Source organism: Nannobrachium achirus (assembly GCF_963921795.1).
Source record: "Nannobrachium achirus genome assembly, chromosome: 18".
Lineage (NCBI taxonomy): Eukaryota > Metazoa > Chordata > Actinopteri > Myctophiformes > Myctophidae > Nannobrachium > Nannobrachium achirus.
Genome location: NC_137825.1, coordinates 50,794,827 through 50,851,153, shown reverse-complemented (window position 1 = coordinate 50,851,153; position 56,327 = coordinate 50,794,827). Strand labels below are relative to the sequence as shown.

At 43.7% G+C, this 56,327-nt stretch overlaps 3 protein-coding genes across 3 annotated transcripts; 1 reads left to right on the top strand and 2 right to left on the bottom strand.

The window, feature by feature from the left end:
- Positions 1 to 11,950: 11,950 nt before the first annotated feature.
- Positions 11,951 to 23,626, bottom strand: vkorc1 (vitamin K epoxide reductase complex, subunit 1). The gene is made up of 3 exons (XM_080747141.1): positions 23,346 to 23,626; positions 22,049 to 22,158; positions 11,951 to 14,359 (listed from the first exon to the last, which is right to left on the bottom strand). Exons 1-3 carry the CDS (start codon positions 23,522 to 23,524, stop codon positions 14,148 to 14,150), a joined length of 501 nt encoding a protein of 166 aa, XP_080603267.1. The 5' UTR covers positions 23,525 to 23,626; the 3' UTR covers positions 11,951 to 14,147.
- Positions 23,627 to 25,782: 2,156 nt separating this feature from the next.
- mapk7 (mitogen-activated protein kinase 7) lies at positions 25,783 to 43,886 on the top strand. The gene is made up of 8 exons (XM_080747139.1): positions 25,783 to 25,930; positions 31,998 to 32,281; positions 33,796 to 33,961; positions 35,516 to 36,558; positions 37,049 to 37,534; positions 38,103 to 39,208; positions 40,917 to 41,050; positions 42,858 to 43,886. Exons 2-8 carry the CDS (start codon positions 32,002 to 32,004, stop codon positions 43,003 to 43,005), a joined length of 3,363 nt encoding a protein of 1,120 aa, XP_080603265.1. The 5' UTR covers positions 25,783 to 25,930; positions 31,998 to 32,001; the 3' UTR covers positions 43,006 to 43,886.
- Positions 43,887 to 47,075: 3,189 nt separating this feature from the next.
- Positions 47,076 to 55,752, bottom strand: LOC308302833 (serine protease 33). Its single transcript, XM_080747140.1, has 6 exons — positions 55,337 to 55,752; positions 54,264 to 54,379; positions 52,761 to 52,840; positions 49,997 to 50,268; positions 48,732 to 48,892; positions 47,076 to 47,406 (listed from the first exon to the last, which is right to left on the bottom strand). Exons 1-6 carry the CDS (start codon positions 55,380 to 55,382, stop codon positions 47,149 to 47,151), a joined length of 933 nt encoding a protein of 310 aa, XP_080603266.1. The 5' UTR covers positions 55,383 to 55,752; the 3' UTR covers positions 47,076 to 47,148.
- Between the last annotated feature and the right edge of the window lie 575 nt (positions 55,753 to 56,327).

The window sequence follows — 56,327 nt, the reverse complement described above, 5'->3', positions numbered from 1 at the left end:
GATGATAAAATGAAAGTGAAATATCCCTTAAATTAATAAGAAGTCTCTTTTTGGCACGTGCATTGGTGAAGTAGACACGTTACGTAGCCTATCGGAAGCAATCAGGGACACCTCAACACTGTCTTCACTTGCTCAATAAAGATGAGCAAGTGAAGATAGCGCATGGTTCTTCCTGATGCCTAAAACTGGCGTGCAAGGACACAAGAGAAAGGCACAACAATGAAAGACAGACATGATGATGCATTAACCTTTCCTTTGCCAATGGTCCTCTCTCTCAACCTGAAAAAAGAACGGCCTCAATGGAAGGAATTCAACTAGCCCGACTGCTTCTGTGTAGGCGACAGCTAGTGACGCAGGACAAAGAGCAAGGATGAAACATGCAATTAGGTACAGAACACTCTTGTGATTCTTACAAAGTATTGTCTCGTCTGTCGTCTGTCATATGCACTATTGTACAGCCAAATATGCATTTGGACTGAAAGAGCTTAATCTCTCTACATGACATCTGAAAGTGGTTGAGGCTTTCCACCTTTGTCTTGTTTAGACAGTATACATAAAAATAGACTATAGACTGCTATGTACAGTAGTCTGCAGGGGAATGTGTCTTTGCCTCTTTGATGTTAATTGCCTTTTGGAGAATTGCCAAAACTAACAAGCACATCACAGTTCTGTAAGGCACGAAAGGAAAGAAGAACAAAATAAATCTATAGATTTGAATGAATGAATGAATTGATTGATAGGTTATAGGTAGTTGTCAAGTTGACGTGGACAAGAGGACATAGCGCACATCATGTCCTGTAGCTGTAGCTCAGTGGCCTCCTTCAAAACTGCCCTGAAAACTCACCTTTCAGGAGGCCAGAGGCGGAGGTAGTTATCACTTCTCCCATAGACAGGCGAGAAGTGAGCACCACCCCCTTACCTTAGCCCATCCCCTTGTTTCCCCTACCCTGTGTTTGTGGATGTTCCGTTTAGGCAGGGTGTTTAACTGTACTTGTACTGTACTACTTTTTTGTCTAATGTTATCTTGCTGGAAAACAACGTGAGCACTACTTAAGCACTACATGTATTATCATAACCACAGTGCACAGGCCCCGCTGAACATGAAATCACTGGATCACCCACTGACCCAAGGAACTACCCATCACAGCAGTAGTTCTCAACCTGTGGGTCCCCCCAAATTATTTTGGGGGATCCCCAGATGATTAACTTTATTTGCAACATGTATTTGTTTTCTCACTCAACAGTAAACACATCAACATAAAGTTTTAAGTATAAAGATGGCATTTGCACATTTCTTAAGTGACAATTTAAGGACTTTTTAATACCTCTAAAATGACAAATTAAACATTGGCCAAATTGTCAAATATTAGAGGAAGAAATTGTGAAAATAGCAGATCTACATATGCTCACAGCGCCTCGCATGAGGCATTGTTGAGTTGTTGAGCTGTTGAGCATGTAGATCTGCAACATATTCTCACCTAGAGGGGGTGAGAAGGGGCTGAGATCTGCTATTTTCACAATAGAACCATGTTATACAAAATGTAATGCCTCAACTCTTTAGTGCTCGTAGGGTTAAAATATCATTATTTGGGGGGTCCCCAGTTATAATATCATTATTTGGGGGGTCCCCAGTTATAATATCATTATTTGGGGGGTCCCCAGTTATAATATCATTATTTGGGGGGTCCCCAGTTATAATATCATTATTTGTCGGGTCGCCGCCTGAAAAGGTTGAGAACCACTGGCCTACAGCATCATCATGGACATTAGTCTCTAATGCTCCTATATCTACACAGTATAATCCTCAGTGTTAAGCTCAGCCCACTCTGTTTGTAATTGCTACAGTATACTACATTTAGTTATTAGTATTATATTGAGCATGTAAATGTATACAGTACCCATAACCCAGGTATTTATACTCTATATTTCGGTCTATATTGTACTGTATTGCCGTCTCAGTGAATTCTGCTGTGCCTATTATGGTCCTATGAATAAAATAGAAACTTTCTTGAGAACAACAATGATAAATATAGCTGCAAGCAGCGATAAAGTGTCCAAGGCATAAAAAGCAGGAAAGCAAAAAGGCATCAAGGGAAAGCAAAGAAGAATATCAAAGAAAAACTAGAAGCAGTGTTCTTCCGAACAGGACTCCGGCAGGTCAGGTAGGTTTTTTTTGGCCTAGTGGTGACTCTATAATAGGCCAAAGTGAAAAGGGTGCCACGTGTTCTTGGGCCTTTCACGGCAATTGTACGCTGCATGCGGGATTTGAAGCATTTTGTTCCAAAAATGGGTTTTGCAAAAATTGACCCGCTGGTGGCGCTATAACAGGCCAATGTGAGAAGGGTGGCATCTGTTCCTTGGCCTAGTGGGAATGTGTGTGCAAAATTTCACACACATAGCAGGCTACTTTCATGATTTGAGACATTTTGTTCAAAAAGGAGCAATCCTGCAAACCTTGGAATTCAATGTTAGCCAATTAGATAGAATATGATATCTGACAAATCTGTCATGATTACATCACTGTAGAGACTACTGTGTACTGATTTGTGTGATTTTCGGATAAAATCTGAAGGAGTAATATCGAAGAATGTGTTTTACATACTGTAAGTCGGCCTTCTGGTGGCGCTATAAATGGCAGATGTGAAAAATGCAGGGCACAGGTTTTTCCTTGGCCTCTGGGAAGTGTGCATACAAAGTTTTACACTAATCGGTGGTTATAGGTAAAAGCACAAATTGGCCTCTACACAACATGTATGCAAAAGACTGTAGGCCTATATGCAACAGACATAAAAAAACTGTGATACTATGCACAGTTTGATGATGTACATAGTAAGCCTTGCTGAGCTATGAAGACCATATGAATCAGCCAGGCTATGAATCTCCTAGGGCGGGAGCCTATCTCCTGTTTCTGTAGCGTAAGGCAGCTTGATGTACAAGTACATCATGACGCTAGTATGTCGCAGGGAGTTACCCCCAATCCAACCCTTGATGCTGAGTTTCAAGCAGGGAGGCACTGGGTCCCATTTTTTAGAATCTTTGGTATGACGCGACCCGGGTTTGAACCCGGATCTCCTAGTCTCAGGGCAGACACTCAAACCACTAGGCCACTGGAGCTGGTACATGATATCATTGCAATCCTTGAAAATCACAACATAGGTGTAGACATGACAGTTTGTATTATAATGCTTGTTTCAGGATTTATGATGCAAAATACATTATTTAGTAATGGCGGATATTAAAATACACATCAAGGGGGGTTGGGGGACATTTTTAGGAAGGCTCCATATCAGACATTGTTCAAGGAACCAAACTGTAAAGTCTACTAAATGTCATGGTATTATGCTTATATAAACCCCAAGCGGAATTCGATCCAACGACCTTCTGCATGAAAGGCATATGCCCTGACCACTACACTAGGCAGCCACAGGATCTGTTAACCATGTTTGTTTAAAAAAAAAAGTTCTATGTAGTTTGAGTGCCTTGATTTTATTGATTTATTTTTTATATTTTGGAGGCTTGGGGTGAAATCAATCTGAGTAAATGTAATCTGAGTATTTCTGACATTTTCGAGTGATCATATTTTCTTTTACTCAAAACAGAAAAAAACAGCCGGTAGAGAAGGGCTCATTTTACTCAAAACAGAAAAAAACAGCCGGTAGAGAAGGGCTCATTTTAAACATGAACGTGATCTGGAGCTAGATCAGACGTGTCAACATTAAAGAGTTTGACATATGCACATGCCATGGGCATCCAGGATGTTAACATCAACTCAACCCGACGTGGGGTTTGAACTGCCAACCATCCGTATACCAGGCACAGGCACTGACCACTACACTACGGCAGTCACACATTATGGACCCGTCATTTTAAAAAAAAAAGAAAAGAAAAACGAAAAAGTTTCATGTAAATCTACAGTAGTTGTGGGGCTCATTTTAAACATGAACGTGATCTGGAGTTAGATCAGACGTGTCAACATTAAAGAGTTTGACATATGCACATGCCATGGGCATCCAGGATGTTAACATCAACTCAACCCGAGGTGGGATTTGAACTGACAACCATCCGTACACCAAGCACAGGCACTGACCACTACACTACCACAGTCACACGTAATGGACCTGTCATTTTTTTTTTTTTTAAGAAAAGAAAAACGAAAAAGTTTCATGTAAATCTACAGTAGTTGTGGGGCTCATTTTAAACATGAACGTGATCTGGAGTTAGATCAGACGTGTCAACATTAAAGAGTTTGACATATGCACATACCATGGCATCCAGGATATTAACATCAACTCAACCCGATGTGGGGTTTGAACCGACAACCATCCGTATACCAGGCACAGGCACTGACCACTACACTACAGCAGCCACACATGATGGACTTGTCATTTTTTTTAAAAAGAAAAGAAAAAAGAAAAAGTTTCATGTAATGTACTTGACGCCTTCTTTCAAAATGATATAGTGCCCCCCTTTGGCCAATTGGGGTAAGATTGGTTTCAGCGATGTTTGGACTAACCCTCTACAGTAGTTCATCATGAAAATTTTACTTTGCATGTATGTTTTAGAGGCAGAAGAATAATTTGCATACAACTTGCAATATTTATTGAATTATTAAAAATGCATGTTTCAATTTTTTAAAAATCCGATCTGACAGATCTTTAGATATTGGTCCAAAGTTCATGTAAAAAAAGTTCCGTGCACGTGACGCGAAAGTTCCGGAATAAAAGCGGGTTTAAGTGTTTTACAAACTGCTCAAAATTGCGGAAAATCTAAGGACGGAGCTTACTTAACAAAGACACGGATGGCTTCCGCTTGAGTCAAGGCACGCGTGTAACCAAGTTGCATGTCTTTAAACAAAACAAGGCATGACTTATGCCCCTTTAAAGTTTGAGTTTTCAAACGCTTCGTATAGCGCCCCCCTTTGGCCAATTGGAGTAAGATTGCTTTCAGTGATATTTGGACTAACCCTCTACATATTTGCCAAATGCCATGAACGTGTCACTTTGCATGTATGATTTAGAGGCAGAAGAATAATTTGCATATAACTGCAACATTGAGTGAATTATTAAAACATAATGTTTCGCTTTAAAAGAAATCCGGCCGCTGTGCGATGACCGTGTTGGTCCAAAGTTCATGTAAAAAAAGTTTCGCGCACGTTACGCGAAAATCCCAGGAGGAGATAGATTTTGACTGTTTTTCATATAATTCAAAATTGTGGGAGAGGTAAAGGTCAGAGGTCAAAAGTCAGAGCGTAAAAGTTGTTCGGCATGAGGAGACGCATACGTGTATACAGGTTTCATTGCTGTACCTGAAACAGGGCATGAGCTACACCAGTTCAAAGTTTGCACTTTCGAAGGCTTCCTACAGCGCCACCCTTTGGCCGATTGTTGCGAGCTTCGCGTTTTAGCCGTTTGGCATAGTCCTCTGCCATACTGCCATGAACGTGTCACTTTGCATGTATGATTTAGAGGCAGAAGAATAATTTGCATGAAACTGCATTATACGGTTAATTATTAAAAAATAATGTTTCGCTTTAAAGAAAATCCGGCCGCTGTGCGATGACCGTGTTGGTCCAAAGTTCATGTAAAAAAGGTTTCGCGCACGTTACGCGAAAATCCCAGGAGGAGATAGATTTTGACTGTTTTTCATATAATTCAAAATTGTGGGAGAAGTAAAGGTCAGAGGTCAAAAGTCAGAGCGTAAAAGTTGTTCGGCATGAGGAGACGCATAAGTGTATACAGGTTTCATTGCTGTACCTGAAACAGGGCATGAGCTACACCAGTTCAAAGTTTGCACTTTCGAAGGCTTCCTACAGCGCCACCCTTTGGCCAATTGTTGCGAGCTTCGCGTTTTAGCCGTTTGGCATAGTCCTCTACCATACTGCCGAGTTTCGTAAAAAGCGACTGCACGGTCTAGCCGCTAGAGCAAAAGTGGCGGAAGAATAATAATAATAGTAATGATGAAGTCCAATATCAATGAGTGGCCATTTGCCACTTCGTGGCCTTGGCCACTAATAATACTAATTATAATAATTGTATTGTAATTTAATTTAATCACAAGACATATCATCTATGTACTGCAGATTCAGCTGATCGTGCATCTGACATAATAGGCAGAGCAGAACTCACAGAGACAAAGATTGACAGAAATTTACACAAGATCTCTTAGTGGACTATGGTATGCTATGTTCTCCCCTCTTCACTCTTCATATCACTTAAAACATTAACAACAGGCCAGGGTTAGACAAGTGAAACATCATGTAAACAAAAGTGCAATTGTGTTTTCTTAGCAACCCACCCAAGAATTTTATAAGAAAAAGAGATGCGCATCAGCAATGGTTTTCTCAGTGGAGTGCTACACCTAAAGTCAAATTTACATAAAAAGTAGGAATTGAATTCCAAAAAGGAAGCACATCCAAACATTTAAATCAGGAGGACAAAGAACTCGCATTTCCACTTATTTATTGGCACACACCAAAAAGAACGCTTTTTTTTTTGGTGTGTGCGATAATGTGCCAAAAAATAAGTGGAAATGTGAGTACTTTGTCCTCCTGATTTCAATTTTTGGATGTGCCACCCAAGAATTTGTTTGTGCTTCCTACTTCCTTGAATGTCTGCATGGAACAGCGGACTTGGAAAAGCCATTGCGTTAATAATAGTGCACAGTCAATTAATCACGGCATGCCGTCAACACATTTATTCAGTAGGCCTATTGTATGTGTTTCACAATCTCAGTCTCAGTGACATACAGTAATAGAACATATTATTTTTATATTTTAGTTATATATGTTTAGAGGCATATGCCATGTGGTCTACCTGCACACCCTTGGTGATCTACTGGTAGATCACAATCTACCTTTTGTGCACCCCTGCTTTAGCCATTATTTTATGCTTTAACTATTACAAAATAGCAGATCTACAAGCTTGTTTGTAGATCTTCTATTTTCTTTTTACATTTTGAAAATGTGTGCAAGTCTTTGAATATCTTTGACCCGATTCTATAAATGTCTTCTAAATCAGTGGTTCTCATACTTTTACATGTATTTGGCCGCCGAGCCCCGTCTCAAAATATGTTGTTCCAGGGACGCCCCAGAAGCAAATATCTGAGTTACAAATGTTTGCTCTTAAAAATATATATGCATATTAAAAGATTTGCCAAAAATGTCAAGATTTTTCAAAAAAGCAGATCTACAAGCTCGCTGTGAGCTTGTATATCTGCTATTTTTTAATAAGTTAAACCATAAATCAGGCATAAAGGACACTTCCACAAACAATTCATGGTGGATCAGTGTGACTCATTATAGAGATGCATTGCATGTTAAAAACTGCTACATCATTGAAGTCATTATAGAGGAAGTAACCGGGCAGATTTAAGAACTATGTGATGGCAGTGTTGTCACTGTGGAACATGTGCTCACTGTGATGACTGACTTGGTCATTAGGACAATACTGGTCCATTGTCATTTGTCATGAGGAAAAGCTTGCAGGAATGGAAACTGTGTGACAAATAGAGAGATGGACAAAGACAGGGAAAGGGTCCGTCTAGTTAAGTAAATATTAACCTATGAAGTGGGCTTTGTCTGACAACCTTTTGTTGTTAGGTGTGTGTACTATCTCAAAGTGTGCATGGCCACCAGCAACGCTAGTCAACTGCCATATAAGAACAAAAACTGGTGTCTTCTAGGGCCATATCAGCTATACTGTACTCCAATAAAGGTTGCTGTCATTCAACCTTTATCAAGCCAGAGAGAGTGCAGTGTTGTGCAGGGGACAGTGGGGGAAGAAGTACTCACATATTTTGCTTAAGTATCAAAATTGCAATATAGAAATACTCTGTTAGGGTGCCCTCACACCAAAATACCTATGAGAGTGGAATCCACGTTCCGCCAATGCATTTCAATGAGAAGGGAGCGTTTTTTTGCAGAAATCCTCTGCTGGCATATGCCGCTTCACTCTCATTGAAATGCATTGGCGGAACGCGGATTCCACTCTCATAGGTACTTTGGTGTGAGGGAACCCTTACAGGTAAAAGTCTGGAATTCAAAATGTACTTAAAGTACCAAAAGTAAAATGTTTGAAAATAGCAGCTCGTTGTGAGCTTGTAGATCGTCCATTTTCAAATCGCCATGTTGTAAATTAGGGCTAAAGTGGTTCATGTTTTATAATATTATACAGTATGTCTGCAAAGTAGCTACTGTAGTAACTAAAGTTTTAAAATATATGTGGTGGAGATCCGAGATGCATACTCAAGTAAAGTATTAGGAGGGTATTATTAGACACCAAAAAAAAAAGATGGGTGTTTTTGATGGTTAAAATGGAGTTTGAAATTACAATGGGTTTGTATAGGAATGGCCCCTGGGATGGGGAGTAAACAAAATAATATGAATATCAAATATCTAAATACTGAATCAAGCAAATTAAAAAGTGGAATTTTTTAAAGTGGAATATCCCTTTAAGTAGAGTAGGCTACTCAAGTAAATGTACATTAGTTACTTCACACCGCTGGCTGGGGACAATCAGACACAAACACAAAACAAGAATCTCCTTCTTCTTTCATGTATCATCGTCAAATGTCCAACTCAGTGTTGTGTAGCCACGCCCATGTCTCTGGTCCCACTTAGAATAGGCCGGAAAAGTAGTCTGTACAGGGGACAGGTGGTGATTATGTGTTCTGTGGTCTGAATACGATTTTCTTCTTGGGAAATAATATTTTCAGAAGATTATCATTTCCTGAAAATGTAGACACTGGCATCTATAAATCACTGTTCATACAGATGACATAATTGTTTGTTAAAAGATGTGACATTATTCCTTTCCTTTGAAAGTCAATGTGATTGTCAAAATATGAACCTGTGTGTGACTGTTTTTGCTACCGTACGTGGCCGTTTGTTGTATGGTCTAGAACAGGGGTCTTCAACGGGGGGTCCGGGACCCCTAGGGGGTCCTCAGAGTTACCACAGGGGGTCCTTCAAATCATTGTGATAGAAACTTTCTTCTCTGTTTTAATATTCACTTGAACCCTAGCAACATATTCTGAGAACATTCTGAGAACACAGAGCTTGTAGATCGGCTATTTTTGGCAAGAGTGAAAGGACAAGTTTATTAAGTATTGACGGTAAGTATTGAGTGGTTAAATATCTGAAAACACACATTGACATGAATCCAAAATACACTGTCGATTGTGCTGTCAAAAGATGAAACTATATGGAATCTATGAACAGGTTGCTTCATCTCCCTGCTTCATCTCTCGCTCAACTAAGGGGTCCTTGGCCCGAAAACATTGAAGACCCCTGGTCTAGAATATGTTGATTCCCCATTACTCAACTATTGAAAGTAAATGGAGAGTGTGGAAGACAGCGAAGAGGAGAGGACTGTAGGCAGGGTGGAACGGATATGGAGAAAAGTGTCAGGATTTATTTGTGACAGAAAGAAGGGTTGGAAACGGTGGCACTGAAAAAAGTTCAGGAGGCGGAGCTGGCAGAACTTAACCTGACTGCACCAGATGATAGTAGCAGTGCGTCCGCTCTGGTAAAGTATGGCGCTACGCACTAGTGCCACCATCTGACGGAAGTCAGGCTAGGCAGAACTGAGAATGTTACGATTCTCAGTAGGAGTGAGAAGGCAGGACATGATCAGAAAAAATCAAACCTCGGTTCGAAGTGGAGCGGTGAATTTGAGCAGCTGTACCCTATGTGAGTGAGTGAGTGAGTGAGTGTAAACTGTGCCTGTGAGTGAGTGGTGAGTGTGCCTGGCCTGCACAAAACAGCGCCCCTCCTTTAACTAGTGTGTTGTGTGTGGCCACTCAAGGTATTGCCCAGGCTACGGACAGGGCCAGCCAGCCACCCAGACAGCCAGCCAGCCAGCCACATACCCACGGATATACCTGTTCATTGGGAGCGCTTTCACCGCTCCAAAAAAAGGGAAAAACTAGGATCAGCCCAGGTTAGATGGTCTGGGGATGAAGCAAGCAAGAGAGGCAAGGTGGAGATGGTTTGGACATGTGAAATGCAGCGAGGGACGGCACTCATGTGGGAGGAGTCATCGAAGAAGAGGCAGAAAGCACAACCAGGTGGAAACAGATAATCCGCTGTGGCAACCCCGATGAGAGTATGTTGATTTTGACCACTACGCTCTGGCAAGGCTGGTTTGCACTATGAAATCATGTGCTTCCTTTTGAAAATAAAAATCACATCCAATGTGAAGTGAGCGGTGGTCGTGCTTGCATAACGTCTTCAGACTAGGATTTGAGTCTAGGATGTACAGGCTATGCTACACACAGTCACACACACATTTTGCCATGGCAAAACGCTGAGGAAAAAGGCTACAGACACAAGCACAGCCACTCTATGGAGCGGTTTACCACCGCTCAAAAAAACTCCACTGTTTTCAATATACAGTATCAGTGATTTATACATTTCTGACCATGCCTAATTAAGTCTAATCTTTTATTTAACAAGAGGCTGTAGCAGTAAACCACACAGAGTCTCACCATAGTTTCAGATTATTACTGTAACTGCTTTCGGCTAGCTAGCACATGCTGATAAAAGTGACAATACAGAGAGAGTAAAAGGTATATCAAGGAATTACATAGTAAGTTCTTAATGAGAAGGGCCATAATGTCATGGCAAGATGAATTGTACTTACATTTATTTTCATGTCAGTTACACTATATAAAAATATACATCTGGATTATTTGGATAGGTTAAGGTAGAGTAAGTGATTTTCAGTGGTTAAAATAAGTGTTAAATAGCTCTATGAAGTCATAGATCAGGGGTTTCAACTTTCAACAGGGGGTCCGGGACCCCCAGGGGGTCCTCAGAGGTATTACAGGGGGGTCACCACATTTTTGTGTGATAGGATCATGTTTTATACATTAATCACTGGAACCCTAGCGTCCCTATTATAGTGGAACATTAGCCAAAAAATAGCCGATCTACAAGCTAACAACGCCTCGCTCTGTGAGGCGTTGTGAGCTTGTAGATCGGACTTTTTTTGGCACAGAGGATTGGTGTAGAGCAGACTAGTTGGTATTGACAGTTCAAGTGGATACATGTATGAAAATAGTAAATACACATTAATCCAACCTACTACTGTGCTGTCAAACAAGTCTAAGCTGTATAATACATCGATGAACATTGCAACACAATTTTATACGTTATGTAGTGGGGGTCCCTGCTTCATCTCTCTCTCTCAGCTAAGGGGTCCTTGGCCTGAAAACGATGAAGACCCCGGTCATAGATGACACAACACAATTGCAGCCAATCAGGAGAAAGTACCCACTTATCAGCTCCATTTATTTATAGTGTTCCAGTTCCATTCCATTTTTGTCTGCTCATTTCTTTATGACATCACTTCCAATTTCACTTGTTTAATCTGTATCCTGATTAAATCAAATTGGTATCCAGACCTGAAAATGCATTTTCTGTTTAAAAGATAGCATGAGAGTGATGGAGACTCCTGTTACTGAACAAACACTATAACAATGAGTAGGCTATCAGAATATAGTGCTTTGACCTTTTAACGAAAACATATCACTTACTCTACCTTTAAAGCTGCATTGTGCAATATTAATATATTTTGGCAGTCTCAAGGCCTAAAAAAACAATTAAGTATCATAGATATTAAGACTATTAACCAATGTAAAAAACATGTTGTCAAACTCCAGCCAAACACAAAGCTAATTTGGAGCACCTGCCTGCCTATAGCACATATCACATAGGCTCTAACAGCGTGTCGCGGGTTCAAGTCCCGATCCTGACGGCCTTTGCTGCATGCCACTCCCCGTCTCTCTCCCTGTTTCCTGTCTACCTACTGTACTATCAATAAAGGCAGAACATCAAAAAAAATAAAAACACTAAGCTAGGGCTCATTTGTCATCATGTTGTTAAACGTGTCATATTAATGTGTTGGTAGGTTGATGAACCTATAAACAAAATGCTAACTACTTGAACATATCCGTTAAAATCTCATTTTATTAAACATTTTTCAGTATTGACTTTTTAAGAAGAAAACAAGCGGTTAAGTATAAAATCTCACAATCAAATGCAAAAACATATGCCCATATTTTCATCAGTGAAGGACCTTATTGTAAGATGGCTCCATCTGTTGGACAGACAAAGTAACTACAGAGTAACTACGACAGTGTCTGCCTTGTATCCCCAAAGGACTGCCTTTTCATTATGATTGTTGATCTGATTTTTGTTCACTTCTGAATAAAAGGTTGATAGTGTCTCTGACAAAGATATGTACAGAGCCACGGTTCTCCAAGTGGGGTGGGTATATTAGTCAATATAGCATCGGAATCAGCTTATCCACTAACCCTATATAGGCTGCCGAAGTTTACCCTTTTGGAATATGCGTGGCGGTCTCCAAATTCATAATGGATTTTACACGCTTGCGAGCGAACACACACACACACACACACACACACACAAATGGTAAATGGTAAATGGTGCATTTATATAGCGCTTTTAATCCAAAGCGCTTTACATAGATTGTGCATTACATTCACCCATTCACACACACATTCATACACCAGTGGCGGAGGAAGCCATGCAAGGCACCAACCTACTCACCGGAGGCAATTAGGGGTTCAGAGTCTTGCCCAAGGACCCTTCGACATTAACTCAGGGGGAGCCCGGATTCGAACTGGGAACCCTTCGGGATTTATACCCTTCGTGCTCTAATACCAGTTTCTCTACCCCTGAGCTATGCCGCCCCACACACACACACACACACACACACACACACACACACACACACACACACACACACACACACACACACACACACACACACACACACACACACACACACACACACACACACACACACACACACACACACACACACACACACACACACACACACACACACACACACACTTAAAAAAATTAAATATAAATTAGGGCTGGGATGCGATTACAATTTTTAATCTAATTAATTACAGGCTCTGTGATTAATTAATCGCAATTAATCGCATTTTAATCGCACATCGATATTTGACCTGAGAAGCATTTTTTTCAAGTAAAACACATTTTGTTGTACGAGTGAATCAACGAGTGAGTTTTTTAAATTTCGCATCCACTGGGCCAAGCAAAGCGCTCTGATCGGCTTCTTCTCCCTTTGCGTTTGTTATCTCTTCTTCTGTGGTGCAAAAACTAAGTGCGATTAAAATGTGTTAATTTCTTTAATCGCGTTAATTTTCTGTAATTAATTAATCGCAATTAATCAGTTAAAGTCTTAGCCTTAATATAAATGTTATGTTTCATTTACAGCCAAAATATCTATGCTAATATTAATGTATTAATTGATGTATTGTTGACTCTGTTGGCTGCTTTATCAGTGTATTCTGTAGCCTAATGTTAATGTAAGAGCTATCCTGTAGCTCGAATAGTCGAACAATTCGCCAGGGGAGTAGAATATTCAAATTTGATTATTATACGTAATATACATAAGCTATTTGAAAATATGTTATCTATAAGCTCACAACGCATCACGTTGAGAAACGGGATTTTAGCTAGTTTGAATATTTTGACAATTTTTAATAGGTTTGAAATATTTTATGGGGGTCCGCGGACAAAAGGTTTGAGAACATAGAACATCATGAGTGTCATGAGTGTACAATGTCATATCAAAACAGCATACATTATCAAGTATCATACAAAACGGCATACACAACAAACCTGTGAGATATTTCAAGGGCAGAAAACCTTTTTTTTCCCCGTTTCTATTTGATCACACAAGAGAATCTCTCCAGGAAGCTTACAGTGCATTCCATTTACAGTAGAGGTCCAAAAAAATCGCATCGCGGTGTTGCAAGTCTGAGAGGCTTGATCCAACAGATGAGAGAATAAACACACTGAACTCCATCCGGAAGCCACATTACGTCGTTGTCGGGTGAAAACCTTGTATGTCAAAAACCGTTCGTTTTGCATTTTTCATTTTAAAAATGATTCAAACTAGTGAAAACAGCCGATCTACAAGCACACAACGCCTCGCACCGCAAGGCGTTGTGCGCTTGTAGATCTGCTGTTTTCACTACTTTTGCGCGACAGGCCTTTTACGATGAAGCAGGGCTTTACTTTGCGAAAGAACATACAAATTTGAAACTTGGGAGATATGAGGTCTCTTCCCGACAGCGACGATTACCTATCCAGACTTCACTTTCGTCCCATCCAGAGCGCTCTGTCGTTTCAGATTGGTGAAAAGCATGGCAAAGTTGATGATGTAGGTTGACACGCAGACCAGGCAGAAGTCTCCCAGGATAAAGGCAAGCACACATGCCAGATAGATGGAACCAGCCACGGACACCCAGGAGGAGATGACCAGCAACAATGCTGCTCTCTTGGAAACGGACAATCCTGCAAGAAAGCAACACGTGACAGGGGTTCACATTTGACATACTGTATATACCGTAACTGTGTGTGTGTGTGTGTGTGTGTGTGTGTGTGTGTGTGTGTGTGTGAGAGAGAAAGAGATATACATTTGTTTTCTCCCTGATGGGTCATGTCAGGGTTGTTCTCCAAATAAGTAGTCTCTCCTGTGTGTTTTTTATCTTTGGTATCTTTTGTGGTAACATGTCATTAGGTTGAACACCCTTTGGATCGACCACCAAAACCTAACCTTAGCCCTAACCTCAGTAAAACTATGCCTAAACCTAACCCTAAACCTAACCTCAGTAACCGTGACACGGGTGATTATCTAACCTGCCGACACTCGCGGGTGATTATCTAACTTGCCGACGCTGTTCGACCCAACGGGAGTTCGACCTATGGGACAGTCCCCATCTTTTGTCCCTTGATTTACTTACCTCTACAATAGACAAGAGGCACCTCTTTAGGTAGCATTATGATGGCTTTATTTGCCCGAGTCCTTTTGTGTACATATACAATGTCTGTAAGTCTTGGGTAAACAGGATTAATGTGTGGGTTTTTTATTTATATAATATAGTATGGATAAATACACAGAGACATGTATTGTGTACTATTGTCACTTGTCAGTGTCATTTGGCCGATGGGTCATATGGGATGGGTAATCGGAATGCTCGGCCTAAAACACACTCGCCCTAATTGTTTTCTGACGACCTCACGCCGATCGCTCAGTGGGGCGGTTCTTATATTCTTGCATTTGTTTTACTGAGGATACAGTTAGAGATAAGTTTAGGGTTTGGCATAGTTTTACTGAGGTTAAGATTAGGAATAGGGTTATGTTTTGGCAGTGTTTTACTGAGGTTAAGGTTTTTGGCATATAGTTAACCACGGTTACGTTTAGGAATCAGGCAGAGAGCGTTATACCGCTCCGCTGGATATAGACGCCCGAGGCGACTGTGTTTTTGGGCAAGCATTCTGGTATTCGTGGGATGTCACACTGCATATGAAAATGTCTGTCTGTGTCTACACAATGTTTGTGAAGGTCTGAAGAAGAGCCTGGTCACGTTACCGCTTAAGTAAACTATATGTTTGTTTACGAATCTCCAGTCAGCACTCCACTCCTATGGGATGACGCAGTCAGCTCCATTAGATATCAGAACACTCACATAAACTCCCGAAGGACGATTCCCATTGGCCGCAGGGTATGTCCGTCAAATGACGTAACCGCCCAGAGGCGGACCCATATAAATTCCCCATCCACCGGATGTTCCCCCTCTTTTCTGCTTCTGCTTCAACCTGGATTGTTTGTTCACTCACTCGCTCCAACGAAGTTTTCAGCATTAAGAAGTTCCTAAAGTATTTATCTACGTTCCTCAAAGAGAAAGAATTTCGTCTCGTCTGAACTGACTTTGGCAAGTAAGGTCGAGCCACCCGGTTTCGAGACTCATTCCATTCTTCTCTTCGTTCTACTGTTATTGTTCTCTGTTAGCTCGCTAGCCTCGTTAGCTTGTTTACGCTCGCAGCCTTGTTAGCGTTTCTTGTTAGCTTGTTAGCTTGTGTTAGCAGTGATGGCTACGGCTAGCTCCACGCCCGCCGGCCGTGCATGCACCACTCCGAGTTGCCCCTTTCTCCTGGAGTCGGTGGACTTGCACCAACTTTGTGTACGCTGCAGGCACTGGGCCCACGCCGCCGACAGCCTGTTGCCCGAACCGAACTGCAGCGAATGCCTCCGCACTCCGGTGCTGATTAGGCAACGACACGCCGTGCAAGCGGCTAGTCTCTTCAACATCATGGCGGCGTTCCAGCCAGGCCCCTCTCCAGGGACCGTGGAACCACCTGCCTCTCCCCCCGGTACCTCTTCAGGACGACGGGGGATGCAGGCCTCATCCTCCACCCCTCCCACCCGGCGCCACCGTTCTCCCTCCCCCGCTCTCTCCTATACCAGCGGGGGCAGCGGTGACTCAGGCCCGGACTTCACCCAGAGCCTCTTCAGACGCTGGTCGGATGAAGAATTCGACGACGACGAGGAGGCTGGGGCGGAGGTCGTCGAGGGTGAGGAGGATAACGCTCCTCAAGTGGAACAGATGGACACACAGTCGGTGGAACCGGAGATCATCATCTCTATCCCCGAGACTGATTCCCCCCTGTCCGTCTTCCCTTCGGTTTCCGCCACGGCTGGAGCTGCCGCCCCCGGTCCAACAGCCGCCCCCCCATCGGCGGGGACTCCAGAGCAGGCTATGCAGGAAGGCTCCGCTTCCTCCCCTGTTGCCTCTGGTCAGCTGCCGGCCTCCCAGGTGTCCACGGAGGGACAGGCTCCCCCTCCCTCTCCTTCAGGGGGAGCTATTGGGTCTGATGCGGTCCTCTCTGCCTCTCAGACCTCCTCTCTGAGCTCCTTGGGTCCCGCTCCTGCCTCCTCAGGCACCATTCCAAGACCCAACAACGCGAGCTCCTCCTCCCAGGGCCCCCCTCCTCTTCCGGAGGCCTGGAGTGTACTAGAGAGAGCCACCAGTTACCTGGACCTGCCTGTTGCCTTCGCTCCACAGGCAGAGAAGGCTAAGGTGCACCGCCTAGGGAAGGCTCGCCAAGCCCCCCCCCCCCCCCCCCGCAGGTGATGTGCATGCTTCCTCAGATCCCCGGTTTCCAAGAGGCGCTGCACGAAACCTGGGAGAAGCACTGGGACCCAGACAAACTCCCCTATTCTTCGGAGTTTGTGGGAGGACCAGAGATCGGAGTCCCATCCTGCCCCAAGATCAGCCCGACTCTGGCCGCTACTCTTCAGGCCAAGTTCTACAAAAAGAACCCCAAGGCTACTAAGGGGCCCTTCACCCTGAGACCCGCCCCCAAGCTGGTCGACAGCTTTGAAGACCAGATGTCCAAGGGCGCACGTGACACCTACAGGTCCATCGGCCACTCTGCTAGGGACCTGAACGTCACTGGTCTCCTGGGAGCCTACATTCAGAAATAGATTCAGAATGCATCCGGCTCCCTGCCTCCTGCTGTTGCCACAGAACTCCTGGCCTCGGTGGACCACCTGATAGATGCCAACTTCCATGCCATCTCCTGGGCAGGTCGTGCTATGGACCTCATCATGCAACAGCAGGCTCTCCGCTGGCTCTACCCAGTCGCCGCGGCCAAGGACTTCGAGGAGAGATAGGAGCTCCTCAAGCTCCCCAGCTCCCCCAGAGAGATCCTGGCGGACGGTTACCAGGTTTTCCAGAGACAGGCGGCAGCCCGCAAGGAAACCCTGGAGATTGTACAGGACATGATGCCCCCCCCTCCCAGCCGGGGCCCCCTGTTCCCGCCGCAGTCCACTAGAGGCTCCTATGCCCAGGCAGCCTCCAAGCCAAGAGCCTCCCGCTCCCAGAACAAGAGTAAGGGCTCCAAGACCTCGGCCTCCTCTAGCTCCAGGTCTTCCTCCAAGACGGCCCGCCGCCATCCAAGCCAGGAGCCGCCCACTCAGAGGCCCAGGGAGGAAAACCCCCAGCGTCAGCCTTTCCGCTCCACGAGGGGCCGCGGAAGGTCTCAGCGCAAGTGACACTCTGGGGAGGGGAAAGCAGGGGTCATTAAAAAGTTTGTTTTATTCAAAACCTGTAACTCGGCCTCCTGCTGGTTCTGTCAAAATATTGTCTCCGCAAGAACTGACAGTAAAAATGTGTGTACCAGAAAACTGTGTGGTTCCTCCTCTCGCACGATCGACACAAGTAGCTCTAGATTGTCAGCCCCTTCGGGCTCTTCCTCACAATCTGCTAACTTCACAGACACACAGTCCACACACAGCTGCTCTAAAAGGTACAGGGTCACAGCCTATTCAGATGCTTTTTCCCAGTGTAAATCCTCTTTCTCACGGTTCTCCACTAGAGAGCAGCATAGCTTCCCCTCCACACTCTCTAACTGTTCCAGGGTCACTCCTTTCTCCAGAGCAAGACTCTCTGCTAAAGGTATCTATGAGCCCTCTCGGGACGTTTTCAGTCAGGCCAAACGAGCTAAAGTTAAAACGTCCGTCTCCGCGGGTTTTGGAGACGTTTCCTTTAGGCCCTCCTCGGGCAAAGGTCAGAAAAGTTCCTTTACCCTCTGTTCCAGCACTGCTAGCTTCGAACCACGTGACCGTTCCTCCTCAGGTGCACTCGGTCCGTCGTTCCGGCCGTCCCGCCCGGGCGGCCCCTCGGCAGCGGGAGCGCTTGTTTTCCTCTCCGGCTCCGCCGGTCCCCGAGGCGCGCTCGTTTTCTCCCCCGGCCCCGCTGGTTCCCGGGGTACGTTCGCTTCCTCCCCCGGCCCCGCTGGGGCCAGAGGAGCGCTCGTTTTCCCCTCCGGCTCCGCCGAGGAGAACGTCTCACGCCCTCCCGACGTCATCACGTCAGGACGTGTCGACGGAAGCAAGGCCCCTCAAGAGGCGCTCGGTAAACGACACCGGGCGTCCCGCGAGGGCGGTGCCGACCGATCTTCCTCTCTACACTCCCCTGGCAGACTGCTTTTCGCAATGGAAGCGGTGCAATCCAAACCCTTGGATCTCTCGCACCATAAGAAGGGGCTACAGGATTCAATTCTACAAATCCCCCCCTCTAACTTCCAAAGTACTCTTCACCAGGGAGAAGGGCCGCAAGGCGGCCGCGTTACGAAAGGAAATACAAGCCCTTCTTCTCAAAGGCGCAGTAAGGGAGGTCTCTCGAAACGAGACTCGGCTGGGGTTCTACTCCACCTACTTCCTCGTGCCCAAGAAGACGGGAGGGCTACGGCCCATTCTAAACCTAAGTGTTTTGAATCAGTATCTGAAAACCTTCAAATTCAAGATGCTGACTGCTGCCAGCCTGCTGCGTTCGGTGAGGGTGAACGACTGGTTCACCTCTCTGGATCTAAGAGACGCGTACACACACGTCTCCATCTATCCTCCTCACCGAAAAGTCCTCAGGTTCGCCTTCCAGGGGAAAGTGTACGAGTACACAGTTCTCCCCTTCGGCTTGTCGCTGAGCCCCCGTGTCTTCGTTCTAGTGACCAAGACGGCGCTCGAATCCCTACGGCGCCAGGGCATCAGGATTGCAAACTACCTGGACGACTGGTTGATTTGCGCGAGCTCCGAGCAGGAGGCGGCGCGTCACACCAGGTTGGTTTTGGACCACCTACAGTCTCTGGGGTTTTGCATCAATCTAGAGAAAAGTGCTCTCACACCCTCACAGAGAACCACCTTTCTGGGGACCATTCTGGACTCGCAGTCAATGATCGCCCGTCCCTCGCAGGAGAGGATAGAGAAGTTTCTCTCCTGTGCAGCCCTCTTCCAAACGGGGAACTCAGTCCGTTACGAGAGGGTCATGCGCCTCACGGGTTTCATGGCCTCAGTCCTGCACCTTGTGCAACTAGGACGTTTCCACATGAGACCGTTTCAAAGCTGGATGTTATCCCTTCGGATCCCGTCCACCGAGGGTCGCGCTCTGGTGCAGGTCCCTCACAGGGCTGTGGAGGCGCTGCTACCCTCCACAGCCCGACTTGTGGAGGGTAGCAGCGCTACCCGACTTCCTGTCGGCCGGAGTCAGAATGGGAGAGGTGATTCACCGCAAGGTGATCACCTCGGACGCCAGCCTTTCAGGCTGGGGCGCGACCTTAGAAGGTCGCACAGCACGGGGCCTTTGGGGCCCGGAGATGCGACACCACCATATCAACTACCTGGAGTTGATGGCGGTGATGCTGGCCCTTCGTCACTTCGAACCCCTGATCCTGGGTTGGCACGTCCTCGTCAGGACGGACAACACCACGACGATGTGTTATGTCAACAAACAGGGGGGGCTGAGGTCCCGGGAGCTAGACGAGTTAGCTCGGGACCTGACACTGTGGTGCCATGGTTGACTACAGTCGATCAGGGCCTCTCATGTTCCAGGCCTCCTGAACAGCGGAGCAGATCTGCTGTCCAGGGGGGAACCACGTTACGAGAACTGGTCTCTCTGCCCTTCAGTGGCGGAGGAGATCTGGCTCAGGTTTGGCCACCCGGTGGCAGACTTGTTCGCGTCGTCAGAGAACGCGAAGTGTTCTCTGTTCTTTGGCCTGACGGGGACTCCCCCACTGGGCCTGGACGCTCTGTCTCGCAGCTGGCCGCGGGGCCTTCTGTATGCCTTTCCACCGCTAGAGCTGATTCGTCCGACCCTCGAGAGGGTCAGACGTTACTCCCTGGAGTTGCTCTTGGTGGCGCCGAGTCAGGGGACTTGGAGTTCCCTGATAGCGCCTCTCCTGGTCGGTCGGCCTTGGCACCTGCCCCTACTCAGGGACCTGGTGAGCCAGGCGAACCAGGAGATTTTCCATCCGGACCCCCAGCGCCTAGACCTGTGGGTCTGGCACCTGAGAGGGAGAGGCTGAGGGCTGCCGGCCTGGCCCCTGCGGTCATAGACACGATGCAGAGGGCCAGAGCTCCTGGTACTCTGGAAGTGTACAGGGGTAAATGGGAGGCCTTCGTCTCCTGGTGCAGGTCGAACCGCCCTTCGGTGGTTCCGGCTTCTGCGTCCTTGAAAGACCTTTTGGACTTTCTGCAGTCCTGTGTAGTCCAGAAGCTAGCAGCCTCTATCTTAGGGGCTATGTGGCTGCCATCGATGTCTGCCACAATGGCCTGGAGGGTTCTAAACCTTCTAAGAACCCTTGGGTGTCTCAGTTTCTGGCTGGGGTCAAACGAGACGCTGCTGCAGCTAGACCGTTGGTCCCCTCATGGGATCTTGAGGTGGTCTTAAGGGGTCTGAGTCAGGCTCCTTTTGAGCCTTTGGAGTCTATCTCCTTGAAGCTTCTTAGCTTTAAGACGGCTCTTCTCCTGGCTCTGACTACAGCCAAGAGGGTCAGTGACCTTCATGCTCTTTCTGTAGATGAGGGTTGTATGAGGTTTTCGGGTGAGGACCGTAAGGTCTTACTCAAACCTCACCTCAAGTTCTTACCCAAGAACGGGAGGATTCAGGAAGTTCCGGTGGAACTTCTGGCCTTTCACCCTCCTCCTTTCGCTTCGGAGGAGGACAGAAGGCTAAACTGTCTTTGGCTCTGGTGGAGGGGGGCCCTTTTCCTGAGTTTTTCCCTTCGGTTTTAACTTGGGGCAGACTAGGATTGAGGTGGGTTCTGGTGGGCCTAGTCTGTAAGGGTTCCTTAATTCCTGTTGGTTCGTTTCCACGTCCGGGAGTTTATGTTTCCCATAGGAGTGGAGTGCTGACTGGAGATTCGTAAACAAACACAAGTGTTTCGTATGAAACACCTGTTTGTTAAGAATCGGAAGGAAGCACTCCACTCCGGTGAGACCCTGTTCGTGAGTTTGCGCAGAGATCTCAAGAGGGGGAACATCCGGTGGATGGGGAATTTATATGGGTCCGCCTCTGGGCGGTTACGTCATTTGACGGACATACCCTGCGGCCAATGGGAATCGTCCTTCGGGAGTTTATGTGAGTGTTCTGATATCTAATGGAGCTGACTGCGTCATCCCATAGGAGTGGAGTGCTTCCTTCCGATTCTTAACAAACAGGTGTTTCATACGAAACACTTGTGTTTGGGAGCATCAATTGGTGTGCAAACTCTTTTCTATTCTTATTCTCATACGGTTTTGGGTCCGGCACCCAGCCTCGTAGGCTTTTTGGACGTGCATGTCTTTAGGCTGTTTTTCATCCTGTTTCAACTTGCTGCATGCATGAACACTATAATTAGTGGAACACAAAGTTACATTAGACTGACCTAGGCCCATCTGTAGAGTGTAGAAAATGAGGCCCAGAATACTGTTCGGCTGGTTTAGGACACTGTCCTTAGCGGCAAAGTACTGGACCAAACCGAATCCACGTCCCCACCTGTCAAAAAAAAATGGTGCACATTGATTGATAGAATACTTTTATTAGCAGTTTGCATAGTGAAAGACATGGCAGTACAGTTTATTGAGACAATAAACAATGAAAATGTAGGCCACTAATTTCTGTTAACCAGTGTGTGATTTACAAACCCCAAAATCGATCCTCCAGTTCAGACACAGAAGGGGGGGGGGGTACTTTTTATTTATTTATTTCCACACAACTCCTCAGGTATATTAATGACAATATTGAAAATGGGTGGTTTTCCCCTTTAACCCTTAAGTGCTGTTCGGGTCATTTTGACCCGTTTTACATTTTCATTTGGAAAAAAAAGGTAGAAGTTAAAAATGTTTCCACCTGAAACTCACTGGCCTTAAAGATTCTTCTGAGATGAACATGTAAAAAAAATATTTTTGCACTACACCCATGCTACACCCCCCTCATATTTTTTGAACCTTAAGTGCTGTTCGGGTCATTTTGACCCGGAAGCACAGAAATACACAGTATTATGCCAAAACGCAGACACACAGTCACCCCCACTTCTAACACCCCCCTACCGAAGCCCCATTCCGAACCCTCCCCCCCTTCCTATAAGCATGAGCAATATTGCCCAGTATTAAATGAAGTCGTTTTTTTTACATGGATTTCAGCTAAATCAGTAAAAACGCCTAGCTCTTTCAGTGTTTAATGTGATATAGCAAAGCAGAAATGCAAACATTTACCAAATATATCATATGAATTGTTTGGTATTGAGTCAAAGTCAATGTATCATGATGATTTGTTAAGTTAAAATTTATATTAGTGTTGTTTTTTTTAAACCAAATATCCACCGGGTCAAAATGACCCGAACAGAACGAAGGTGTAGTGAATCTGAACAGAACTTAAGGGTTAAGACATGTAGAATGAATGAATGGCATACATGCAGTGCATACATACGCAGGCCTACTTTGTATGGCCAGCTTGAATTATCTATTTTAAAAAATTAGACTGGACCCAGTAGGCTACTTCCAGATATGCTACTTTGTTTGTTTTTTTAACACGTGGCAATGAGTTGGCAGAACGGCAGTGATAGGCAATACCGTTATGTCAACAACAGTACCTTATCAATCTGCAGCAGAGCCCATGCATGGCTTACCAGGTTATATTCATTAATATAGTAGGCTAGTCACCAAGCATCAAAAGGTTACTACCTGGACGTGAACACTTTGGAACAGCTCACGGATTCTCCCAAATCGCACATCGCTCTGTAATCCGGGTTGCTTTCTCGAGAAAGCTCAACATGCAGAGCATACACGGACAGGATAAAACCCAAGGTGCACAGAAATATGCGCGTTTTCCTCTCCCACGTAGGCACACCAGCCGCTGCCATGTTGTTGCTATACTTTCTCAACTTAATTCGAGGGAGATTAGTGGATTTGGGAACAAACGGTTTGGCTTCTTTCTATGAATGCTCTGCTTTCATCCCCCTGCAAGCAGCCCCCTCTACATTCACTACACCGTAGGCTACACGTCATAAAGCTTACCTCACATGCACTGGTGTAAAGTAGTAGACTACATTTACTCAAGTACTGTACTTGAGTAAAAAAAACAAGTTTACTGAATATAAGTAGGCTACTAGGCCTATTATTAGTATTTCCAATTTAGTCCAGTAAAAATAAAGCTGAGGTTGGAAAAAATTGTGTTATTTAGTTTTTCAACTGATTTTGACAGGAAATTAGGTCTACTAGCCAGGATAAAAAATCTACCATAATCTGCTCACTGCAAATACCCACAGTGGCCAAATCAAGTTGGGCTCCCATCGACTTTCTATACAGGAGGAAAATACCCAGAAAAAAGATCTGCTTTAAGTAGGATGTGAGGGGTCTAACTAGGGGTTTGTCATGATGCTGAATCCATTGCACGCATTTGTTTTGCACAAAAAACATTCATTGGCCCCAGAAAACGCCCACAAAACTGATGAAAAGTGATGACTCATCACTTTTCATCACTAAACCATCATTTTCTGGGGCCATTTGTAGCCCAAGGAATGTTTTTTTGTGCAAAACAAATGCTTGCAATGGATTCAGCATCATGACAAACCCCTAGTTAGACCCCTCACATCCTACTTAAAGCAGATTTTTTTATGGGTATTTTCCTCCTGTATAGAAAGTCGATGGGAGCCCAATTTGATTTGGCCACTGTGGGTATTTGCAGTGAGCAGATTATGGTAGATTTTTTATCCTGGCTAGTAGACCTAATTTCCTGTCAGAATCAGTTGACAATTTTTTCCAACCTGAGTGGATTCTTTTCCTAGAATTACTAGACTAATTTCAAATAGGCCTACTTAAACTTCCACTCCACAACATCTTTGAGGATAATATATTGTACCGGTAGTCTCTACTATTACTCAACTACAATTATTTGAAAACATTACTTTGCAGATATACATTATTATAAAACATAAATTAACCACTTCAGCCCTATTTTAAGCATAGGCTATTTGAAAAAAGAGTATAGGCCTATTTCTATATTGCTGTATTGATACTTTTACTACTTGAGTACAAAATGTGAGTACTTTTCCCACCACTGCTCACATGACACATGTGTGCTAAAAAAACAAATTCCAAGTTGTGATTGGTCAAAAACGATCTTTACAAAGCTTTTGATTGGATAACAGAGTTGTTTGGGGACTTCAGTCACTGTCAGGGCCTCTGGCAAATACAAAGTCCATTCCTAAAATCCCTAAAAAATGTGACTCAGAGGGTTTACAGATTTTAGGAATGGACTTTGTATTTGTATTTTTTAATTTTGCCAATTATTTCCCCCAAAAAAGCCTCACTGATTTGTTGTAAAATGTAGGCCTGGTTGAAATGACCAGCTAGTTGATTCTATTCTATTCTAATTTATTCTATTCTATTCTATTCTATTCTATTCTTATATTTAGTTTCATAGTTTATTGTTTAAGAGGAAATAATGTGTCATGGATAATGGGGCACTGGATGTGTGATAGTTGGCATAAAAACGATATTCAGTCCAAAATTCTCTTCTCTACATCATTGGATTCAATCATTCAATTGTACACCACTATAATTTTTACCACTACTTTTGTACTTTTACTCAAGTAAATGTTTGTTTGATTGATTGATTGATTGAAGGCTTTATTAGAAGTTTGCATAGGAAAATGTACAGATTCATGACGGTACAGTTCACTGGTACAAGGTCTACTAAAAGGAGATCCATGAAAAGACTAAGCTTATTTCAACAGGAAACCATTTAAGTATCTCATATAACATTGAATGACAGACAAATAGAACACAGTACTATGCAGTAAAGAAAAGGGGGAAAAAAAGAAAAGAAAACAGTAAATCTAAACAAACAGTAAGTATATACTTACTATATGTTGAATTCCGTTATTGTATCAAGGGTATTTCCACATAGCAGTATTGATACTTTTACTTAAATATGAGTACTTTTTTCCACCGCTGCAGTTGGCATAAAAACGGTATCAAATTAATGTCTTTTGTGCCATCCCACACAATGCGTCGGCAGCAGCAGCACCGCCCAGAACCAATGGCTGCGCCGAACGGGGCTCCGAAGTCCCGCCTCTCGCGGATTCCTCATTCCTATTGGACTGTCGCGCCACGCTGTGAAGTCACCCGATTGGTCCAACGCGTGCCAGTCAGAACGCGAGACGGAACGGCACAAGGAAGCAGCGGAACAGTCAGCCCAAAACAAGAAGAATTGCCATGCCGTTACGGGATTAAAACACGCCTGGCCGCCGTGGTGTGTTTACAAGGTGAATATCTATGTGTCGTGGATACGTGCGTCTACAGCCAATTTGGTCTAATTTAGAGAGAAGGGTGCTATTTTGGCCTGTACCTTCCTAGAAAGCTAGCCATAAATTATAACTACCAGGAGATATGTCGCTAATATTCGGACGTTGTGTCCGAATATTAGCGACATATCTCCTGGTAGTTATAATTTATGGCTACTAGAAAGCAGGCTGTTCAGGTAGCCTTACGTTAATGCACTCCTGCCGTGACTTCCCTATTGTGGAACTATGTGGAAGTCACGGCAGGGTCAACTTGATGTAAGGCTAGCTGTTCAGGTAACTGGCCTACGCCCCTATACGGGTAAAGAGAGTGGGATAGCAGGTTACGTCTTTATTGTGTAGCAGTGGTTTTCAGCCCTTTTCACACCAAAGGTCCATTATGTATTGGGCATTTGAGCCACGGACCACCCTTTGATGACATTTAGCATCTCAGAACCAAGGCTTAGAATATGTTTTGGTCGTTGGATAAGATTTTGTCCACAATTCCATGCTGTATTGATGTTGGTGCGGCGGTGCCATAGGAGAGACAACAGGCAAACGTTGATCAAATTAATAATTCTTCTACATTTTCTAATTGTGTAGACTTTGTAAAAAAAAAAAAAAGTAATGCAGATGTTTAACAATAATTTAAAGTTGTACTATGTAACTTTTTTTATAAAACAAATCTTAAAATTCTCCTAACTATTAAATCACAGAAGTTTTAGAAGATCCGCGCAGTGAATTTCAGCCTGTAAAGCCTTCTCTGTATGTAAACTGAGATCCTTGCCGTGGACCGGATCTCGCGCCAAAATTGCGTCATCACACTACCGGCCAATCACAGCGAGGGTTATACAACTGCCGGCCAATCACAGCGCATCTTGAAGTGGGGTCGCTATGGCAGCCATATTTGTTGTCGCCCGTTTGTACCATCCCTTCTCTAGGTAATTTCGCCTACCAGGCAGGGTGAAGGAGTCCGTATCTCTGGAATTACTGAACGCACAGGAACAAGGGACCCCTTAAAAGATAGATCTCAGCGAGGTGGAGGCAGACGCGGGGGTCTGAAGGTACGAAAAACGTCCGAAAGACGCGGACGCGACCGCGGTTTGCTATAGGGCTAATGACCACTAGTTGGGCATCTTACACAGTATGGCTTTAACTCCTGGGAGAGTAAAATGAAACCAAATGGACCTGGCCATTTGGTTTCATTTTAAACTCTCAAGAGTTAAAGATCTAAAGGTCCATGTGGTTACCAACTCTCCATCATTTAGCTGGGGACCACCTGGAACCCCCTCAAGGGCCACTAATGGTCCCCGGACCACTGGTTGAGAACCACTGTTGTGTAGTAGTATCTGTTTTATTACAGTGTCATACAAGTGTTCGGTGAAGCCTTTACAATTCTCCAGTAATCACATGCAGTTTGTGTTCATATAAATCCTTAAGGTGTTGTTTGACTGTATACTGTGTAAACCATACATTCTGCCCACAACTTCACAAGCCAGACAGGCCTGACGTTAACATTATTCAGAGAAACCACATATTCTGGTTTCTATGATGTAGGAGGGCGCTTTTAAGGCGCAGGTATTCGAGGGGTATTTTTATTTTTATATGTTTGTTTTTTGGGGCTTTTATGCCTATTGATAGGACAGCAGACTGACAGGAAATGGGGGGAGAGATGGGGAGCGACACGCGGCAAAGTTCGTCCCGATGGGGAATCGAACCGGCGACGCCACTAAGCATCCATGCCTATGTGGCAATGCCTAGGTATGCTCCTGGACCAGTAGGCCAGCGGGCACCCCTATTCGAGGGGTATTAAAACTCATATAGCCTGCTGCTGTACATTATGGTTCTCTGATCAAATTAAGTTTGTCTAAAAAGTTGCATCAGGGTTACACAATGAGCGTGCAAAAGTATTTTTTTCTGGAAGACTGGGCACTTAATTGTAGATTTTTTAGGGGTAGACTGGGCACTATTACTTCACTCGCATCTCTGATACATATTCCAAAAGCAGGGGTTGACACTAAGGTCTCAGAGGCACTTGCCCGTCGGGCAAGTACAGGTCATGTTCTACTTGCCCAAAGGTTATGCCCACTTGCCCGAAAAGTAAATTGTCCATTGTCCGCTGTGCGATAAAAATGTCATACTGTACCTCAATACTTACAAATCCAAATACCAAAAAGACCAGAAGACAGCACGCTGGCCATGTTCAGGTGTTTAGAGAGATATATCTTGTTGTGTTTATAGACGGTTGCGTCGGCCTCTCAAATGAGCACTTGCCCTGTCGGGCAACTTGAAAGCAAACTTCACCTGCCCCCAGGTTTTAATTACCTGCCGGGGGCAGGTGGGCAAGCCTTAGTGTCAATGCCTGCAAAAGCATGCATCATTAACAACTTGTAACAAGTGGTATACTGTAGGCTACATTTGACCATGTGTTGTTTTTGGAGATTTAAAGAACAGCGCTGTTTGTATTTATTTATGTTTTACACCAGAAGACAAGGATATTATGACTGTCTGCAATATCCTGCGATAATGTGAGAAAGTCATTCAGAGATTTTGATTGAAATGTTCAACGTTGGCCATTTGGCCTTTCCAAGTTGTTTCCCAATAAAGCAGCACTGACAGAGTTTCACTAACATGGATTAAATTAATCCTGGTTTAAATGTACTGACTTAAACCCTGTATACTTTACTGAGGCTTGCATGATGCCATTGTGGGCTGGAATTAATGGTTAATCTTGATTTTGTAAATCTACGATTTCTACATTTATACTGATAATTATACATGGGAACCTCCAAATTGTTGTAAAATTGTCATAGAATTCAATTGGGTTCAACTTGTCTTTCTTCTAATCTAATACTGCATCCTTTCTAATGCTTAATTTACACACAGACATGGCAATAAGCCACTTCACGTTCTGCTCCCAGTTTTGGTGCCTAGACTAATCTGGTGTGATGCCCAGACTTCTCAGGTGCCCACTAGAGCCCGACCGATATATCGGTCAATTCGATATATCGGTCGTTTTGGAGGTATCGGTATTAGGGTTGGAGGCGGTAACCGCCGTACCGCCGTACCGCGGTATACCGAGGTCTACCGCGGTGTCATTGTGCTTACCGCGGTAAAAAGACAAAAAAAAGGTCTATTTTTTATTGGAAAACAAGCGAGTTTTAAAACGGGGGAGAAGCGAGGACCGCATGCGCTCCATGCCGCTCTGCTCTGGGCCGTGTACCACACGTTGGAAGCCACATACGTCACTCACACACAGAGACCTGCAGTACAGTGCACGGCTGCACGCAGGGCATAGATAGAGTACGGAGCACAACTCTTTCTCTGTAATCCACTCGACACAAGGATGTTAATACATAGGCTACCTTGTGTTGTGGCATATCTTTTTTTATTCATACGGATTACTGGCGGAGCGCGGGCCGCGTGGACTAAAGCCGAAAATGAAACTATTTTACTTTCTCCACCGCGTCGCAGTTGTGCTCCGTCAGTTGTGCTCCGTCCAGCGGCGCGTCGGCGATTTTATAACCTTTTCTGTCAAGTCTTGTAACTAAAACCTATAGCAGCACTCAATCACTGCGATTTGAGAGTTGAGACGTGACGTGAGTTTACAGAATCACTGTACACGATCTGACAACCCTTCCTTCAGCTGTTTGTGTCTGAATAGCCCAAGTAGCTAGCCTACGTAGCTTGCCTACGTTACTATGGTAACCCGACAGTGCAGATCTAAAAGCTCAGAACGCATCGCGGATGCGACGTGTTGTGAGCTTGTAGATCTGCTCCTTTGAAAGCCAGACACGCTGTACTGTACGGAGAAGTATAACTCGGGCAGTCAGGCTGTGTCGCCTCTCCACTGTGGAGAAACTATTTTACTTTCTCCGTCGCACGTTGTGCTCCGTCCAGCGGCGCGTCGGCGATTTTATAACCTTTTCTGTCAAGTCTTGTAACTAAAACCTGTATATAGCAGCACTCAATCACTGCGATTTGAGAGTTGAGACGTGACGTGACGTGAGTTTACAGAATCACTGTACACGATCTGACAACCCTTCCTTCAGCTGTTTGTGTCTGAATAGCCCAAGTAGCTAGCCTACGTAGCTTGCCTACGTTACTATGGTAACCCGACAGTGCAGATCTAAAAGCTCAGAACGCATCGCGGATGCGACGTGTTGTGAGCTTGTAGATCTGCTCCTTTGAAAGCCAGACACGCTGTGCTGTACGGAGAAGTATAACTCGGGCAGTCAGGCTGTGTCGCCCCTCCTTTTGGGAAGATGATTGCAATATTTTGGCTTATCGCCGAACCTTAATTAATAGATACGGGGGTGCGGTAATTACCGCAGTACCGGCGGTAAATGGGAAGACAGTAATCGCGGTAACAAAATGTCCATACCGCCCCAGGCCTAATCGGTATCGGTATCGGTATCGGTGAATTATTCCACCGATACCGATATATATATTTTTTTTATTTTTTATTTTTTTATTTTTTTTGACCCCATTAAATCTAGTAAACATGATTTCAATCGCGATTTTGCATGTTCCACCCCCCATACAACCCCATCTTTCATACAGGGCAGCCATCTTTGCTTACATAACATGAAACGTAAAACATAATGGCTATTTTCTCAAGAATGCCTGAACGGATTTCCAATCTGATTTTTTTGTTTGAAAGCTGTGAACAGCCTGCACAAACATGGTGCATGCTCTGTGCATGGGCGTGCATGATCTGTGCACTATAAATTACATGGAAGTCTATGGAGATTTATGGCAGGGAGAACCCAAAGAAGGCATATTTAATTGGCAGTAACTGAGTTAATTGTCTGTAACGTGTCTGCGGATAGAGCATGAAACCCTGAGTTATATAGGCCTATGTGTGGGCAATACCAGAATTATCCAGCAGAGTGCAGTATAATAGTCCAAGATGCAAGCCAACACTACTGGAGCTGCTGCCTCTCGTGTGTCGTTCACTCACCACATGCACTGTCTAACTCTGATTTTTCATGTTGCGGTGGAGGAAGGTGTGTAGGCCTATGTGAAAATCCACAGAGAAATATAGATGTCTGACTATAGACTATAGAACTTGTGTTGTTTAATTGCTTGGCAATGCATTTACGTTTGGATAAAAGACACATATTAATTCATAAACGAGACAAAACACAGCAGAACCCCCAAATTAAAAGAGTATTATTATCCAACAAGCAATAGAAATTGATAACTGCGACCAAACTTAAAGTTTGACATGAAAAGCACAAAAAAAGCAATAATCTGACCATTTATCCGAGGGGCGAGCTGTCAATTAAATGATCTTAAATGAATATTTTTTTTTTTTTTACAAAACATCGGTATCGTATCGGTATCGGTGCTCTAGCACTCTCCAACATCGGATATCGGTATCGGTCGGAAAAAATGGTATCGGTCGGGCTCTAGTGCCCACACTGTTTTGGTGCCCAGACTTCTCAGGTGCCCACTCTGTTTTGATGCCCAGACTTCTCAGGTGCCCACACTGTTTTGGTGCCGAGACTTCTCAGGTGCCCACTGCCCACTCTGTTTTGGTGACCACACTAGATTTACTAAGTGCCCACAATGTTTTGGTTCCCAGTCTGTCTGCCCACCCTTCATGTATCCATCAACCTGCTTCTGACATTAGACCCTTGATTATGTCATTAGTCACTCATACCCTAAGGTAAAGGGGATTTCTGTTTCATGAAATCGACCGAAGTCAACCAAGTCAACAATGACGTTTCTTTCTATATTTAGATTATAGGCAATGCTGTAGCTTAAAACAACTTAAACTTTAGGTTTCTGTTTCCTCATTCCTTTTAGGTGAACACCGCACACCTAACGACACATGGATAAATAGAATGTTCACACATACAGTATTTGTCCATCCTCAGTATGCCATACGATGGCATCTGAGGATGTGTATTTAAACGAAAAGTTTCTGTCATTGACATATTGCATTTTTTTGTTATATTTCACTTTCACACTTTAGTTTGGACCATTACTTGGATTAATTAGTAAGAGCGCAAACTGTTTTCTCAACTTTCCCATTCCCTTTTAGAACCATGTCAACGAAGGAGGGGGGAGAAGTCACCAAGTCTGTGGCCATGTCGACTCAAAATGCAATGACCAGCGACAACAGCGGAGAAAACAAGAGCCACCACGGCGTGCAGTCTGAGACAACCGGCAACAACACAGACAACAGTACGACGGCCAAGAACTTGGCTTTTCTCAAAGCCCACTCTCTAGACGTGACCTTTGAGGTTGGTGAGGAGTATGACGTCATAGAAACCATCGGAACGGGAGCCTACGGTGTCGTTTCCTCTGCCAGGAGACGGGATAATGGTATGAGATAAAGCTTAAATGTCTCTTAATTGAGTACTATCGTTGCTTATAGTTGCAGTTTTTATATTGTTCCTCGACACATTTGCATTGTCCTCTCTGTTACTATTAGTTTTCATATGTGTTCCGTATACAGGGTTCCCACGGCTATGAAATTCCTGTAAATATTTTGAAATGAGAAAAAACGATTTCCAGGTCTGGAAAAGGTTTAGAATTAATACAACGTTTGAATATTTGTCTCTGACTCGGGAGGAAACCTCATATCCAAAACTGTTACTTTTTTCCGGGTTCAAATATTTCAAGCTTGTGGATCTGCTACTTCTGATGCTGCTGTGTGACACTATAGTAAGCTCAAACAAGTTCAAATGGAGATACGAGGTTTCTGCCAGACAACAACAACATTTGGGGACTGCCCCATGGTTCGAACTCCCGTTGGTCCGAACACCGTCGACAGGTTAGCTACTCACCAGCGTCGGCAGGTTAGCTACTCACCAGCGTCGACAGGATTAGGTTTAGGCATAGTTTTACTGAGGTTAGGGTTAAGGTTAGGTTTAGGTGGTCGGACCAAAGGGAGTTCAAACCAAGGACATGTTACCACAAAATGTATTGTTTTGTCCAACATTAAATGGTAAAACGCAGTGCTATGTGATACGTTGTTAGCTTATAGATCTGTTATTTTTGTCACGTGACATCCTTCGCTCAAGTCTGTCTGATGCATTGATAACAATCGGTTTAAGAGCCTCATTATTGCACTGTATGATTGCTATAGGCCAAATACTTTGGAAAGGTTTTGAAAATTCATTGTTTAAATGTATGGCAACCCTGATTATAGAATACAAATACTGCTGATGCATACACTCTGAAAAAGAGATGATCAAATAATGTATATATCCCAAACTCCTATTAATTTCTATTCAGAATGCATGCCTTGGCTGTATTTTTTATTCTTCATATAATTTACTCGGACCTTGCCCGGGGATGTGCACAGTATATGAGGGATTGAATGTAGGAGTTCACAGAAGTAACGTTGGAGAACCCAGATGTATTAATAGTTAGATATATTATTTTATCGACAAACTCAGAAGAACCACTTTATTATATTGCCATGCCAGTGAACATAGAGGTATTTGTTCTGGTTAAGGCACTAGAAGGAAAATAACAATTTACAGGACATGGCACACTAAACAATATTGTCTTGTAAAATGTGCGTCCTGTACATTTTTATGTTGTTGTCTTAAAGATAGTCTCGCACAGACTTTAAGAGCAACTATCGAAACGTCTGGCTATGTGAGACTAACCTGACCCGTGACGCGCAAATTGTAAAATCACATAACAGTCTGCAGAATTATGTAACTGAGCGAAGCGTTCATATTTACATTTCTGTCTGGCCTTGGGATGCTTGGAAATCTCGGAACTACTTTGCTGTGAATGTAGCTCGGTGTGATGACAGAAAACTATTTAAAACTGCTCAAACCGGTTAATGCTTGTTTTGATTGTGGCACGTTTTCTCTTCACAGGCCAGCAGGTGGCGATAAAGAAGATCTCCAATGCTTTTGAAGTGCTCACGAATGCCAAGCGCACACTGCGAGAGCTGAAGATTCTCAAGCACTTCAAACATGACAACATCATTGCCATCAAAGACATACTGCAGCCTAACCTCCCTCATTCTGCCTTCAAGTCTGTGTAAGTCCTTAACCGTGATGTTCATAAAATGGTTCGATTTGCTGGGGTGGAGTGGGGGTGAAATCCATACCTAGGGCTGTCACGATTATGACATTTTACATGACGATTAATTGTCACTCAAATAATTACGATTAACAATTTAATTGTGTTTTTGTCGTTGACAATTGCATTTCTGTTTGGCTTTTAGGCTTTGAAGTTGCACATGGCAGATATGACACATAACCTAAATATACAAAGAAATTACTGACATATTTGACAACTTTATACTTAAAAAATAATATTTATAGTGGAAATAGCCGATCTACAAGCTCACAACGCATCGCAATGCGACACGTTTTGAGCTTGTAGATCTGCTATTTCCACACTTTAAAAAAATATATATGAACATTTTTCAACATGTAAACGATTATGACGATTATGAAAAAGAATCGCAATTACAGGTATGTCAAATAATTGCAATTAGACGATTATGTAATATTTGTGACAGCCCAATCCATACCTCTGCTTTTAATACTCCCCTTCCATATCCCCACCTCTGGTCATTACTTTCTTTTTAATCACTGTGGGGGATAGGTTTTTATCCCTGCTTCTAGTCAGACTGAATTAAATATATGCATTTCCTTTTGGGAGATATTTTTTTCTAATATAAATTTAATTTAAAAAAGAAATATGTTAACCACATTAACACATTCTTTTTTTTATCTGCCGAAGGCTTCATATCTAGCTTGTTTTCTTTATTTAATTTAAATGTTCTGCTTGTACCTGACGATTGGCAAATAAATCTTATTGATTTCTATTCTTGATATTTATTGTGCAACAAAGTATATAAGCTTTGCGTTTTTTGTTGTTTTGAACCCTGATATCCATACTCCTATTCCAGTCTGGGTTATGTGGCATTTTGATAAAAGTACAACAAGTATGGAAAGCTTTTGTTGACCAATCACAGTCCAGCCATCGGTTTCTAGAACTAAACAAGAAATAGATAAATATTTATAAGAAATAAACTATACCACTGTTGTGTAGTCCATTCATAGCTCATTCATAGAGCATAGTCATATAAATGTTCACTGTACTGCAACATTTTGTCATCTCAGATATTAGAAATGTCAAGATTCTGTTGTATTTAAATTTTAAACCCATTTGGGTCTGAACGCAAATCTGTGTCACTTTAGATTTGAACCACTTTAACCATTATTTTATGCTTTAACTATTAAAACATAGCAGATCTATAAGCTCACAGGGCTTCTAGATCTGCTATTTTTGAAAAATCGTGAACATTTGTGCAAGTCTTTTTGACACGATTCTATAAATGTCTTAAATCCTTCTTCTAAATTAGTGGTTCTCAAACCATTTCATGTCAAGGACCCCCAAAATTACATGTATTTGGCCGCAGACTCCATCTCAAAATATGCTGTTCCAGGGACCACCCAGAAGCAAATATTTGAGCTTGTATACCTGCTATTTTTCAATTGTTAAGCATTACATAATTCTATGCATAAATGGGTTAACTCCCATGGTCTCATCTACTCGCTTGTCCTCTTGTCTTGTGCGTAGATACGTGGTACTGGACCTGATGGAGAGCGACCTCCACCAGATCATTCACTCGGGCCAGCCGCTGACCCCGGAGCACGCGCGCTACTTCCTGTACCAGCTCCTCCGCGGCCTCAAGTACGTGCACTCGGCCAACGTCATCCACCGCGACCTCAAGCCGTCCAACCTGCTGGTCAACGAGAACTGCGAGCTGAAGATAGGCGACTTTGGCATGGCGCGGGGCCTCAGCTCGCACCCCGAGGAGTCCCACTCGTTCATGACGGAGTACGTGGCCACGAGGTGGTACCGCGCCCCGGAACTCATGCTCTCGCTGCACCACTACAGCCTGGCCATCGACCTGTGGTCGGTGGGGTGCATCTTTGCCGAGATGCTCGGACGCAAACAGCTCTTTCCCGGGAAACACTACGTCCACCAGCTGCAGCTCATCCTGTCGGTGTTAGGCACTCCTCCGGAGGGCGTGATCGACGCTATCGGCGCAGAGAGGGTGCGCTCCTATGTTCAGAGCCTGCCGTCACGTGCGCCCGTGCCGTTGGCCAAGCTGTATCCTCATGCTGAGCCGGAGGCTCTGGACCTGCTCGGGGCCATGTTGCGTTTCGACCCCCGCGAGCGCATCGGCGTGACGCAAGCGCTCGCGCACCCTTACCTGGACAAGTACCACGACTCGGACGACGAGCCCATCTGTGTGCCGGCGTTTGACTTTGAATTTGACAAGCTACAGATGAACAAAGAACAGATCAAAGAGGCCATCCTGATGGAGATCCAGGACTTTCACGTGAAGAAGAAAAGCTGCCCGCGTCCGAGGCTACAGTTCAGACCCTTGCCACAGGTGAACGGCGGACCCGGGCTAGGTGGAGGAGTGCCCGGCAGTAACCAGCTTATTTCTCAGGCCTCCGCGGCCAACCTGACCAAACACGTCGCACAGCTTTCTCAAGCAGCACCGATGCATCCGCAGCGTGCAACGGAGGGCCAAAACAAACACGACGCCGCGATCCACACACCAGCCGAGGGGAGCCGGGCCTTTCCAAATCAAATGTCGTCCTTTAAAGGTATATTCAGTGATTTGTATTTCATTCAAATACGAATATAATTGGTACATTTTCCATTCATTCTCCTCACTAGAATGTGTGCTGACCATATAAGGACTTCCACCATGGCCTGTGTTACGAGCATAGCTAGGTTCGGTTTTCAGAGGTGGCCAGCCAGTCCTCGACCAATCAGGGTAGAGTATGGCTGTAGTTATGTTATGATGTTTAGTTATGATGGTCAAAATAAAGGTTTTGAGAGCCACAGTCGCTCTGAATTAAGAACATCTGCTAAATGCCTAGATTGTAAACTACTGAACTCATAAAATGACACTGTCTCGTAGTAAATTAGTACATATACTGAAGCTGGAGATGTAGGCCTACTGATATTCAGTGATTGGGTCTAATGATCAAAACGAGAACATTATAATGGTGTAAAAAAACGAAACATTGCCTCCGGCCACTTTCATTATCACTGAATACACCTTTAACAACCAGCCCACTTCCCTTTCAGAGATAACTCCCTCCCGAGTGACCCACAACTTGCCTCCGCTCACCAAGTCCGACAGCGTGCCGGTCGACGTGGACATGCCCAGTGCCAGCTCAGACGGCGGTCAGCCAGAGACCATAGACCTGACGACGCCGGTCAGCTCCAGCCAGGAAGCTCCGTCCGAGGCGATGCGAGATTGTTCCAAGGACGAGCGGCTGCCCAAGAGCCAAGCGGCGACGACGCAGGCGACGCAGAGCCAGTCCGTGAACCAGGCTCCCGCTTGTATGCCTGCGACCCCGGCCCAGACCATGACGCCCCTTCCCAGCACCGTGCCTTCTCTGTCTCTGTCCCAGGCCCAAGCCCAGTCGCTGTCTCAGTCCCTCTCGCAGTCGCTGTCCAAGGGCGCCAGGGCTCCACCCGTTGTGGGCGACGGGACCAGAAAAGAAGGAGCCATTTCGGAAGATACTAAAGCGGCACTCAGAGCGGCTCTCCGAAACAAAGCCAGAGGTGGTAAGTTCAAAATGTTGAGCTTCAGTCATAATAGATGTATGCCTTGTAAGTGATGGTGATGACTAGAACAGGGGTCTTCAACAGGGGGTCCGGGACCCTTGGGGGGTCCTCAGAGTCATTACAAGGGGTCCTCCAACTCTTTGTGTGATAGGATCATGTTTTATACATTAATCACTGGAACCCTAGCCTATCCCTATTATAGTGGAACATTAGCCAAAAAAGATCTACAAGCTCACAACGCCTCGCGCTGCGAGGCGTTGTGAGCTTGTAGATCGGCTATTTTTTGGCACAGAGGATTGGTGTAGAGGGAAAAGAAGAGCAGACTAGTAGGTATTTCAAGTGGTTAAATGTATGAAAATACACATTAATCCAACCTACACAGATGATACTGTGCTGTCAAACAAGTCTAAGCTGTATAAGAAATTGATGAACTTTGCAACCCAATTTTATACGATATGTAGTGGGGGTCCCTGCTTCATCTCTCTCTCAGCTAAGGGGTCCTTGGCCTGAAAACGTTGAAGACCCCCGGACTAGAATGATATACATCCCACATGTTTTTTAATTGCAGACGGAGCTACGCCCGCGCCGGGAATGGACGTTTGTGCGGGAGGAGGAAGCATGTCGTCCTCCCTGTCGTCTCTTCACGAGTCGCGCCGACCCATCACGGCCCAGGAGCGGCAGAGGGAGCGAGAGGAGAAGAGAAGGAAGAGGCAGGAACGAGCGCGAGAGCGAGAGAGAAAGCTGAAGGAAAAGGAGAGGAAAGAGGGCAGGCACGGGGACTCGCTGGGCGGGGTTCTGTTGAGTGACAATGACAAAAGCCTACTGGAACGCTGGAAGAAGATGATGGACAGCTGCAACGACAAATGTCAGGTACCTAACGACGACGGGGCAAAGAGCAAGGACTGCAACATGAACTCGCACCACGGCGTGGGGGTCGGCGATAACGCCCACACGTCGGTGGGCAAAAAATCCGACAAAGAGGGAGGGAAGATTCAGTCTCACGAGCAGCTGAACCCTCAAGTGAAATCCAGGCTGCCTGTTTTTTTTCAGCCTCCGAGCACGCAGGCGTCGCTACCTTTCTCCATGAGCCAGACGAAGCCTGCGGAAATGGGAGTAGTGTCCGCGGCTGGAGGAATAGATATAATGGCGGCCTCTATCGGCTTTGTCAAGAACATGCTCAAGCCGCAGAGCGAGAACGGGGGACAGAGTGGTTTCAACTGCCTGGGCAGCTGGAGTGGGCAGCAAGTAGAGGCGAGGCCGCCTCTGCAGCCACAACCAAATAGACCTCAGCAGCCGCCACAAGCAAGCTTCCTTCAGCCTCAACCTCAAAGTCAAACTCATTCCCAACCGCAACCTCATCCTCAGGCTCAGCTGCTTCCTTTGGAAACCTTTCTGACCAAAGCCCCAGCGATGGCCGCCAGAGAGACGAATGGCAATGCGGGCGCAGGAGGTCAAAACGGCCTCCCTAACGCGGCGAGTCCTGGGCCAATGGAGAAGCTCTGTCCCTCCACAGAGGAGAAGACCGGAGCGCAGACGACGAACCCTCTCTGCGGGGCCCTCGGGGGCCCTTCTTCCCAGCCCCAGCACAGCCTGGGGTTCACGGACACCGGGCAGCCGGGGCCCTCCGTGGCCCCGGACATCCACACAGTGACGCTGCAGCTCTCCAAGTCACAGGTCCGTGTCAGGGTTTCTCATTATCTCAGGGTTCCCACGGTCATGAAATTCCTGGAAATATTTTGAAATTAGAAAAATATTTTTCCAGTACTGGAAAAGTTTGGAAATTGATCAAGGGTCCTGGAAGGTCCTGGAAAAAATTAATACCTCTGAAATGACAAATTAAACATTGGCCAAATTGTCAAATATTAGAGGGAGAAAGTGTGAAAGTAGCCGATCTAAATGCTTGTAGCATGTAGATCTGCTATCTTCACAATAAAACCATGTTATACAAAATTCCTCAACTCTTAGTGCTTGTCAGGGTGCCGGGGTTCCCAGTTCAAATACGATTATTTCGGGGGTCACGGCCTGAAAAGGTTGAGAACCACTGGCATACACTACCTGTCTTTGGGCATTGCGCATATAACTCGTTATTGAGCTGAATTATTGTTATAGTCTTGGAAATTGGGTTAAATATTCTGGAAAAGTTTTGGAAATTAATTGGTAAAAATGTGTGGGAACCCTGTTATCTGCTTCACGTCCTTGTCGTTAGGGATGGGACGATATGAAAATGTCATGTCACGATTATTGTGACCCAAAAAAATAATCGATTTACGATATTATCACGATAATCAAAATATCCCCAACATCCATTATCCTGGGGTGGAACATTTGCCAAAACATAGCAGATCTACAAGCTCACAACCCGTCGCGCTGTGGCGCATCGCGAGCTTGTAGATCGCCTATTTCTTTGGCAAAGACATTTGGTAGAGAGTGAAAAAAGAAGTATGTTATTTCCAGGTCCGTTTACCAATTATAGAGGGTTTAAATGGTACCGAATATGCAGCGCGGCAATTAAAAGCTGAATTGATCCCAGTGCATAATTTCACGTTAAATCTAAATCTGCACGATACGATTATCATGAGTGTTTTCTATCACGATTAACGATAATAACGATTATCGTCCCATGTCTAGTCAGGGTTTCTCATTATACTGCTACACGTCATTGTTGTCTTCTCTACTATTCTGTGCTTTGCATATTAAGTGTACTTAAGTTATTTGCATCAAAGGAGTCGGCAGCACAGATATTTCCTTTGTTATCTTAGACTGCCCTTACAAAGCCAGAGTGCAGTAACTACGTTCTTTTGGACACACCGACTTATTTGTGTATCCTAGAGGTCAAATTATGCCTTTTGATGTTTGGAGATAAACAATTACCACAAGAACAAAATATGTACAATTAGTGTAATATCACTTACAGATCAATCTCGAAAGATTTGAATACTGTGTAAAAGTAGATTTTCTTGAAACTTTCGTATATTCTTTTCAAACTTTCATATGTTCTAGATACATTACACATGCAGTGAATTATTCCAAACCTTTTTGGTTAAGATTTTGAAATTCTATGGCACACAGCTCATGAATATTTCAAAATATTACAATATTACACAAGGCCACTCAAAACAAGGATTTATATTAGAGAAATGTCAACCCTCTAAAGTCAGAGTTGCTTGAAGTCCAGCTTGTAGATCTGCTCTTTTTGCCACTTGTGTGTGACAGAATGACGGAGTACAGCATTCATTTAGGAAAAAAGTTAAAATACGAGATAACTGCCTGACAGTACAGTATATGGCCCTCTGGAGTGAGTGTGAAAATATAGTGGCCCTCTCCATCATCAAAGTTGCCCACCCCTGCGGCTAATGTAATGTTGTGTCTTCTCTCTCGTCAGGTGGAGGATGTTTTGCCCCCAGTGTTTTCAGTGACTCCGAAGGGCAGCGGGGCCGGGTATGGCGTGGGCTTTGATCTGGACGACCTCCTCAACCAGTCCCTCACGGACCTCCCGCACTCCGACCTCCGAGACAGGTGAGGTGTTATAGCTAGGGCTGTCACAGTTATTACATAATTGTCTAATCGCAATTATTTGACATAATCGCAATTATTTGACATAATCGCTATTATTTGACATAATCGCTAATCGCAATTATTTGACATAATCGCTATTATTTTGTCATAATCGTCATAATCGTGAATGTTGCAAAATGTTCATGCATTTTCGGAAATAGTGGAAATAGCAGATCTACAAGCTCACAACGCATCACATCGCGACGCACTGTGAGCTTGTAGATCGGCTATTTCCACTATCAATGTTCTTTAGTAAGTTGTCAAATATGTCAGTAATTTCATTGTGTATTTAGGTTATGTGTTATATCTGCCATGTGCATCTTCAAAGCCTAAAAGCCCAAACAGAAATGTAATTATCAACGACAAAAACACAATTAAATCGTTAATCGCAATTATTTGAGTGACAATTAATCGTCATGTAAAATGTCATATCGTGACAGCCCTAGTTATAGCTAAACTCCACAGTTCAACCTCCGAGACCGAAGAAGGTTACAGCTAAGTCACCATTCAACCTGACCTCAACTGTATCGTACTTGACATTTGCTCTTAGATTTTTCATTAATAACGGAATAATTGCGTCAGCCTGCAACTCTGTTGCAGTGTACCGTAGTGTGAAATATCGAGTAGTCGTAATACAATACAAAAAGAGATTACTAATGACTTGAGAGGAGTAATATTCAAAACCCATTTAGACCGGGTACGCATAATCTGTGTCACCACTTGAACCATTATTTCATGCTTTAACTATTTAGAAAATAGCAGATATGCAAGCTCACAGCACGGCACAGAGTGCCAGGCTGCGAGCTTGTAGATCTGCTATTTTTGAAGAATCTTGAAAATTTGTGCAAATCTTTGAAAGTTTTTTTTTGTTGCGCAAATCCTTCTTTCTCTTGGTCCCTGGAACTAAATATTTTCAGATGAGGGACCGTGGTCAAATACATATAATTCTAGGGGGTCCTTGACATGAACAGGTTTTGAGAACCACTGACAGAGAAACATAGGTTTTTCAGAAAACTGTTAAGATCTAGAAGACTTTTTTTCAGGTCTAAATGGGTTACCGTATATTCCGGACTATAAGGCGCACTTAAAAGCCTTTAATTTTCTCAAAAAACTACAGTGCGCCTTATAGTCCAGTGCGCCTTATATATGGATCATTCATTGACATTGACATTCCCTTTAGCACAGCTCCATCTGTTGGATGCATAACGCAACGGTAGCGTCTATTATGTGCGCCTTATAGTCAGGTGCGCCTTATATATGAAAACAGTTTGAAAATAGACCATTCATTGACAGTGCGCCTTATAGTCAGGTGCGCCTTATAGTTCAGAAAATACTGTAATTAATGCAGTATTTCTCAACCTTTTTTCTGCATGGGCACACCAACATAATACGGGGGTGTAAATATCGTCACTGTCAGGAAGAAACTTTGTATCTCCAAGTTTCAAATTTGTATGTTTCTTCGCAAAGTAAAGCCCTGCTTCCTCATACAAGGCTGTCGCACAACAGTAGAGAAAACAGCAGATCTACAAGCACACAACGCCTCGCACCGCGAGGCGTTGTGTGCTTGTAGATCGGCTTTTTTCACTAGTTTAAATCATTTTTAAAATGATAAATACAATACTGACTTTCAAGCAGTTTCAAGGTGCACACTTGACCCTTCTCAGGGGCACACCAAAGGTCCCCAGGCACAGTGGTTGAGAAACACTGAATTAATGCACTATGAATGGTACCTTTTTCTAAATTGTTCCATTTTCTTCTCCTCCATCAGTTATGACACAGGGCCCCTGTCTGCCTCCCTCATCTCTGATTGGCTGGAGGTCCACCACATGAGCCAAGCTGATTTGGAGTCCCTCCAGCAAGAGCTACAGCTGGGTTCTCCCATGATCCTCTCTGACTCCACCCCTCCTGACACTTGAGTTCTGTGCTCTCCCTTCCGAAGGCGTCAATTGGGTATGGCAAGGTATTAGTCGGGGGCGTTAGGGAGATAACATGGCCATTTCGCGCTATTTTAGTCTAAAAGCGCCAAATTTTGCACCGATGTAGCCCAGGGCTTGCTCTAATGATTTAGCTAGGGCGACCGAGCCGACGACCTTCGGGGTCGCCACAGCGGCCAAATCAAGTTGGGCTCCCATCGACTTTCTATACAGGAGGAAAATACCCAGAAATAAATCTGCTTTAAGTAGGATGTGAGAGGTCTAACTAGGGGTTTGTCATGATGCTGAATCCATTGCAAGCATTTGTTTTGCACAAAAAAACATTCCTTGGGCTATAAATGGCCCAAGAAAACGCCCACCAAACGGTGAAAAGTGATGACTCATCACTTTTCATCACTAAACCATCGTTTTCTGGGGCCAATTATAGCCCAAGGAATGTTTTTTGTGAAAAAACAAATGCTTGCAATGGATTCAGCATCATGATAAACCCCTAGTTAGACCCACCCCTCACATCCTACTTAAATACCCAGAAAAAAAAAAGTTTTTCTGGGTATTTTCCTCCTGTATAGAAAGTCGATGGGAGTTGATTTGGCTGCTGTGATGACCCCGAAGGTCGCCGACTCGATTAGCGCGAAATATCCCTAACGCCCCCGACTATAAGGCAGCTGCCATACCTCGCCTACAGGGGGGAAAACAATAATACATTTTGCATGCGCGCCTTTTGCTGAACTGACGCCACTCCTCCCTTTCCTGGAATTGAAGACGAGAAAGCCGCTCAGTCATACTCGCGACACAGAATTTTGATACGTTTGTGGAATTTCTAGCATGAAAACGACAAGCTATGACGAACAAATTAATTTAAGATGCCTCTTTTTAATACACACTACCATTTTCTACCATTACCATTGTAGTGCTTTCTGTTTTGAATAAAGTAAAACAGGTCATCACCTGGCCTTGTCTGTTTACATTTATGTGGTCTGGTGGTTTTGAAGTGCAATAAAAACTAGGTATGATAGTTCTCATTTCATGGCATAATTAATTATATAAGTTACGGCTACGATTGCCTTCTAAACTTTGTGTATGCGACCTGACGGTCCCTTATCTCCCGATTAGGGAGTATTAACACAAATTCAATTGAAGCTATTGGCCTGTACTCAGCATTTTAAAGAATCTACAGCAATAGGTATGCAATCTTTTTGAAAATAAGTGCCATGTTTTTATTTTCTAGATAGTGTGTGCCATGTCAACATTACGTTTATTTATGACACTACCCGAATATCAGCAGATTTTGGTTGGCAATAAATAACCTTTTCCTTCTTTTGAAATATTCTTTCACATCAGGACATGATTATCATTTCTCAGCAATAACCCACCCATCTCCCAGACATCGAGTCAGTTTGAATAGAGGGTATGTGCATGCATGAAGTGAATTGCAAAGTGAGTTTAGTCGTTTAATGCAATCAGGAGTTTTCGGTTTGGATGTAAGGGCTGTCAAGGCCAGAAAGTAGTTTTTTGCCACCTAATGAATCAAATTTTTATAGCGCTTTTTCCAAGTGCTCAAAGCGCTTTACAAAGGTTCATTCATTCATACATTGGGAGGTGAAGCGGCCAACAGTCGACGCCAGCGTCCTCACTTCCCACATTCACACACCAACGGTGGCAAGCTGACACCGACCTTCTTATTGGATCAATGTGGGGTTCAGTGTCTTGCCCAAGGACACTTCGACATGTAGATCGACATGTAGACAGGAGGAGTCGGGATTTTAACCACCAACCCATGGACCATTGGCCAACCTGCTCTACCTCCTGAGCTACAGCCTAGTAGGCGTTCCCGCATAACTTCCTGGTATGATGATGTCACATGCATACCCTCTATATATGCTGGATGTAATTTGCATACAGATGTGGAGAGACTTAATTTAATTGACATTTAAAAAAAAAAATACATATCATTTAATCCCTATCCAGGTGGTTCAGATTTGGATTTTGGCTTGGAATCACTCAACACCCTGAATCCAAATCGGATCCATTAGGATAGTGGTTCTCAACCGGGGGGGGGGGGGGGGGTCCCCAGATGACAACATTGCTTTCTCACTCAACAGTAAACAAACCAACAAAGTTCAAGTGTATAGAGGGTATATGCACGTTTCTAAAATGACAATTTAAGGACTTTTTAATACATCTAAAATGACAAATTATGAAATTAAAACATTGGCCAAATAGTCAAATATTACAGGCAGAAATTGTGAAATTACACGATTTACAAGCATTTAGATCTGCTTTTCACAATAGAACCGTGTTATACAAAATGTAATGCCTCAACTCTTGGTGCTCATCGGGGTGGGGGGTCCCCAGTTAAAATTCACTAAAATAAGATTTTGGGGGTCGTGGCCTGAAAAGGTTGAGAACCACTGCTTTAGGATAGGGATTAAGTTTTGAAATCAAGGTAAGAATTGAATCCAACAAATAATGAACTGAATTTAATAACAATTTTATTTAAATTACAGAAAACATGTATCATTGTATTTACATTATAATTCTGTGAAATCAGGTTAAAGATTTTAAAAGCACAAGTTTCATAGACGACCTTTCATAGGTCACTGCCACTAGATGGCACTATTACCTGGGTTCACTTTTTTTGTATGATCTCTTAGGCGTCAGTACTTCTGACTATTCTTGTTCCATTTAGAACAACTGTATGAATCAGATTACGTAGATAATTAGTGTACTGCACTGAAAGAAGAAAAAAGGAGTTGGTTCCTCTAGAATATTGTCTGTGTGCAATACCCCAGTGTTTCTCAACCACTGTGCCTGGGGACCTTTGGTGTGCCCCTGAGAAGGGTCAAGTGTGCCCCTTGAAACTGTTTGAAAGCCAATATTGTATTTATCATTTTAAAAATGATTTAAACTAGTGAAAACAGCCGATCTACAAGCACACAACGCCTCGCGGTGCGAGGCGTTGTGTGCTTGTAGATCGGCTGTTTTCACTACTGTTGTGCGACAGCCTTTCCCTGCGAAGAAACGTACAAATTTGAAACTTGGAGATACAAGGTTTCTTCCCGACAGTGACGATATTTACACCTCCGTATTATGTTGGTGTGCCCATGGATTCTTGGGACATAAAAAGTGTGCCCATGCAGAAAAAAGGTTGAGAAACACTGCAATACCCACCCACATACAAGTGATCATGGTGTAAGGGAAATCTGCAGTAAATGTGTAGCTTGAGTTGGACAATGCACCACAACCCATGCCTTTACTTTGTGTGCATACAGTGTCGACACTTGTCAATCAATTTCACGTGTCTTTTTAATATACTGTAGGTGTCTCTAAAAACAAAAAAATGATTTCATTTCATGTACATGATGGCTTTGTGTGCGTATGTCAAATACAAAATAGTAAAACTAATTAGCTAATTCTAAGCCAATTATCAATTCATAAAAGCTCAAAGCTTATAAAAAAAGACAGCTCATACAAAAGACAGCTTTTTTTTCTCCTTCATTTGTTACAGTGCGGTTTCTATCTATACACGACTTAACCCATTCAGGCCTAGAAATATGGAATGCTTTAACCAGTGAATAATAGCAGATATACAAGCTCACAGCGCGGCACCGAGTGCCGCACTGTGAGCTTGTGGATCTGCTATTTTTGAAAAAGTCATGAAAATGTTTATAAATCTTTGAATATATGCATTTTCAAAGCGAACATTTGTAACTCAAATTTTGCTTCTGGGTGGTCCCTGGAACTAAATATTTTGAGATGGGGGTCCGTGGCCAAACACATGTCATTTTGGGGGTCCTTCACATGAAAAGGTTTGAGAACCACTGACATAGCAGTCTCTCAAGAACAGACTAACTGAGCTCCAGCTAACTGAAAAGGACCTTTTCTTTGACGATGGCTGGCCAGATTGCTGACATAGAAACATAGGTTTTTCAAAAAACCTCAGAAGGATTCAAAAGACACGGGTCAATTTTCACGTTTTTTCTAAAACAGCAGATCTACAAGCTCACAGCGCGGCACTCGGTGCCGCGCTGTGAGCTTGTATATCTGCTATTTTTCACTGGTTAAAGCGTTCAATAATTCTAGGCCTAAATGTTAACCCAGACGGGTTTTCAGAACGCTTCCATCCTATCTCAGTAGCAGCAGCGTCAGTAAACTGGACACGCACCCGACGAACACGGACGTCCGTGGCGCCCAGATCTGGTCGGCGCTGCCGTACAGCCGGATGCCTGGTACCGTGCTGCTGATGAAGCTGGAGAAGGTGGACACCTTGGCGTAGACCCCGGGCTGGTTGGCCTCGCCGCAGCCCACGCCAAAGCTCACCACCCCGGCCTGCACCCAGGTCCCGTTCACCATCTGGCAGACGAGCGGGCCTCCCGAGTCCCCCTAGAGAGCGGGGAAGAGAATGATCCCAGCGGGTCACTAAGCTACACAAGTACTATGCACTGAAATCTAAACAGCCGGTCTAAATAATGTACAGTAGGGGTATTTCAACATGGGGTCCTCAGAGTTACTACAGGGGGTCCTCCAAATCTTTGTGAGATAGAAACTTTTTTCTCCTTTTTTATATTAACCACTTGAACCCTAGTGTCAATATTCGGAGAGCTTTAGCCAAAAATAGCCGATCTACAAGCTCGCGCTGCGAGGCGTTGTGAGCTTGTAGATCGGCTATTTTTGGCAAAGGCTTGGTGTAGAGGGGAAAGAAAGAGCACACCAAGTACAGAGTGAAAGGTCAAGGTGTTGACGGTTCAAGTATCTATCTTATCTATCTAAATATCTGAAAACACAAATTTACATGAATTCAAAATATACTGATTGTGCTGTCAAACGATGAAACTATATGGAATCTATGAAAAGGTTGTGGGGGTCCCTGCTTCATCTCTCAACTAAGGGGTCCTTGGCCTGAAAACGTTCAAGACCCCTGATGTACAGTGTTACGTCAGAAAGATACGGTAAATTGGCAAAGTTAATTTGTGGAAATGGGAGATTCGTTTAACCCATTATAGGACTACGGGACGATTCTAAAAACGCCCTCCAAATCCTGACCCAAGTTTTCTGAATAACTATTCAAAACAATATTTATATATATCCACCTGTTTCCGCAAGAATTTAGTGTAGCGTTATCTGCGGGACACTTCCGGTTAACAGCAGACATACAAGCTCACGACGCGTCGCAGTCGAATATTCGACAGGACTGGTCAAACTGTCAAATCGACGCGTCGCAGTCGAATATTCGACAGGACTGGTCAAACTGTCAAATATTAAGTACAAGAGGCGAACATTGTGAAAATAGCCGATCTACATGCTCAAGCATGTAGATCTGCTTATTTTCACAATATTTATCTGCGGAACAGAGTCACATTAAATGTAATACCTACAATTCCAAGTGCTTGTCAGGGGGGGTCCTCAGTTCAAATATGTTTATTTTGGGGGTCACGGCCTAAAAAGGTTTGAGACCCCCTGGTATTAACAAATTCATCCACCAGGGGCATTGACAACTCATTCTTATGACTTCCTATCTAGCCAAGCTTTATAAACTGATATATATTTTTAAAGAAAAAAAAAGAGAATATTCGACTTCGGGGAACAACGTCGAATAGTGACTTTGATATTTGAATCTTTGGTGAATGCCCCAATTTATACCGATTTGTGTTCTGGTATGCGAGAATAAATACATTAAAAAGTAGAACAAACGGGTCACACCACAGTACCTGGCAGGAGTCCTTGCCACCCTGCTGGAAACCAGCACAGATCATGTCATATAGAATGTCCACGTTCTCCGTCGGGTGAAGCTGGTACATCTGCTGACAGGAAGACCGGGAGATGATTGGCACCTGGACTTCTTGCAGGGTCCCCACTCCAGGCAGAGGAACTAGGAGGAAGGAGATGGGACACAGTGTTGTTTTTGACAGCACATTTTGATTTAGTTTTAGTCATAGTCTTTTGAATAAAATGTCATTTAGTTTTAGTCATAATTTAGTCGCCTGAAAAGTATTAGTTTTAGTCCAATTTTAGTCAACTAATTAAAAACTATTTAGGCGACTAAATCTACAGTTGATTTAGCCAACTGAAATGTATTTTGGCAGGCCTTGATGGCATCGTAATGACTGATTTTACACTTGGTTGTGTGCTGAAAATAGCCGATCTACAAGCTCACAACGCGTCGCGCTGCGACGCGTTGTGAGCTTGTAGATCGGCTATTTTCAGCATGCAACACCTGAGAGCAACCAAACATAAAATGACTCTCTTCTCCACTAGTCCCTCCCTAATGTTATAGTCTAGTTTTTATATTGTTGACAAAATTGTCAATTTATTTAGTCTTAGTTTTAGTCACCACAGCTTAGTTTTCGTTTAGTTTTCGTCAGTGAAAGAAACGCAGTCGACAACCATTTTTCGTCATAGTTTTAGTCGACGAAAACACTGATTGGATCTACCAACACCAAAAACCTCTGCTCTTTTTCCCCCTCTACTCCAAACCTCTTTGATGAAAATAGCCGATCTACAAGCTCAAAGCGCCTCGTGAGCTTGTAGATCTGCCATTTTTGGCTAAGGTTCTCAGAATATGGACGCTACGGTTCAAATTGTTAATATAAAAAAAAGGAGAAAAAAGGTTTCTATCACACATGGATTTGGAGGACCCCCTGTAGTAGCTCCGAGGACCCCTAGGGGGTCCCGGACCCCCTGTTGAAGACCCCTGATTCAGAGACATAAAAGTCATCCTATGTAGTTTGTCTTTAAATAAACAACATATTGACCATGAAGTCCAAATAGGTTTACAACAATTAATTGGACTAATCAATTAAATCAAGCATTTAAAACAAATCTATTTGAAAAATGTAAATATATTGATTAATTAAAGAGAACAGGCTTCTCAATCATTTATACATTTAAAAAAAAAAGAGACAAATAATTGTATAGTTTTAACTCTACGTTGAAGACAAATAAGTGTGCCGACTCTGCATTTGAGAGCCCTCACCCTGGTCTCGAATGTGTCCCCAGCCCGTGACAAAGCACTCCATGCCACCCGGGAACAGGGTCCCGGAGGCGGGTAAGCAGACGGGGCGGACGCGATCCGACCAGGTTATCGGGGAGCTCAGCTGGACCAGCGCTATGTCCTGGCCCTGGTGAGGCTCCACGTAGCCATACGGAATCACCACCCGGTACACGCGGTGGGACGACTCGTAGGGGTTCCAACCGTTCAGTAGGTGCCGGCCCGCGTAGATGGTGTACATCCCCACGTCAGACGGACTGAAAGAGAACAAGAGAAGACCCGATGAAACCTGCTCACGTTAACATTCAGGCACGTGCACACGTAGACATCAAAGGGGTCTGTAAAAAAGTGCCCTCTCTAGACCATGAATGCAGTTTTTTGCTATGGTAAAAGAAATGCAAATGCCCCTCTTTCCATGCCATAACTGAAGGCAGCATTCAAGAGAATTGCCTTGTCCAAACTCTCCTGTACATGAATGCAGCATCTTATGTTAACATAATTGTCATCTCTGTGTAGAAATCCATGCCGTTACGCCACATCTCCAGAATTGACTTGATTATGCTTAGTTCAGTGTGGTGATCACGCACCGAAAATAGCCAACCTACAGTCCAAGCTCGGAGGACGGCTGAGCTTGGAGGTCGGCTATATTCGATATTTCCACCAAAAGGCCCTTTTAGAAATTTCAGCCCCCGTCTCTCTACATGCCCCTGATAACATTGAAACGTGAAACCTATGCTATGGGCTTACCTCAAGCCACGATGATCTATTGTGTGGGGTTTGTGCTGAGCAGCCGGTATATAGAGCAAGCCTGCCGTTTGCATATTCAGATGTAATCTGATCATCGTGGCCATGTTTTGAAAGCATCGTTTTTGTTTTTACTGAAGTGACACAAAAGACGTGCTGCCACTTAAGTGACAAGAAAATCGAGTGACAAATGTCGCCACCCAGTCGCGAAAGAAGACACAACAGCATGCAATTAAAATACAGTATATAACGAGGTTACTCGCATTTGTTGAAGTAATATTACGGGACTGAAGTCACTTTGTTGATGATAATGACAATATGACAAGTTATTTCACTTTAAGACGATTGCCAGAACTGAAATGATACTGAAATGATTCTCTGTGCTCATAGTCCAGGCGTTTCGGGCAGTATTTTGATGGAATCGTGCACTTTATGAAAGAAGCATGAAACACAGTTAGAAAATGCCATATGGAACATTTTTGGCTATAGGGGCATCGCAGTTTTTTCTTGGGAAACTTGTGGGAGCCAATTAAAGTTGGGCTCTCATAGACTTTACTATATGTGAAATAATACAAAAAATCACACCCGTGTGAACTGAGCGGTGGTTTACCCACCAACCCCCCCCCCCCCCTCCCCCTGTGTGTGTGTGTGTGTGTGTGTGTGTGTGTGTGTGTGTGTGCGTGTGTGTGTGTGCCTGGCCTGGCCTGAAAACAGCGCCCCTCCCTTAACATGTGTGGTCATAAAAGGTACTACACCACAGGCTTGAGGTTACATACAGACCCACCCACATACAAACAAACAAACATACATACCTACACACACGGCCACGCTATGGAGACGGTGTGACCACCGCTCAAAAATACATATGCTTTAAGTAGCATGTAAGGGGTCAAACTAGGTGTTTTGGGGGATTCTGAATCCAATGCAAACATTTGTTTTGCAGGAAAAAACATTCCTTGGGCTAAAAACGGACCCCATAAAACTATGGTTTAGTGATGAGTCATCACTTTTCAAAGTTTTGTGGTGGCCGTTTCTCGGAAAGGAATGTTTTTCGTGCAAAACAAATGTTTGCATTGGATTCAGAATCCCCCAAAATCCCGAATAACACCTAGTTTGACCCCTCACATGCTACTTAAAGCATTTTCTTTTTTTTTTTTTACTCTATAGTAAAGTCTATGAGAGCAACTTTGATTGTCTCAAATCTGCGATGCCCCTATAGCCAAAAATGTTCCATATGGCATGTTCTAACTGTGTGCCAAATGTCATGCTTCTTTCATAAAGTGCACGTTTTTGCCTGAAACGCTCGGACTATCATGAACAAGGTGGTGTGTGTGATGAGGCGTTGGGTTTCTGAATTTCATGCGTCTCCACCACCACCGTACACATTATTGTGTATCATTATTTTATGCTTTAACTATTGAAAAATAGCAGATATACAAGCTCACAGCGCGGCACCGAGTGCTGCGCTGCAAGCTTGTAGATCTGCTATTTTTGAAAAATCGTGAAAATTTGAATTTTGACCCGATTCTATAAGTGTCTTTTGAATCCTTCTAAGGTTTTTTGAAAAACCTTTGATTCAATGTCAGCAATCTGGCCAGCCATCGTCAAAGAAAAGGTCCTTTTCACTTAACTGGAGCTCAGTTAGTCTGTTCTTGAGAGACTACTATGTCAGTGGTTCTCAAACTTTTTCATGTGAAGGACCCCCAAAATGATATTTATTTGGCCACGGATCCCCATCTCAAAATATCTAGTTCCAGGGACCAACCAGAAGCAAAATTTGAGTTACAAACGTTCGCTTTAAAAATACATATATTCAAAGTTTTGCACACATTTTCACGACTTTTTCAAAAAATAGCAGATCTACAAGCTCGCAGCGCGGCACTCGGTGCCACGCTGTGAGCTTGTATATCTGCTATTTTTCACAGGTTAAAGCATTCAATAATTCTAGGCCTAAATGGGTTAACACAGTCCTGTTATGAATTAAGTAGGAACAAATATAGCCTACTTTGGAAAGCAATGAGCAGCAGAAAGGACCCAGGACTCTGTGATTATGGTTCCACCACATACATGGCCGCTCTCCGTCGTCTGGGAAATAAGAGAGAAAGAGAATGAAATAGTTACAGCGGTGGTCCTTGAGGGGGTTCCAGGTGGTCCCCAGCTAAATGAGAGTTGGTAACCAAATGGACCTTTAGATCTTCAACTTTTGTGTGTCAAATAAATACCAAATGGACCCGTTGTTAAACATCTGCGTTACTTTCATTTACGATAAGTCTACACAATTGGAGAATGTATAAGAATTGTTATTTTGATCAACGTTTGCCTGTTCTCTCTCCTTTTGGTATATAAGCAAACTAGCATCAATATAAGCAAACTAAACAGCATGGAGTTGTGGGCAAAATCCTCTCACACGATAAAATATTCAAAAGTTTGGGGTCTGAGAGGCTAAATGTTATCAAGCGGTGGTCCGTGCCGTGGCTCAAATGCAGAATAAATAACAGGCCTTGCTATGAAAAGGGTTCAAAACCACTGCTCTGTTAGGTTACATTTATTACACTATTTGAGTTATAAATGGATACATTAACACTTGAGGATTTCACTGTGTAGTGTGTACACGACAGCATTCGTTCTCAAAGTGGGGTCCATATTCCTAATACGTGAGCAGGCCGTGTTTTTTCAAGATTCTTTTTCAGTTATTTTTAATAATTCTTTGGGAAAATGAAAAAAAAATATATATATATATATAATATACAAAATTTAAAATAAATGAAAAAGCTTATAAAAAAAACATGGATTGTTAGGAGGGTAGTATGAGTCACCAGAAAACATAATGAGTGTTTTTAATGAATCTATCATGGTTAAAATGGAGTTTGAAGTTACAATGGGTGTGTGTGGGGAGAAGCCCTGGAGGAGGAGGGCCTGATAACATTTACATCACATTTCTAAATACTGAATGAAGCAAATCAAAATCTGTTCAGGGTGTTCATAAAAGCCTGATTAGACGATAAAATGACCAAAAGTTTTTTTGAAAGTGAAATATCCTAAGGTCTGTAACTCTGAGAGCATACAAATGGAACCAAATGGACCCGTTCCATTTGAACACTCAAGAGTTGAATTAACATTGATGTGGCTGAGTAACTGCTGTATATCTGTAAACATCTTCTGTTATGGGGCATCTTTGCAAATGGGGGTCCGGGGCCAAATATATATATCAATTTGGGGGCCCTTGGCACGACAAGTAAGTAAGTAAGTAAATTTTATTTGTATAGCACTTATCACAGAGAGACCTCACGAAGTGCTTTACATACAACGGGAACAAACACAATAAAAACATTCAAATGATAGGAAGCGGAACAAAAACACAGAACTGTACAGTGCATCTCAGAGAAACAAAAAAACTAAACAAACAGCAGATACATTCATTCCCCACAAGGTGTGAGAACCACGGACTCCACTACAGTGAGTAAAATAATTGTAAAAGACAAATCATTTGAAGTTCCAAGTGGTTTACCTGAATATCCACCTGCCATGGCCATTCACCTTCAGAGGCCCCCATTCCTCCCACGATCCTGTTTTCCATGATGGGTGGTCGGCCACATTCTTGGGCATAAGAAGCAGCCAATATACCTACAGTACAACATGTGTAAAGATGGATATACTGTAACATGCCGGTCAGTGAGTGAACACAGCAGCAAGATTTGTGAACTGTTGCGACAAAAGAAGGCTAGAAACACAACCACCCTAAGGACTACAAACCATGGATTGACATCTAGACCTACTGCACAGTATGAAACAGAGCTGATACATTTAAATGCATTTTGAGGAAAATAATGCTGCTATTTGTACCCTGTATATAGACCTATATAAAATGTCACAATGCGACATAGCTCTGTTTACACAATGCTGTACCCCCTCCAACTGGCTATATGTTCCCCATTTTCAACTGTTTTTATTGTATTTGTGATACTTACTTTGGCAATGTAAACGTATGTTTTCTCATGCCGATAAAGCTCCTTTGAATTGAATTGAATTGAGTGAGAAGAAGTTGGGTTTATTGTAGGCCTTAGTGTAAAAAGTACTCACATTTAAAACTCACAAGTAAAAATAGCAATACTGCAATGTAGAAATAGGCCTACTAGTAAAAGTCTGGATTTCAAAATGTACTTGAGTAAAAGTAGGAAAGCATTGGCATCAAAATGTAGCCTACAAAGCTAAACTAAAAGTACAAAATGATGCGAGGCATTGTGAGCTTGTAGATCTGCCATATTTTCAAACAGCCTAGGTATAAAATAGGGCTAAAATGTTTTATGAATGATTTACAATATTATAATTTATATCTGCCAAGTAACTATAAGTTTTCAAATAATAGTGGAGTATAAGTACAATATTAGGATCCAAGATGTAGTCGAGTAGAAGTAAAAGTATTGGAAATTGGAAATACTCAAAGTGCACTTATAGACCACCTAAGTACAGTAGGCCTACTTGAGTAAATGTAGGATACTTATTGACCACTGAGGCCTACCTCGTTAAACTCCAATAAACACAAGGAAATAGACAGGCCAACATTTTAATTCCCGAACTCACCTGTTACACACCACAAAAAGGCATGAAAGGATGATTTCCACGGCATTTCAACGGGCGATCCTCCTTACCAAAAATAATGTAGGCCTATAACAACAAGCGACTTTGATTTTTTTTTTAAAGAAGATGCATCCAACTTTAACTTTTTTACTTTCGCCCTAGTTTGGAGAGCCTGCGGAATGTTTGCTGGTCATCTTCTTATCTAAATCAGCCCCAGCACAACAATAGCGACTTTGTTCCACACAGCAAACGATACGACCGACTGGCCAAGGTCTAGTAGGCCTATAAATACACTCTTTGTAGGTTTCTTTTAGGTGTTTTTTCGCCAGATCGATGCGCAGGCCTACAATCCCCGATTTGGACAGGATTTTTACCAAAGAAAAAAAGAACTACATCCACAGAACAGAACCGGTTTGGAGTTCCACGTAACGGGAGAAATGGAGCGATCAAGAAGCTTTAGGAGTGTCATTCCCCACCGCACCTGTCTACCTGCCCGTCGGCGACCAATAGAGCGCACGGTTCAACCCACTTCAGCCCGCTTCAGCCAATGGAAAAGTTGGGAATGACGCTGTTCGCTCCTGGTGTCTCCTGGCTCCAGGTAGGCTACAATGAATCTGTTCAATTCTTTTTTTTCTTTTCTTCCAGAGGCGTCAATTGGGTATGGCAAGCTATGGCAGCTGCCATACCTTTGCTACAGGGGGAAATAATAAACATGTACTTTTCATCGTGCCTGTTGCTAAGGTATGGCAACATGACTGGTGTCTTGCACGCCGCGTGCAAGACACCAGTCATATTGCCATACCTTAGTTTTTTCTGAACTGACGCCACTGTTTTCCCCCCTCCTTTTTTCCTCTCCTTTTACGTTTCCCGGTAGGGTGTAGGTAGGCCTACTACCCTACTTAAGGCTACTGGCAGTGGCAGAAATGCTCTGACTGGTGGTGTAACTTGTCGAATTGGACACCCACATGTTTTTGGAAACATCAACCTCTATAGT

Bases quoted from the DNA above. Each gene is read 5' to 3' on its own strand.
- vkorc1 (XM_080747141.1), bottom strand. From the start codon at position 23,524: ATGGCAGCGGCTGGTGTGCCTACGTGGGAGAGGAAAACGCGCATATTT. The intron at 22,159-23,345 runs GTAGTAACCTTT...TTTTTTTGACAG, and splicing joins TCCAAAGTGTTCACGTCCAG to GTGGGGACGTGGATTCGGTT. The intron at 14,360-22,048 runs GTCAGTCTAATG...GCTTTCTTGCAG, and splicing joins CACTCTACAGATGGGCCTAG to GATTGTCCGTTTCCAAGAGA.
- mapk7 (XM_080747139.1), top strand. From the start codon at position 32,002: ATGTCAACGAAGGAGGGGGGAGAAGTCACCAAGTCTGTGGCCATGTCG. The intron at 33,962-35,515 runs GTAAGTCCTTAA...TCTTGTGCGTAG, and splicing joins CATTCTGCCTTCAAGTCTGT to ATACGTGGTACTGGACCTGA. The intron at 41,051-42,857 runs GTGAGGTGTTAT...CTCCTCCATCAG, and splicing joins CACTCCGACCTCCGAGACAG to TTATGACACAGGGCCCCTGT.
- LOC308302833 (XM_080747140.1), bottom strand. From the start codon at position 55,382: ATGCCGTGGAAATCATCCTTTCATGCCTTTTTGTGGTGTGTAACAG. The intron at 54,380-55,336 runs GTGAGTTCGGGA...GTTGTACTGTAG, and splicing joins CTTTTTGTGGTGTGTAACAG to GTATATTGGCTGCTTCTTAT. The intron at 52,841-54,263 runs GTAAACCACTTG...CTTATTTCCCAG, and splicing joins CATGGCAGGTGGATATTCAG to ACGACGGAGAGCGGCCATGT.